Genomic DNA, 72,089 nt, shown 5'->3' on the forward strand with positions numbered 1-72,089 from the left:
GTTATTTAAAATAGTCTTGACAATAGAAGCAAAAAGATAACCAAAACGTTTGTGCCACAACATAAAAACATCACAACTATCAGATCAATTTTGAATTCCAACATTGGTAAGAGTTGGAGCCACACCAGATGAAGCAGATTCAGCTGACGGAGAAAATGATAGAGCCCATCACAAATGTGGCCCATCAGTAAAATGTCTCGAGTCTGGATGTCCTTAACAACATAGTAGGTTGGATGAAATTCAAAAAATACATTGTTGTCAGTTGCAAACTAAGACATAGACAGGAGATTCTTTCATATAGTCGGAACACACAAAACATTAGATAAACGAAGTAATTTATTCTGTGTAAGAATTACTGAATTACCAATATAGGAGATCCGAGTAGAAGTCCAATCACCCATTAAAAGACAGGATGTACCTGAGTAAGGAGTAGAATCATTCAACATTGAGGTATCATGACAGACATGATGTGTGGCTCCCGAATCTGGATACCAGGACTTAATACCAACAAGTAATGGAACATATGAGTCAGTACCATCAAGATTGGACTCAAACTGAGTAGCATAAACATTAGACCCAGTAGAATATGACACATCAAACGAACGCAAATCAGGTAGGCAATGAAGCCTAATACACGGATCAGACCCAGTGTACACACGAGCCCTGGGTTTGGTTCGCCAAGGAACGGAGGGCCCAAGTGCAGGAAAAGCATCGACACCAGATAACTCAAGATCACGCTCATGCATAAGAGAATTAGTAAACTGCACATGATTAGAAATTGGCCCATGCGAAACATTATTTACTTGCGGCCCGAACTCATAAGGACGTCCATAAAGCCCATATTTAGTCGGTCTACCAACACCAGCATTAGGCCTAAAATCAGTAACACGCAAGCCATGCTCATTTGGTCTACCAACAGTAGTAGCATGCAGCCCAAATGACGATTCTAGCCCAGGCGCGAATGGAAGAGGGATATGCCCAGGCCCAACATGCAGACCAGACCCATCCATGCACCCAAAACCATCACCAACACTAGTGAAGGGATTAGAAACCCTAAAGGACCAGCGACACAAATGAGGTGCCACATAGAAATCATTAGACACAAAACTATTTGGCACTGTCGAGCAACCAGAAGTACGCAACTGTGACTGAAGCGATAGGCCAGTAGCCGGAGTGGACCCCCGAGCCATGGACGTAGGACCGTCAAAGTCACGATTATAGCGATTATAGTGATAATAGCATCGCTGGGCTAAATACCCAAATCGGCCGCAGATTTGGTACTGAATTCGAGAGTGAAATCCTCTACCACGACCGTTATTCAGACGACCACCACAAACCGACTCTACCACCACTGGCGATAGAACAGACTCTGCAAGATTAACATGGATGGGAATCATTGGAAGCACTCGCATCTATCAATTCTCATACTCAAGTAGCACATCCACGAGGCGCTAAAAGGACAAGGGTTCAGACGAAAACGATGCCAACGTAAGCACCGCACCAAACTCCAGTGAAAGACTTGCCAGAATAACCTCAACCTTTTTCGTCTCCAAGACCCGAAAGCTAGAGGCATCGAGCAAGGCACATGTATTTTGTACTCTTGCTACATACTCTTTAACTGAAAGATTACCTTTCTTAAGAGAGTGTAACTCATGACGAATTTTGGATACTTTCGCACCGATGACTGCCACAAATAAACGAGTGGCCGTAGTCCAAACATCACATGTTGTTCGAGCGCTAGTGAAAGAGGACAACAATGAGGGATGTATGGTGGAGAGCAACCAGGAGGCAAGTAGGCGATCTTGTTAAGTAAACGCCGACGTATTCAGATTCGGAACAAGAGATCCATCAGTCGATTGCACAAATCGTGGCGGAAAAGGTAAGGTCCCATCCAAAAATTCTGTTAAATTGTTACCCCACAACAATTAACCGAATGTGTTGCTGCCACTGAACGAAATTTCTATTGTCTAGCTTAATGGTTTCATACCGAGGAAACGAATATATGATCCGATCACTAGTAAACGTCAAGCAACCAGGCTTGACCAAAATAGAATCAGTAGAGGCAAAGGTAGTCATGAAGACGAACAAAAAATCAGAACTCCAGGATCAAGACGACTGATACCATGTTAAAATCTATAACGAACAAGGTAAAATTATATTGATCATGAAAAATAGATATGTATTTCTTCCCTTTACAATCACGGTATTTATAGAGTATATGAGTTAGCTACTGTTCATAATTGTTGCTAACAGTATTAACAGACTAAAATGAATAACAAACTAACTGTTGAACTAACTCCTAACAATATTAGCGGTTGTTACTTTGTACTTTAACATAGGTTTCATCGAACGCTTCATCCTCGACATCATAGTGGAAGACCGGCTCTTGGGACATTACGACGGGTGTGTTTGGCCGATTCAGTCTGGTTGGGGGCCGACTGGTTAGCCTCTATATGGTTGTCTTCATTCGATGGCTCAGTGGTGCCCCGAGAAGCCTATTCGGAGTTTTTTTTCGAACTGCAGTCACGGTCCATGGTGGTTTGTAGTTTGAGTGTGATAGGGTTATGTATATATTGATGTTTGAGGGTTTGTCGACATGGAGGGTTATGGAACTGGGAAGGGTTGGAAGCATTGGTTTTATGACAGTCAATTGTTGCCATAGTGGGACAGTTGTTGAGGGATTGCTGCCGGAGTATCACTTCACAGCTTGGTGCGGTTCAAGGTATGAGAGTTCCACTAGGTGTTGTTGTCTGGAAAGATATAGTAAAATTACTGTATCCCATTTTCAATAATTTAATATCACATTAATATTTTTATTCTAAATTTCAGTATTTTTATGTTATAAAAAGTCAAATTCAAATAAAAATTCTGAAATTATTGATATGATATTAATCTATTAGAAAGACATTAATCTATTAGAAAGAAATAATATCTATGTTCATACAATCCTTTCTCATTGTAGTTTATATAAAGTTATGCCTTCACCGAGTACTAAATTCAAAGTATGATTCATAGTAGGTATAAGGGTCTGGTTGATGGAAGATCTTGTTACATAAACCGTTGTCTGAGTGGGATGTCGACTGTAACCCGTTAGGGAGAGAAGCTTCTGGTTAGCAGAAGGATTCCTTTAAACGCTTCCTTATTTATATGGTGTTGGTGTATTTTGTTATGTCGACTTTGATAAATTAATAATTCCTAATACATTAAATGTTAGTTACTGAATTGAGAATGTAGGATATTTTAGTGATGAAAATGAGAAAAAAAATAATATGCTTAGGCAAGGAGGAGAAGTACAGTCCAAAACTTGTCTGCCATAAGAGACATAGGATCTATGTAAGTCCAAATTTGAAGTGAAATATTTAAAACATGCATGGGATGTTGGGATAAACGCTTCGACTTTTGAAGTTCAATACAGTTTTCTGTCACGTTCTGTTGATCAAAATATGGACAATCACAGCTTTAGTTGAATGATGTACCACTTGATTTAACTCTTCATTTTTCTCAAGAAATTAAATTATAAATTTTACGATAATAAAAATGTAATTTTATTATTTTAATAGTCTATATTTTTATAATTTTTAAAGAATTAAATCAAATTTTATCATTTTTAGAAGAAATCAAAGTACAATTTTATTTTTACTAATTTAAATTTTTTAAACTTTTAAAGAAAAATTTTTCATTTTAGACAGCCCTGCCACTGCCAGCCCCTTTTAAGTACGCCCCTGTTTAAGAGCACCACCCATATCTAACATATAGTCAGACACTCACGTTTTAGTCAAAATAACGTTTTGACAGGATTGAACATATTTTTTCACGGATAATCTCTGCTCTGTGTTATTACGTTTCCAAATTTGCCAAAATGAATGAAATAGTTGGTTTGCAGAAGCAATGAATGTAATGGTTCGTGGTGTATCAAAGAGTATAAAATAGGGGAAAATTATGTAAAAGAAAATGTGGCATGCGTTTGTTTTCGACCTATCCGGGTCTCCAACGATGCTGTCTGTCACAATATTCGACATCGATGGAACCATACCAATGCAACTAAAAGCCATATTAGTCTGTTGAAAATATCGTTCTTCCTTGAATTACCTGCATGAATCAATGTATGTGACATGCAGTTCAGAAATGGACGAGTGCCGGATACAGTGCTTAATTGAAGATAGGTTCAGAGTGTTTACTTAATTGGAGATAATTGTTCTTAATGTTCCATTCAAAATCCCAGTGCTCCCTATCATTTTTGAGAGTCCAATATGACCAACCAAAGGAAGCTGCATCATACACCTCTAATTGAGTCCTTCCGAAGTCTTGATATTCTGCTTGTGTCCCATTTGTAACATTCCACTCATTCACCCACTCCCCTGAATCGAAATCCGAAAAAGAAATCACATCAGAAAAGCGTGGCGAAATGCCTGCTGATAACAGGGACTAGAAGCGCATCCAATCATAAAACATGATCATAAGTCGATAGAACATTAGTTACCGATAAAAACAAGTGGACCCTTCGCATCATTCAAAGCATGTATCTGAGACTCCCTGCTCTCGTATATGAACCGGATATTCTCGATAGGGCTCAAGTTGACGAAGAACGGGTCGAAGAGGTTGTAGTAATGCAAGTCCACCACTAAGTTGTGGGAGCCTATATCAGCTTGATAAAGTTCTATTGGATTTGCATTGCCAATTCTTTGGCAAACGATCACGTAAGCTGACGGGGAGTGTTTCCGCACGATTTCGTAGCCATGTTTGTAATATGGAACTAATACATCCAATGGAACTGATGCTGCGGATGGTTCGTTTAATAGCTCGATTCCAAGCAAGGCTGGATGATTTGCGTACCTGCAACAAACAAAGATTATTCAAAGTTTAGGAAGCCACAAATCCACAGACACCAACAGATAACTTGTTGGGAGTTACCTGGAAGCTAGAAAATCTATGACGTGCAATGACTGCGAAACCGATTCCGATGTAGTCCAGCCTACTGTGCCATCTCGACTAGCACTATGTTCCATTCCGTTTTGGGAGCCAGGTGCAGCATGAAGGTCTATTATGCACTTTATTTTATAAGCACTGCATCGAAATTTGGACATTCTTGTCAAGTATAATTAAGATTTAAATAGCAGTATTCGGACGAAGAGAAGTGAAATAAGGGACTTACTGCGCCCATGAGAACGCATTGTCAAGAGCTTTTAACGTTCCTCCGATGAAGGGAGCGGGAGGATTTGGATCATAAGCAATCCACCAGCCGACCGGAATCCGTACGGTATTTATCCCATTTCTATGTAGAAACTCAAAATCTCCTGCATCGATAAAAGTACTTCTATGTCTCTGCATTTTCATCAGAAAAAAAAAAGAGAAAAAGGAAAGAATTAGCTCAAGAACAACAAAGAAATAAATAGAAGCAGCAGTGTCTACACCTTTGCAGTACCTCGAGAACCTCCTTCGCCTTGTTATGCCCGTATCCGTTACCGAGCTGATAATCTCCGTGCAAGTTATTTGCTACAATCGACATGTCGAATGTGGATGCATTATCATCCCATCCTGGATTTCCTGGATAATCTGCTACGAGCTGATTGTCTATGGTAGCCTAATATAAAAAAATGGAACCAGCCAAATGAACACCAAGATATCTCGAAGGCCATAGATGAACACAAACCTGAAGGATTCAGTATCATACCTGCAGATAGGCTCCACTTTTTGTTTTAATATGAACACGATCGTCATTATTTCTTTCGATCTGAAACGTTTCGGTCGAGGAAGCCGATTTTGCAGTTGCAGATACCACGCATCCATTACCGTAACATGATAGAAATTGGCCTTGTACGGTGCGGAATTGAAATTCAGATTCGGAAACTCTCCATAACTGCATTACATGCAAGTTGTTAATCATCCATCTAAACATTTATTCAACCGATTGATCCGAAAACCAGAAGTTTATTTTTATAAATCATTATTTATTTTTGGGTGCTTACAGTAAAAGTTTCCCATGAAGAAGCAGCATCTCTATTAACAGAGATGTCGCTTCCACCTCCATTTTCAGCACAAACATATTTCTGCAATTTCACTGACTTGAAAGTAACTTGTGTTCCATCCTGAATTTTCAGTATCCATGAAACATAGGATCAAATTTTATTTATTGGGGGAAATTTTTTTAAAAAACATTGAAAAGATAATAAAATTACTCACAAGCATGTCTGGATTGGGAATTCCTTCAAAAAGAGAAGGCTTAATCCAACCTTCTAAAACCAACCACCCTCCTAAGTTCACCCCTCTTACTTTAGAATCTTCATCCAACCCTTCCACTTCATAAATTGAAAATAAAATTTTTCAAGAAACCAAAGGGAAAATTAAAAGAGGAACTTTTTAATGAAGCTTATTACCTGAATATGCTACAGAAAAGATTAGCCAAGAAAAGAGTGAAAATGCAAATACCCATTTGCTAATAACAAGTTCCATGAAGAATGCAGCCTTTCAAAATTGCATCAAACAAGAAACAAAAATGACAAGTGTTTTCCAGGAAAGAAAGGGGAAAATGAAAAATCTATTCGGAAAAGAGAATCTTTAGTAATCCCTTCCTTATCAATCAAATTATACCAAATTCAGCCTTGTAAACAATCATAATATTTAATTCTTTGAAGTTGGGTTTTGAATTAATATAGTCATTAAAAAAAACTCAATCTTTCCTTAAAGAAAGAAGAATTCCATTGAAAAAATTGAACAAAAGAAGAAGAAAAGAACATTTTGTCTGTTAAGGAATAAACAAAGAGGAGACCTGAAAAGCTTTATTGTACAAAAAAAGAAATAATCCAAAAAGGATAGAAAGGAAGCCCCTTTGCTTAAAGACTTGGTTTCGATCTTCTGTATATGGATCTTAGAGTAGAGCAGGAAAAAAAGGTTAAAAGGGTTGCTTTTTAAGCACAGTTTGGAGCTGAAAAACGCCTTCCAAGTTAAAAACTACAGTAAAAAATCATGCCTTTACGTAGCCTAAATATTTCAGCGTCTGTTATTGCCGTTAATTTAGGTTGGCAGTTGGTTGATTAAAATTTAATCACTATACTTTTTACTTTTAAAACTTAGTCCAGGGTTCAATTGATAATTCATATTCATTGTATTAGTAAAAAATTATTTTAAAATGACATATTAATAAATTTAACAATTTTGAATTTTGAATATGGAAGATAAAACAACTAAATTTCTATAAATAAAACTATAAAGACTAAATTATAAATTTGTGTAACTTAGAAAGCTGACTACCTTTGACTTGTAGCACAGTTGAAATTTGATCAATAAAAGGAAATAAAGAGCCTAATTTTTTAAATTTATTTAATGATGAAGTTATTTTCATATAAATATATATATATTGATTATGGTATAAGCCCGTCAATATATACAACACTCATTGTCTTCATAATTGCTTCAACTTTATAGTAATTTCTGAAAATTGAAATTAGCATTCATCACTATTACTTCCTTTGCGCACTCTAATTTCTCTTTAAAAACCCTCATTTGTGATCATAAAAAACATCGGTCAGATAATTACCGTCGTAATTTGGATGAAAGAAAGAAAAGAAACGACAGCGTCAAAACCTTGACTTTTGTAAGAACCAAAGTGGTAAAAATGTTTGAGATGGTAAAATTAAAAAATTAGATTTTGTGATACTTAAATAGATTTTATACAAAAGCATAAAAAGAAAAAATTACCCTCAAGATTGATACCCTCTGTAGAAATAAAGTGTTTTTAATGGATTCACAATTGAGTTAGGACGTAATTGTGGGTGACACTTAATCAAAACTGCTTTTTTGGTTGAAACTTAGATGTCCATCATCGACAATAGTGACTAATCCCTTTGTTGTGGGAACTCTCTGAAGAGATAAACTGTTGACTACGAAATATGTTCCATTCCATCCAATCACATTATTAAAGAACACCACACCTTGTGGTTAAATATTAGTATAGATTATTATTAGGGCAATTATTCTGTAAACTGTCAATGGAGTAAAAAAAACTCCACAAATGAATTTAAATGATGTCGAGTATCTTTTTTAATTATTTTATTATACCCTAAAAATAAATAGCATAACTCAGATCCAGCTGTAGAGCTTTTTTACTCCACTGGCAATTTGTATGGATGATTATCTTTATTATTTTATGAAAAAATATTTGGTATATTGTCGGTGTAGTTTTTAAACTCTAAGAGATTGACAAATACCCTATGAGATATATTAAAAGGAAAATATTTAAAAAAAAAAGAATACATGGCAATTCTTTTAAGCGCTTGTTGAAAATACACTATTAATGTACTAAATACTCCCCATTATTATATGAATTAAATTTTAGTTTCAAAAATGGATAGTAAGACTGTGTCTTTATATAGCTTTGAGGCTTAAAACCCAAACCCGTCAATGGCCCAATTGTTAAGACTGTAAAGTCAGGGCTGGATAAGTGTTGCAGCCTTGAGCCATAAACCTACGGCCGAAAATGACACCTACTAAAATCCATATTCAAACTATTCATCCTCAAACTTCAAAATAATTTAGTTAGAGTTTTGAATGCACCAGTGTTATGTCAATCAAATATAAATGCTGAACACATTTAAAACATGTGAATCAAATTGTAAATATAGGAACAACTTGGAACTAAAATTGATATTGTTTGTTAAACATGTCTTTCAAAAAATCTATATGGCGTATATATGTGTTTATAATTTAATCAAGATGTTTTAAATAAGCTCTACATTATATCTGAACTAACGTTTAATCCCTATATTGATGATTAGGTTAATTGAAGAACTTAATTGATATAATATTGCTACTTTAATGACTTAATTAAAATGATGGCAAATACAATAAATAAATAAACCTAAAGTTACACTGCATTTCTTTAAATAAAACGAAATTTAAGGATAGAAATTGATTCCAAATTTGCTGAATAATTTTGTTTTAATAGAATAGTGATTTCATTTTTCACATGTCACTGAAACATTTTTTCAAATTTCATTCATAGGGTGCAGTTCTGGAAAAGGGAAAAATCCGAAGAAAGGAGGTTTTGACAGAGGTATCAAAGAAAATGATAAACACAAGCAACCCCTCATCATATCAAAACGACCCTTTTTATTCATTCAATGCACACCTTTTGTGGGGGGATTTGAAAGGGCCCAAAATTCAAGGAACAAAAAAGAGGAAACACTGGGGCATACGTACGATTGTTCCACAAATCTAATCACCATACCACATTTCTAAATTGAGTTTCAAACATTCTCATCTTGATGTCCGAAATTTGGTTAAGAGTCTAAGTAAGTTCCGCTCGGAAAGTTTGAAAATTTTCGGTATTAATTCTGCAATCGGCTTCATGTTGTCTATTTCTGTCCCTAAGGCGTGTTCAGGGTTACGTCGTGCCTTGGATCACTCTTGGTTAGAATTCTTGTAGTTCTCTTTCTATAATGAAAGTCTTTTTTATGAATAAAAAAATAAAAATCTACACCAATCTTCGTCAATAACGTCAGATTTTGAGAAACTATAGACAACTATAAAAATAAAATTTACTCAATTAAATTTATTAAAGAACTTAATCTCTTTTTACATTTTTGATAATCAAGAAATCGCCATTAATTACTTTTCTTATTGACAAACAAGTCTATAATGTTCGATTAAAATTTAATCTATCAATAGCATTAAGAACAAAAGAGACTCAGTCCTAACCAACAAACACATAATCCATGTTTATTTAAGTTAGATTGCATGCCCACACTACACAAAAATTTGTTGCAAATATTAAAAATCAATCAATCAACTAAATCCATAATTGATTTGACAAATCAATTATTCTAAGCTATAAAATACTAGTCGAATATTTAACAAATATGAACAATTGTAAGACATGCAAATACCAAAGAACAAAAAAAATATCAAGAACAATTCGATGTTCCAAACTTTATATCAAACTTTGAATATTACTTTGACTAGAAAAGGAGTTTAGAAGGGAAAGCTCTAACTCCTTTTGAAAATATCATATTTATAGCGTCTAGCCGACGTAACTTAGGTTACAAAAACTTGATTTATGTCATAAAACCCACAAAAGACCAAAATGCCTTCGGAGCACAATCAAAACATGGAGATTTAAGTCAAAATTATGCGATTTGGTGTAGGGCGCGACAATTGGCATAGGGGCACACAGGGTTTGGCGCTCGAGCGACACATGGCTGATCATGTTGGGGTGCCCATGCCAGAGCACTGAACTCCTCGTTTTTTTGCCACACTTCGTCTCGATTCCTCTTCTAAACTTCCAATGGACTTCAAACCCGAGCTTCAAGCTTCTGTAGACCTATTTTAAGTTCGAAAACACTAAATCAAATTTCAAGTGCCTAAAATAAAAATAATAATAATGAAAAGATAAATAGATACAAACCAGACCCGAAACATGCAAAATTTTGGTTAAGGAAAATGCTAAATGCTAAATGCTAAATGTACGGGCAGAAGTACTAACCGCTACATTAATGTTGGTTTAAACGACTCAAGATTTTCACCATTATCTTATTAGTAAAATTTTGTACATGTGAGAGTGATTAAAATTGGTTTTCCTTTTTTAGTGAGATTTTGATTTAATTATAATATTAGATTATGAAAATTTTGAGAATGAATTTTGAATTTAAATTTATTTTATTTAAATTTCATCGTATATGGAATCTATCTAATTTTTTTCGCCATATTTCGTAATTTTGTTTGAATATATTAATTGTAAATGTAATTATCATTGTATTGGTAATCATGTTTGTAACCTCCTTAAAAAATAATTCTTCTTTGATGCATAAATATCCTAAGATAAATTATCTGGAAAATTCTAAAATAATATTTGATATTTAATATAAAGTTGTTAAAAAAGAAAATTTTATTTAATAATTTGTTAGTGAAAATTTTATGCATCCTTTGTGGTGTACCAAAGTTAAAGGAAAAAGAAAAGAAGTATTGAATATAAAGGAATAATTAGTAGTATTTTAACTTCACTTTTAAAATTAAAATTTCACTCCAAGTATATCAAGGGTTTATATTTGACATAATGCAATATTCAAATATTTCATATTAGAGGGTCAAGTTAGTCTAAGCTTAAACATAATATTAACACACATTGTGACCCGACCCAAAATATGATATTAAAATTTTACGTAATTACGCCTACATTAATTACAAACTTAAAAAACAAGTCGGGTTGGATTGAGTTAGACCCTTAAATATTCAAGCTTGAGTTTGATGCATTTAAATGAGCTTAATTTTTTTATCTAAAACTATCTTTAAGATATATTTTAAAATTTAAGTAAGTAATTTGGTCTATGAACAGATTTAATTTACATGTATCATTTAAAATAATAATATTTTATTATTATAAGATACCTTAAGTGTATGTATCGCTTATCATGCTTTTGAATTATTAAATTTTTTATAGGGTATGAAATAATTTTTCATACATCAAATACTAATTCATAAAAACAATAATAACTACTTAATATATTTTTGGTAACAAGTAGGAGGCTAGCTATAAACAACCAGAAGAATATTACAAGTTTAAAGTAGAAATTTTTGCAGAATAATACTAAAAGAAGAGGAAGGCAATCTATTTGAAGAATTCAAAAATAAATTAGAGATGCAGCACTTTGATGAAATTGCTAAAAATTGTATCATAACCTATTATCATTATACAGCCTAACAATGAACTCCGGTCAATTAAAAAATCATTATCAAGAGACCCACCGCATCAGTGATGCGTAAATGACTAAGTCTCATATGACTTATCTTCCTCATTATCATCTTGGGTTCAATTTGACAAACACAATCTCTATATTCTATCATAATAATACTATCTAAGAATGGTTCCCAATAGATTTGGCGGTACCTTTAACTTGACAAAACTCATATATAAACTAAAAACTAAATTAAAACCACCCGGAGCCAAGGGGGCATGCAGGACCCCGGCCCCCTAAAATGAATTTTTTTTCTTTTAAGCTATTTATAATTTATAAAATTTTAAATTAGTAATTATAAAATTATATTTTGACTTCAAAAACAATAAAATTTGATTTAATTCTTTAAAAATTATAAAAATAATAAAAAATATTAAAATAATAAATTATATTTTTATTATCGTAAAAATACATAATTTAATTCCTACTCTCCAAAAATGATTTTCTGTTTACATCGCTGAAACCACCAATGCTTTTAATGAAAGATAATGAAAGAGTAATAAAACAAAAACCATGAATGCCGTTGAAGAAGTTGCGACCAGCAACTAACCCGAATGTTGGCGCCACACTGTCAAAGCAAAGATTTTCCATTGAAAAAATTTAACAGTTAAAGTATTTTTTTGTACGAAAAAGGATCATCACATATTTTTAAATAATATTTAATAAATAAAATGAAATATGCTGATTTTTAATCTTATTAATAATTATTTTTTAAAAACAGCACCATCAATCTAACATATGATTATTCTAAAAATAAAATGTACATGAAAAAGAAATATTGTTTAGAGAAGGGAAAGAGAGAGAAAGAGACAGAAGCCAACGTTGTTAGTCATTGTCGTAGATGATTGTAGACACAGCCATTCTTTAACATTCGGAAGTATAGTCACATGATGATGATGATGGTGGGGTGATGGCCATAGTCATAGTCATGGTCATGGTCGTCGACATAGATTCTCACTGCTGCCATCGTCCCTGCTTCTCACTTCTGTCTTTGCCCCCTCACTTGTTTTATTCAACTGTTGATGTTCATACTAATACGGTTAAATTCTGCTATCACCCATTGTACTTTTTATACTTTTAAAATTAGGTAAACCACAAAATAGTCACTTTTGTTTATCTCAGATTATATTTTAATTATTTATGTTTAAAATGTTACATTTTAATCATTTACGTTATCTTTTTATTATGAAGTGGTCACTCTACCGTTAAACTCTGTTACCTCCCTAACGACAGTCCTACGTGGCATTTCAAATGGATTTTAAATGTCAACTTGGATGTCTAGTTGCTGAGATGAAAATAGGTTTTTAATTAAATAAATTTAATTTGGATTCCCATGTAGGACATCTAAATTGGCATCTAAAACACATTTGGACTGCCACATAGGACCATTGTTAGGGAGGTAACGGAGCTTAACGATAGAGCGACCACTTCGTAACAAAATAATAACGTAAGTGATTAAAACATAACATTTCAAACATAAATTACTAAAATGTAATATGCGACAAACAAAAGTGACTATTTTTGTAGTTTACCATTTAAAATTTAAAAATTTGAGTCCTCACCAAATAATAACAGTTAAATTCATTAAGTTAAGTTTTGTCGTTTAAAAAATATGATGTCACAAACATATTATCATGTGTAATGTCATATTAACTTGTTATTTTCACATTTTACTTACTAAAATTTAATTAATGAATTAACAAATGTAATTTTGTCAAGACTAAAATTTAAAAATTTAAAAGTATAAGGACTTAGAATGATCCAGTTAGAGAATATGGACTAAAGTTACATTTGTAGGCATAGTCCTAGACTAGTAATTGAATTTAAACAAAAGGATTTAACTGTGGCTATTTGAGTCATGCTTAAATTTTCAAAATTTGAAAAGTACAAGACTAAAATAATAAAATTATTTTAAATTTTCTGCTGTTCATTTCCCATCTCTGATTTCAGTGTCACAAATCTTCTCAGCAGTTGAAAACTTTGAAAATATTTCATAATTCGATTAATAATTATTTTCACATTTCAAAGATTGGGATAGAAAAATTAGGTTTATGAAAATTGAAAGTGATCACACTTCAATTTATAAGGTTATTTTATACGTTTATAAATAAATTGAGGGTTTGAAATAAATATCGAAATTAGAGTCAGAAATAATTTATTAAAGTATTAAAATAATATAATCATATATTATTATATTAATTAATCTAAAAGGAAATTTGATTACAAGGTTTAATTTGAAAATAGTGAGTTTTAATTGAGTTAGGACCTAATTGAAAAAGGGTGAAATTAATTAAAATATTTATAATGAGACTTGACTATGATTATTAATTATTATATAAAAACTAAGATGGAATGTGCTAAGAACTATAAGTTAAATAAGTTAATAAAAATTTGAGTAAATATATAAATTAATAAAGAATATGTAAGTTTAACCCGAAATAAATATATACAATTAAATAGCTGCAATAGACAAGAAATATGTTTAAGCTTATTGGTTAAGTATTAATTTTCCTCCCTAAAGAGTCTAAGTTTAAACCTCACTCCTCTCATTTTTTTTCTTTTAATTTTCTGCAACCTAGGATAAAAAATCACACTAAAATAAATATTGTTGGGGATAAAAATTAAATAAGAAATAGGCTTAGGCTTAATGGTTAGCATGTTAGAACCTTCTCAAGATATCTTAAGTTCAAACCCTTTCTAATTCTTCCTTACCTTTTAATTTTGAGATTTTGGCAAAACACAAAATATAAATTGTGCTGCCCCTTGCTCCTAATTTGGGAAATTTGCATGTGCAGCCCCAATCCTAGGAATTGACCCAATTATTTCCTAATTAGAATTCATGTATTGTCTTTCCTCAAAATTCTAATAGAATTAGAATTCCACCATATTTTTCTCTTCTTTTCCTAATTAAATTTTCATATTGCCCCTTTTCAAATCCTAATAAAATTTGCTCTCCATCTTTCTATTTACTATCTTTTCATTTTTCTTTCTCTTTTCTTTACACCATATTTTCATCCTAATTGTTGTTAATTATTTTACTTTCTTGAATAAAATCATTTTCCATTCAATCATTATTTTTCTACCAGGTTCATAATTGACATCAATAGTATTTCGATCTTTGCCAAGAAACTGTAAGTACATCTTATTCTGAAATTTAGATCCTAGAATCTCGTAGTAGTTTTATCCGACTTTAATCTTTAATTCGACCAATCGATCCATTTGAAATCTTGATAAATCTTTTACAAATCTTGTTAAATCTTGAAATCAACAATTACTTCTTGTGTAAATGTCGTTTGAAAGACCCGATTTAGATGCGTCAGCCCAGAATCAAGTGTAAGGAACGTTAATTGGACTCTCGATGAAAGGTGTGTTTTTTTACAAGCGAATCAGAACAAATCGTGCCTAGAATTAGGGCCACACAATCTTCCACACGGGCGTGCGGACCACACGGCCATGTGCCCTGCAAACCTTAATGTAGTTCGTCAATCACACAGCCGTGTAACCCCTCCACACGACCTATAGCTTCCCATACGACCATGTGTCCCTTATTTTACAGTTTTGCCTAGAATTTCATGATTTGTTCAGTTTAGTTTTTGAATAATTCCCGAACCATTTTAGTGTTTTAATTCATTCAATTAAGTCTCGATTAATATGAATAATGTTGGAATACATGATCTTATCGAATGAATTATTATTGCTTATGTTTGATATGAGGATATTACTTGTTTACTACCACTGTGATTCTGATGAACTAATAATGTTTTCCATACCTCTGTGTTACTTATTGCATGGCATACATGCCTATTGCTACCGTTAAACCAAATACACGTTAAGCAAGTTTATCGCTACTGTTATGATCTATTATAAGCATGTTAATACTACAATATTAATTTGTTATAGAATGTCATGTTGTATTGCATGGGGTAGAATGATATGAACGAAGGAAGTGTTAGCAGCTTGTCTGCATCGTTTAGTGGTTAATCTACACCGTATTAGCAACTTTTATTTGCACTGATTTGTGGTTTATCCACACCGTAGTAGCATCTTTAATCTGTAAAACATGTTGTGCATCCACAACCTACTAGCAGCTTGTCTGCAAAAGTTTTTTATAAAAAAACTCCAGTGATGCATCCACCTTTTTATTACAAGTGGTTCATCCACACTGTATTAGCAGTTTATCTGCAACATTTTAATGGTTCATCCACACCGTGGTGTAAAGGGGGAGGAATTTTGGGAACTCCTATCGTGGAGTGTAGCGGAGTCGGGAAAGACATTTTTTGTTAAGCTGAAATTGCATTGCATTTATCAACATGTACATATGCCACTGAGAGTTTTGTGATGATATTTTGTTGAATTGATCCGGAATAACAATACTCTGAATTGTTGTTCGATGATGATTATTTTACGTCTTATTATTCAGTATACTATATATGTTGTTTGCACTGGTTTTCTTGTGATTGAACTCACATTGAGCTTCATAACTCACTCCCCTTTTATTTCCATCTCTACAGATAACCCATTAGGTTAGGACGTAAACAAGACATCTAGAGGGTCTCGGCTCGGTTTTGTAATATTAAAATATTTTAAAATTATTATTTGATATTTTTCTTATCCAGAGACTGTATTGTTATATCTTGAAATGGTATGAGACTTAAGTTTTTTCTAGGGATTATTCAACATGCATGACTTAAATTTGATTTAGGTTAATAAAATTATAAAATTTAATTATCTATGCATGTAATATAGTTTTATTAAAACTAAGTTAGATATAAATTTTCTGCTGCTAAATTATAACTAAAATTATGAGCAATAACTAAATTGATAATTAACTAAGTTTTCAAAAGTAATCACTATTATATAGGCTAAGTTAACCTAAACTGGTTTTAATAACACTTGAATTTTTCTGAAAATAAATTAAGTTTTCATCTAAAATAAACGATCATTTTAAAATGACTGTTTTATAAATTTTGATAGTTTACTGGATCATTTTAGTGACCAATATAATCTCCCAAAATTGAATCTAATTTAGGCCGCATTTAAAATTATGATTTACCAATTTCCTATTACATTGTTTATCATAATCTATTCAACTTAATACCAACATTGAAAAAGTCTCGAGATGAATAAAATATAAATTACTCTAAAATTAATAATTAACCTAAATCCCTGCCTCTGTCTGTCTGTCTGTCTGTCTTTTGTCTCTGATTCTCTTGGATATATGAATATTTGTGATCATTATTCACAACTTTGTTTGGCAACAAAGAAAAATTAAAAGCTTCCAAAGAGAAAATCAAGAAAGATCATTTTCATGGCATTAGACACTGTGGTGTTTCAGCAAGACCCTTTCACTTACGGCGGCCTCAATGACTCCTTTACCTTAAAACAACAACACGAAACTTCCGCTCAAAGTAGAGGCTTTGCCTTTAGTGCAACATGTTCTGCTTCCCCAGCTAATGGCTTTGCCCCACCGTGCCGGCGGAAGAGAGGGCGGAACAACAATGTCAAGAACAGAGAAGAGATAGAGCACCAAAGGATGACTCATATTGCTGTCGAAAGAAATAGAAGGAAACAAATGAGTGATTACCTTGGTCTTCTTAAATCCATGATGCCAACCTCTTACGTTCAAAGGGTACTCTTTCTTTTTTTATATTTATTTTTTAAGAAGATCATTGGTTTTTAAAACTGAAATTTTGTTTAATTGTTTATAGGGGGACCAAGCATCAATCATAGGGGGAGCCATTAATTTCGTAAAGGAATTAGAACAATTTCTTCAATCTTTAGAGGCCCGGAAAACCACTGAAAAAAACCCAGAAAACTCCTCTTCAGTTTCATCAACTTTCTCGGGATTCTTTAACTTTCCCCAGTACTCCTCCACCACCCACCGTAGCTGTGCGGCCTCCGCCGGAGAGTCAGTGGCGTCGTCGTCATCTGTTGCGAACGTTGAAGTAACAGTGGTGGAAAGCCATGCGAACCTGAAGATACTAACGGGAAAACACCCGAAACAGCTGTTGAAAATGGTGAATGGGATTCAATCTCTGGGACTTTTGGTGCTTCATCTCAATCTCACATCGCATGAAGATCTGGTCCTTTATTCTTTCAGTGTTAAGGTAATTTAATTAACTCTAATCATAAACACTAATTTCAGTATTTTATTTTTTAATGGGGCTTATGGTGGTAACAGATTGAAGAAAATTGTGAGCTAAGAAGGGTGAATGAAATTGCAGCGGCTGTTTATGAAATGGTGGATGGGTTTCAAGAAGAATCAGCTCATTAAATTTCACTTCATGCTCTTGCTGTAGTTTCTTTAATAAATATCAATTAAACTTTTGAATTAGCTTATTGGAGTTTAAATAAAATAATTTGGGGGTGTCCAGAAAATCAAGGCAGCTTATGGGGTCCACTCATGCCTTTTAGGTTTTGGGAAATGCTGAGAAAAAGCTCAACATCTTTTTTATGTTCTGCACATAATTTTTATTTACTTTATTAAAGTAAAAGAAAGGAATGATTAGATTGGATAAAAATCCCTTACAATATCTTTTAAAAAGGAAACACCTAAGTGGATTTCTATCAAAATGTCTTTTTTTAAACAAAATTAGGGTTTTTGGTTTATTTCCGAAATATTTAGAGAAATGGGTCGATTTTGAAGGGAAGAGTGAAAACGATTCTTATAAGGCCCACTTTTATTAAAGCTTTGTCAGATAATTAAACATTAGTGATTTTGTCTTTGAGTCCTAGGTTCGATTTTTTTCCTACTCATATTTATAATTTTATTTCATTTGTTTTCAACTTTACTTTTATTTTAATTATTATTTTTAATACATTAACTCATTTGGTTAAATGGTTAATTAATAGTAATTTTATCTTTGAGTCTCAGGTTTGATTCTTCTTCCAAGCTTATTTGTATTTTTATTTCACGTTGTTTCAAAAAAATTATTTTTAATTAATATATTTTTATCAAGTTTTTATTTTAATTCATCTTTTAATTAATAACTCTTTTACTTATAAAATCAAATAATTATTGCTAATTATATGATAAAATATATTTTTGATAAAATTGATATTTCTCATTATGTTAAATATATTTTATTTTTGAAAATATCAACTAATTTTTGTTATATTTTTCTTTATATATAACATTTTTATTTCAAATATTTATTTTCTCCACCTATATTGTGGGTATGGTAATTTCTAATATTATAAAATTAAATAATTATTTCAAATATCATTATTATTTTTATATGTAAAAATATTTCAAATATCATCATTTTTTCATCTACATTATGGGTATGAGTTAGACCTGTCCATGGGTCGGGCCGGGCCCGGAAAAATTTTCGGCCCGCCTCCTAGGCCCGGGCCCGGCCTGGCCCGAAATATGGGCCTGAAATTTTGTCCAAGCCCGGCCCGAGAAAAATATCATAAGCCCGGCCCATTTTTTAATAAACATTAAAAAATATTTTAAAAATAAAAAAATAAAAATATTTTAAAAGTATTTTAAAATTAAAAAATAAAAATAAAAAAGATATATTTTTTTTATATTCGGGCTATGGCCAAAAAAGTGGTACCCGAGGCCCGGCCCGTTTTTTAAACGGGTCTCATTTTTTTGCCCAAGCCCATACTTCGGGCCTATGTTTTTACCCGAACCCTCCCATATTTCGGGCGGGCCGTCGGGTCGGGCCGAGCCGGGCCGCCCGGCCCATGGACAGGTCTAGTATGAGTATGATATTTCAAATATTTTTATATGTGAAATATTTCAAATACACATACAAAAATAGATAATATTAAAATTTACTACACTCATGATATAGATTGAAAAATAAATATTACACACATAAAAATTATATTTACTAAAAATAATGATATTTGACAAATAATTATTTGATTTTTATAAATAAAAGAGTTATTAATTAAAAATGTGAATTAAAAATTAAAAAACTTGAAAATAATATATTTATTAATTAAAAATAAACAAAAGCTTGAAACAATATGAAATAAAAAAATACAGATATGCTTAAAAGAGGAATCGAACCTGGGGCTCAAGGATAAAAACAGTAAAGCTTGAAACAAATGAAATAAAAATACGAATGCGAGTAGGAGAAAAATTGAACCCACGACTCAAAGACAAAATCACTAACATTTAACCATGTGTCAAAAAGTCAAAAAACGCGCCCTGTAGGATGCATAAGTGAAAACGCATCTTACGGAGTGTGCAAAAAAGGCTTCCTACAAGGCGTGTTTTATGTTTCTCTCTCCAAAATCAACTTATTTGCCTAAATATTCTAAAAGTTGGCCCAAAACCCTATATATTTTTTAAAAACATTTTTTTAAATTCGACCTTTATATTATGTCAAAAAGAAAAATATATATAAATTTTAGGATACCCCACGGTCACTCTAAAGTAGGGTTTGTTCTATTTTGATCATTCCATTCTTTTTTTTTATTTAGTCACTATAATTAAAATAATTATGCAAATTAGTCACCACCATTAAATATTTTGTTAATCACTAACAACACCGTTAATTGTCTTGATGCGTGCATGAATGAGTTGAAATTTATCAAATTAATTTCATCAAACCTGTCAATTTTCAAGTCTAGAAGATCGATTGATTTGTGGCAAATTTTTGATGGGATCCAAGTATTTTTGGGTTGAGATGTCTTCATACTGATAAAAGAGCTGTCTCTTAGCTTCTAAACGAACTTTGAATCATTTTATTTAGACTTTGGGAGCTCAAGATATAGTCGTTTTAGTGAAGACTACACAAACAAAAAATTCTAAACAAGTTTATTACGGGAATTACAAGTTTCGGGCCTTAATTTGAGTTTAAATCATATTGGATTCAATATCAATGCTTAATTTTGATTATATATTAGCCCAACAATGTATTTATGAAGTTTTATATTTTAGAGATTTATTTATTACGAATTTATAAGTATTTTAGACTAATTTAACTTAAAGAGTAAGATTATGAGAGTGTTTGGTAAACAGAGTTTTGAGTCTTTTTTAGTTGATTTGGGCACAAATAAAGGATTGAGTAGTCAAACCCTCTAATTGTAATGTTTGGTGAATAGAGGTTTACAAGAGCTTGTTGAGCTAAAACCTTCAAAACAAAAAACGCAGGGATTGACAACTTTTTTCCCAACTAATTGGGAATGAGATATGTGGAATGACATATCTGGCCATGCTTGCTCAAAAATGATTCTTTTTGCCACATGCTCTCAAACCTAATAGGAATGCCAAGATATCAATAACCTTCATTCTAAAAAATATTCACTAATTAATTTATGTACTTTTAATTTATTTTCAATTTACTTGTATAAAATGATTTCTTATGCAACTTAATAAATTTGCAAATAAGGAACTTAAGAAATTTATTTATTTAAATTTTAAAAATATTCACAAATTAATTTCCATAATTTTACCCAATAAAGACTAAAGTATTATAAACAAATAAATACTTAACAATAAAATGTGACATGCCCTTATTTGTCATTTTACACATATCAGCTTTCAACTATCAGTTAAGTTTTAACAAACACTTTTAAATAAACAATTAATAGAATCAATTGGTCAAATCAACTAATAGAATTAATTAGTCAAATCAGCCACTACAATAAGCAAGCAGCTATCAGTTAATTGCTAAATAGGGCCTATGACTGGTCATTTGCTTGGAGAAAAAGGAAGAGTTGTTTCCTTGTTTTTCAAGTAGCTTAGGTCTATATATATATATATATGTGTATGATATATTTTCAATAGCCACCATATAAGGTATTTTGCTTGATTTTTATTAATAAAATACTCCCAAGGAGATTTTTCTTACAAGTTTAGTTTCTTTTTTCTTTCTTGATAGAATTTTTGCTTCAATTCTTTAAGATTATGGAGGAGGTTCATCATAACTTCAACTTGCCTAATTCAAGTCAATTGGGAGGATTAATTAAAAGTCGTTATAATTCTTTGTTGGTGCTTGTTCATCAAAGGATGCTAGACTATCTATCCAACTCTTTGCCATCAACACCATTCATCTTCTTTCTTCTTTTCATCATTCCATCTATCTAGGGGTGAGTAAAACTCGATTCGACTCGAAAAAATCGAAAAAAAATTCAAATTTCGAGTTAAATGAATCGAGTTATTCGAGTTAATCGAGTTATTCGAATCAACTCGAATATTTTTTTCGAATTTCGAGTTCGAATCGAGTTGAGTTTTCGAATTCGAATAACTCGAATAATTCGAATATCAAGCTATAATATTTTACATTTTTACCCCAAACTCCCAAACCTTTTTACTTTTCCCTCAAAACTTTTACTCCTTCCCACTTTCCCCCCAAAACTTTTACTCCCCTCCCCTCTCAATCCCCCAATCTACCCAAAATCCATTTCCCACCAAAATTTTACTCTCCCATTTATTTTTTCTCAAAATTTTACTCCAAAAAACCCTCAAAACCTTTTATTTTCCCCCAAAATTTTTACTTTCTTCCACTTTTCCCCTAAACCTTTTATTCCCTTCCCATCCCACCTCCCATCTATCTCAAACCCTCCCCCTCCCCCCTCCAATTTTTTTTTTAAATATTTTCCCTCCAAAATTTTACTCCCCCCTATTTACTTTCCCTCAAACTTTTATTCCCCAAAACTTTTTATTTTTCCCCTAAACTTTTACTTCTCACCCTTTACTCTCAAATAAAAATCAAAATTATCCAAAAAATCACTGAACATAAATAGTAATAATTTTATTTATATCTACTATTTATATTATTAAATTAAATTTCACATTTTATATTATTTATATTATTGAATTGTTTAGTCATATTGAATATTTATATTAAAATTGAATTATTAATTATGCTATAAAATATTCGTGTTAAAATTTTATATTGGTATCAATTTTACATTTTATTTTTAAAATAACTTTTATTAAAAAATCATATTTTTACATTTAATATATTTTTAATTCTAAAATACATAGTGACAAGAATCAAGATAATTGAAACAACTAAGCAAGCAAAGAAGCTAACCAATAAATAAAAAATTAATAAATAAATTATGAAGTGATGAAAGTTAATAAAAAATTTGATTAAGGTGGACAAATTTTATTACGATGGGTGACAATGGTTATAAGGACCCAAAATTATTTTTTAAAATTTAACTCGAACAAATATATTCGATTCGATTTGATTCGAATTCCATCTCACTCGACTCGATTCGAGAAAACTTCAAATAAAGTTAGGATGATAAAATGAGATTCGAAAACTCGATTAACTCGAAAATTTTCGATTCGATTCGATCGAATGCTCACCCCTACATCTATCATCTTTTGTTTCTTTTCTTTAATTCTTAAATTATTTAATTTTCATTGATTTATTATCTAATTCTTATTTAAACTTTTCAGATTTGAATCCAAAAAATTTGGTCTAGAAGCTACTCTTACAAGAAGCTACTTAGGTTGCAAGAAATAGTCATAAATTTCGAGTTGATTATTCATGCTCTTAAAATTTAATTTCGGGCTTTTGCATCATGCCTTCTCCTCAACCACCAACTCCTTGTTCTTGTTTCATCAACAACTCGAACTTATCCTCCAATCCCTACATCATTGCCGCTTCAATGCCAACACTAATGTCGATCCTGAGCATGTCGCCAACGAGCACTAACACCCTGACCCCTCCCACTTCCACCACCTCCGTCACCTCCCGTTTAACTTCAATGCCAACTAGAATGGCTATAATGGCTGCTCTTATATGGATATCTATTGTGTTCCCTCTCAACTAGAGTTAGGAAATTAAATTACTCAGAGAAATGACTACAACCCTAACCTCAGTCCTCTTTATACACCCTTCTATTCATCCTTTTCCTCCCATCAATTCCCAAAACTATCATTCGCTCAAGTTCTTGCTTTGCTCGGATGAATTGTGTGGATGATGATAAATTCAAATGGTTAGTTTCTCAAAAACACTTGCAGTGGCCGCCTTCGGGCTTTCGTCGGGCTTGAGGGCTTCTTTTGTTTTGCTCCTTCCTTAGATGTATGAGACTCTTCTTTGACCTATACATATTTGTTTGATGTGAATCCGCATCTAATAGTTCAAAATGATAGTGCATCAATATTGTTTCAAAATTTCAATGTTCCCACATTTCTGCTGAGGCTCTATTATTTGTTGCTTTTCCACGCAATAAAAATCAATGCTCAAGATTGCCTACATCTCCAATCAACTCATAATTTTGGAATTAATGTTAGATTCATTAATAAATTTGTAAAGAAATAAGAAAAATGTAATATTGTACTTTTCCATAAATCATTAATTAATTTTATAAAAGTTACAAAATAGTGTTTTAATTTATATATATAATTAATCTATGTTTTACATGGGTAAGAAAACTACTTAACTATAGGTTAGTATCTACTCTCTTAATGCGCCTACAAAATGCGAATAATTAATTGTTGGGCTTGCTTTGCTAAAAATATATTTAACTATATAATGTATTAGTACAAATATTTATATTTTAATAAAATAGAATTAAATTATTATTTTTTAAAACAACCTCTTCAAAACAAATTTTAAAATTAAATTATCATTTTAAACTAGCTACATAAATAAATAACATATTTAAAATTTTATGGATTTTATAATTACACAAAATTAAATTCTACTTTTAGTAAGTAATCAGTCAATATTTGACAAAAATTCTAAATATTAAAGATTTAAATTACTTTGCTTTTACTTTCTCAATCATATTATTTTTAAAATGTTGAAAACTTTGTAACAATTATTTAAGAAATAAGTATAATATATTTTAATTAATACATAAAATCGAACCCGTACATCGCACGGGATAAAAAATTAATTACTAACTACATCACACGGCCGTGTGACTCCTATTTTCACATTTTTACATTTTTTTCTTAAAACTTTTGTTTTGTTTTGTTTCAAATTAGTACTGAATTGCTTCTAAGCTATTTTTAGGGCCTCGAAGGCTCGATCTAGGGACCAAATGCACATGTTTGATATGATTATGATTGAGACTAATTTATTAAATGTTATGATGATAAATGTTTTTCGATTGATCGATAATGCTCCGTAACCCTAATCCGGTGATGGAGACGAGTTGGGGGTGTTACACGAACAACCAGGAGCAACAAACTCAACCCGTGAATGAGGCAGAAACCATAACCAAGCTGGATTAACAAGAAATTTGTCAAGCTTCTTCGCAATCGAGCTATCCAATTGATGATTAGACTAAGTGAAAACAAGACCAAAATAAGCATGATCAAAGACTTCAATCTCCATAACCAAAGCTTCAAAATCCTTCATATCAACAGTAAAAGACTGAGAACTATCGAAAGAAGGACTCTCCTCAAGCAAAAGCGTGACATTAAAGTCACCACCCAACAACAATGAAGCATCACCAACCTGGCCACTCATAGAACACAAGTGAGACCATAGCTCTTGACAAGAAACACCATCATTACAAGCATAAACAGTTGAAAAGAAGACTTTCTGATGTTGCACTTGCACACTGCATGTAATACATTAACCAAAGACATAACACATCCACAATACAAACACTCTTCCAAATAAGCCAAATTCGACCATTAACAGCATGATCATAATTACAAACAAAGTTCCACCCCTGAAAATACTTCCCTAAAATAATCGAAGCATTATTACACTTAACTCTAGTTTCCAACAAACAACAAACATCAATCTTCAATCTAACTAACCTATCAACTACTAGTTTTTGCTTTAGCGGATTATTAAACTCCTTAATATTCCAAAAAAGAATAATCATGGAACAAGAGGAGAATATGTACCTTCCTTACCACCTCATTTTCCTCACCCTTTAGCAGAAGAATTATTCATCTTCTTCTCACATTTGTCAAGGTTCTCTTGCTTTGTAGCCATCAAAGATCTCACAAGAGGAGCTACTGTAATACCCCCTACCCGTATTCGTCGCCGAAATAGAGTATGACGCATTACCAGATTTTACCGAATTTTTTTTTTCAAAATAGATTTATCATATTCATAAGATAATTTCATCACATACCAAAACCAAAATTTGTTAGCCATACCAATGGCTAACCATACATTCATTTCACATTAACATCTAATTTACTAGCTTATACATGCCATTGATTTCCAAAATAAAGTTCCTTTATGTACCGAGATCTCGAGATTGATAGTGTGATGTGTCTCCGACCAAATCCGACCTTCGAGCTCTTAACTCTACTAACAGGGGAAAAAAAAACAGGGTAAGCACTTTGTGCTTAGTAAGTTCATGCAACAGGAATTATACTTACCATAGTTATACATCCATCATTTAATAACACAAGCACACAGCCAATTCACATAAACATATACCTATCACATACAAACTCAACCTCATACAAATTCATTACAAAGATAAATGATTGATGAGCTCATCAATTCCATGATTTCCATTTCCTTGTTATTTTTCCATATTTATCCCGTTGAACTACTTGGAATTTCGATGGATATTCAGGGGTACACCTAAGTGTACAAATCCGGGTCCGTCAATTCATATTCATGTGCGCACATTTCCATTTCAGAGAGCACACTCCCATGAACCTTATCCTTATAATGGGATTACGGTCGAGCTAAATCACATAATATAAACTCACGAGTATTGTCGGGATTACCAGTCCAGGCTAAATCTCCTGCAACGATAATTACTCTAATGAGCTTGGATCTGAATTACCAGTCCAGGCTAAATTCAGACCCTAATTCGGATTACCCGTCCGGGCTAAATCTATTTTCCACATATTCTTCGGGAGGGCTATATCAGGATAGGATCACCCGTCCGGGCTAGATCCTTTTTATCGTCAATTCCTTTTCAGAGATCCATCAAATTTTCCTTTCATTCAACCGGGATTTATTTCCTCTTTTCATCCAGAATATCAATACTTCATCAGTTATCATACAATAAACATCCAAATCATATTCACATCAATAACAAACATTTCAAGCATTTATGAATATAATTCAAGTTACACGAACTTACCTCGACAATTGTTCGTAAACAAAAATCTACTAATCCCGAACTTTTTCTTTTCCTTGATCTTGCTTCGTATTTGAATTTTCCGGATCTAAATAAATAAATTTAATCATTAATCTAATACATTTCATGTTCATATGTAACTTTCTCTACAATTCCATTATTATTTATAGTGCATTCAAAGCTGCCTCACTGAGTCACAGTCACTAAATTATTTATATCTTGAGCTACGGAACTCCAAATTAAGATCCGTTAATTTTCCCTGAAACTAGACTCACATATATTCTTACCATAAAAATTTCAGAATTTTTGGTTTAGCCAATAAGTACAGTTTATTCTTTAAAGTTTCCCCTGTTTCACTGTATGACAGTTCTGACCCCTCTTCACTAAAAATTAATTATCTCACTGTACAGAATTAGGATGATGCTTCCCTTTATTTCTTCAGAAAATAGACTCATTAAGGATTCCAAGCATATAAATTATAACTCATAATAATTTTTTTACAATTTTTAATGATTTTCCAAAGTCAGAACAGGGGAACCCGAATTCATTCTGACCTTGTCTCACAAAATCTATTATATCTCATGATTTACAATTTCATTGCTTACACCGTTTCTTTTATAAGAAACTAGACTCAATAAGCTTTAATTTCATATTTTATTCATCCTCTAATTCAATCTCTACAATTTTTGGTGATTTTTCAAAGTCAGAGTACTGCTGCTGTCCAAAACTGTTTTAGTGCATGGTGTTAATTACCATTTTTCCCTTAAACTTTCAACAATGATAATTTCGTCCCTGCTCAATTAACCTCTCAATTGAGCTGATTTTTCTCAATCAACACTTTATTATATCACTTTAAACTACCTTATAACCTTTGGAAATCATAATTTCAGCACTAAACTTTAATTCCAAACTTTTTCACAATTAGGTCCTACAAATCAATTTCTATTGGAATTACCTAATAAAATCATCTCATAAACAAATTAAAGCATCAATTTCATCCTATTTCCTCATAAAATTCCAGCACATATTCATATCAACTTTCAAATTCATTCATAAAATCAAAAACTAATGAATTTAGTAATAGGACCTAGTTGTAAAAGTCTTAGAAACACAAAAATTACAAGAAAAAGGCAAGAATTAACTCACTTGGTGCAAAAATTATGAAAAACCAGCTTGAAGAAACCCTTAAGATGTTTTTTGGCTGATGAGAGTGCAGAAAAATAAAGAGAAATCTAGATAATTTCACTTTAGTCCTAACTTTTAAAGTAAATTTTGTAATATTCCAATTTTACCCTTATTTCTTCAATTCTCGTGATTTTTCTCAGCGTATGCCGCCCAAAATATCTCCTTTTGGGGTAATTTACAATTTATGTCCCTCCTCATTTCACAATTGAGCTATTTAATCCCTCTAGTAACTTTTATACCTTTTTCAATTTAGTCCTTTTTACTTAATTGACTACCCAAACATTAAAATTTTCTAACGAAATTTTAATACCATATTACTAACACTTCATAAATATTTATAAAAATATTTTTGACTCGATTTTACGAGATCGAAGTCTCGATATCTTATTTTTACCTAATTTCTTCAATAATTTCTTTTTCTAACTAACCGCTTAATCAGTAAAATTTTTCTATCGATATTTTCATACGATTTTTCCTATCATATCAATATTCATGCAAAAATATTAAAATAAATTTCTCTTTAAATTGGATTTGTGGTTACGAAACTACTATTCCGATAATTTTGAATTTGGGCCATTACAGCTACTGCTAGCGAGGCCAACCTAGGCTTTCGAGGAGAAAACTCAAGCTGTTCAGTTTCATTATCATCATCAACAACATCTTGCTCAGCATCAATATCATCAACAGCGACATCATTAGAATCCTTAAGCTCAACACTCAAAGCCTCAAATCTATTACTAGATCTAGCAAGACACACATGCTTCGATTTAAAAGTAGGGGAAAGATTCACAACCACGGCTTTATCCTTAAAGGAGACTTCAAAAGTTGAAGTCAAAGTTGCACCACCATCAGGAGCACTCTCATTTCAAACCGCACCAGATTTTTTAGGAACAGAAATTTGAGCAGTGCCTGTACCATCTTGCTTAACCCTTCAAACTTTCACCTCATTCTTCTTAAAATAGTGCTTACCAGAATGACTGAAAGACCGACACTATAAACAATGCATCGGCAGCCATGGTACTTCAACTCCAATAGAAACAAAGTAACAATCACGTAATAAAATGAGGGAGTTCAAAATCAACAAAAATTTTAACACACACCTTCACATAAGCAAGACATTGTTACAAAGCTGTGATCCAGAACCCAATCTCAAGTAATAGAAGAAGACAATTAAAAAATAAACATATTTTCACCTACCATCTTGACTTCAACAGCCCCCTGTTTACTCTAAAGCATATCGACCAACTTCTGCAGAGAACCAAAATTGGAAGGCCGCCCATGAAATTGAGCCACCAACAAGTGCTGCCACCTCCGAGTCCCTTTATCAAACACCTCAGCTGGAGGTTTGACAGTAATAGTACCACCATGGACTTCCAGTGGAAAAAACTCCAAACTTTGCTCAGAAGACGAATCAAAAAACTTCCTCCAATCCAAAGCTTGTGAAGAGGACATAACACAAAATCAAAACCAAGAAGCAACAAATAACACAAAATCAACAAGAAAATGAAGAAAATCAAGCCAACCCCCCACCCCCAAATAACAAGGAACCAAGAGAACTGTGTGCCAAAAGCCAGCTAATATGCACTGAGATGATTCTCTTAATGTAATCCCTAGCTTTGAACACTAAGAAAGCTTCGTTTCTACTTTCTTGAAATGTAGAAAAGAAGAAGAAAATTATCCAATAATGGTGACATAATTGATGGACATGAGTTGGCAAATTTTTTTTAATTTATTTTCATCGGAAAGTGCATTTTTAATCATCCATGGATGAGCAATAAAAGGAGCAGGGACATAGCAAGCATGAAAATGTGTTGTAAGCAGCTCCAGGAGAGGCCTTTTTAATATTTTGCTGTCAAGTTTTTACAGGTTTATATTGTTGCTTGTATTATCTATATATAGCTTGAGTTAGATTCTCCTGTTTACAAAATTGGAAAAAATTAGTCCATCATGATTCTATTAATGGTATAAGGAACTGAAAGAAGCATATGCACTTGTTCAATGTGTTAGTATTGTGTTTCTTGTTGGATGTTGGCCTTGATCTCTGCTTACTTTTTATGAAGGTTTTTACTTGGTGGTAATTGTTGATTTGCTCTCACCTCTTGCTTAGCAGATCAGAGATTTTTAGGCTTCATCAATGTGTTCAGGGAAGGAAATAGACTTGCAAAAGTTGTCATCGATCGAGACTGCATGTTGTTAGCATCGTTACTGTATTCGAAATTTGCTTGTTCTTTTAGGGGGTGAGTTTTTCATGACTGAATTTGTCTAGGACTGTAGTGTTTGTTTTCAATAACAATCTATTTTGTGGCACTAATTCTATTATTTGTATACTTAGCAAGGCAATTAATAGTATAAAGTTAGTGCGTGTTTGGTATAGTTCATTTTTGTACAGGCTCTGGTGTGTAATGCCATGCCATTTATCAGTGCATGTCAATTGTTAAGGCCTTGTGATTCTTTGAAATTGTGTGGTTATTCTCGCAACAATTAACTGATGTGAGAATTAAGACCAAACTAAGTTTGCTATACTACGTATGAGTTGTATTAAATCAGAGCATTTTTTAATTAATGTTTATTGGTCTAATTAAGACCAAACTTAGTTTTCTAGTTTAAAATATGAAAAAAAGCCCCTTTTCAATTTTAGTAGTGTGTTTGTTTTAGTGAGAGTAATTTTTGAAAAATAAATTTAGAAAATTTTATTAAACAATAGAAAATTTCTTACACAAATTATCCATACATAAAAAAATATTTTTTTAAACACATAAACCCTAAACTTGAAGCGAAAAAAGACCAAGTTTAATAGGAACGTTTGGTCGGTTCCGTTGATTTGAAGGCGTAAAAGAATGTGACCGAAACAGTTCCTAGCTCCATCAGTCATCAGAAAAAAGAGCATAAATTCTGGATAGCCAGATAATTTCTATTTTATAGCTTTTCCATCTGTTTAAGAACTGTACAATGCAGTGTTTAAATAACATCTCTAACCAGAGATGTAGTTTAAAATCATTCACAAGAGCTGATATCAGCGACCACCTCGGACCTGTTAAGACATTCAAAGATGCGTATGCATAAAACCCTATATATATATATATACACATACATGACGCTCCACTTACATGAATTATTGTCAAAATGTAAGAAATAATATAAAACTAGATGATGGCCATGTGAACAGCTCTCAAATGGCCATAACAATCATCACTGCTACTAAAGAACTCTAAACAAACCCAGCAAACATGCCTCCCGCACTTACATTCGACATGGTTACACCCATCGATCTTCTCAATTGTATATCCACATACGGGGCAAGTTTTCACCTGCTCTTTTCCTTTGCACCACTCTTTCAAAGACATATCGGGATCTTCCTTGAACTCTCGGTACTTCTCACATGACAGATACGGATGATATTCCAGATGGCACCTAGTACAGGTCTCAGCATAACATGCTCCACAGACAAATGGCTCGCCGACAGTCTCGGGACCAGCAACACGATAAACAGAGGGGCAATCAGGAGAAGGGCAAAACCGATAGGCACCCCCACTGGACACAACAAATGCACCCAATGAAGCTCTGAAGAGTTCCTCTAACTTCTCAGTTGACAACAGAGACTTTAAATCAGTAAGCAAAATGGGAGCTTTACAACCTTGCTGAGCACAGCATAATGGAAAACTATCCAAGTTTTTAATGGCAGACTCGCATTGCTCCACCAAACACGAACGACAAAAGAAATGTGAACATCCTTCGAGCCGGTAGCCATCTTCTACTTCACATAAGCAAATGGGGCAGCTGACTTCACTATCAGATCTCACAGCTAAATCTCTGCCTGCCTCTGCAATCTGGAGCACGATTTCTTCTACCTTTTGCTTCATCTCTTTGTTACCGCAAATCGAAATAATATGATGTCGGGTGTTAAGTGTAAATTCAGCCCCAGGTATCTTCTCTTTGAGGCCATGAAGGTCTGGCCCAAATTTCTTAACCACCTCCTTCATCATATCAGGAGGCAGACCCCGACCACGAAGTCGGACCTCAAGCTGCTTGCTTTCGTGGTAGGACAAAAGGGATTGCATCAGTTTTTGCTGGGCTACTGCAGCATCATCTGGCAAGCCAAAGATTCTTATATTCAAACTATGCCGGTCAAAAAGTATGTAAGTTCTTGTCTCTCGTTGCAACGATCTCATTAGATTAATGCCATCTCTAGAGAACAGGTGCTGCAGTATGGAAGGAGTGAGGCTGGCATGTTTCACAGTCCTACCATTCATTAGCTCTTCCACCGGCCGTCGCAACTCTGCCACGGTTTTGGTGGCATTGGCAGATATTCTCACTCGACAGGAACCATTTTCATTTGTCTCCAGGAAGCAATCTGCACCTGTAAATGATGTATTGGCAATTTCAGAAGAAAACATCTAAATGCCGTAACCATTTTCAATATCGATAAAACAGCTTGTAGAAATAACTTTTTCATCATTTTTTTGAGGATATATTTTTTATATTTTACATGCTAAAGTTATCCTCGTAATCAGTCTTTTCTAGTACCCAGGTGCTGCAAAACTAAGCATCTATATGGTGCAGTTTAAAATAGTTTAGAACCAGCATAACTGCATTAACATCCTATCCTAAAAGGTGACGTCAATCAAGTGTTACAGGTTTGAAAATAACCCAAAGCACAATTGATATAACTGGAAAGAAATGGAAGGAAAAATAATTGATATAATAGGAAATTAGATGCAAAACAAGCAATTCATTTACAAGCAGAGGCATTCATACTATGTTAACCCAGACTCGGGCACAAGTGTTAGAGATGAGTATGGCTAGATCTTTACATTTTCTGCATGTATTTGGAGGATCCTTGGAGGTTATATCCACATACTGAAATGAATTTCAGACACGGATACTTAAAATTGAGGAGTTGGAGTAACAAAGCATGCATGACTGTATGAACATGCACAAAGAATGTAGCAATGGAAACAGAAAACTAAGAATAGTACTATACTAGTTCAAGTACCTTTTACATGTCTGAAGCTTGCTAGCAAAGAATCGAGCTGCTTCTTAATAACAGCATAGACAGAGGAGGAGCAGGAAATAGAACTATGAAACAGTTGCTGGCATCTTATCTTCTGCCATGAAAGACATCCAGGTAAAACTTTACCCTCTAGCTGTTCTAAAGCTTTTGCAGCCTCCAAATGTAATCTTCCATCAAATGTGATCAATGCTTTCATGAAAGTCTCCTTTGGTTCAGGCTCAAAAACCTGAACCCAACAACAGTTTGTATAAGGATTTCCTTTAGGCATAAAGGGGGATATTTCCCTCCAGAGTGCCTCTTCACAAGCACCACATGTTGGATTTTTGACAGCATCTCCTCTCACGATAAAAAAATCATGGATTTCCCGTTCTGTTGCTGAATGCAGTGTATCCCAAATTTCAGCTTCGGAAAGCTCTTTATCAATTCCATATATAACAACAGAATCATCACATTTCCTGCTAACTCCACAATTAACATATTTTCCTGCTATTACCAGACGACTTGAGAAATCATACAAAATGTCCGGAACATCAAGCCGGTCACATCTAACAATTCCAATCCCTTTACTGAGCCTACGAGGCCAAGAAAGTTTTGCTTTGACAGGAGGGAAAGAGAACATCTTATGATCACCCCCAAAGGATGTCTGTGAAGGAAGTACCTTCAATGCAGAGCCGGAAAATTCAACCCCATCCAGCTCAGCAGCTTTTCTGGCTGCATCAGGAGTCAGGAACATTATCTTGCCCCATTTTTCCTTGTCGTCAATTTCCTGTCCATTGGCTTGAGATTTATGGACAGAACAAATACCACCATTCGAATGTTTCTCAAAGAACATCAACAGCTCCTTATCATCGATGGCATTAAGATTTGAATGGAACACGTCAACAGCTAAATATCTTTTATCAACTTCAAGATGCTTAATCTCAGCTCCTGCTCCAAAAAGTGCCATACATGGTGAGGCACTCCGCCCATGAAACAAAGGTTTCTCCATACATTCATTATGCAACCATTTCTTTTCACATTCCAGCACATCAGTTACAAAATCCAGAACCTTCTGCATGTCCACTGATGAGGCAAACAGCAAAATCTCATTCTGGTCAACATTAACTTCAACTCCAATCCGTTCATCCTTACAAACAGTCTTAATCCGTGATGAAAGAGATCGAAGATTATGATTGGATTTCCCACAGAATTTTTTTAATAGAGTACTACCAAAACCAGTCAATGCCTTCACTTGCAACCTCCGGCTTTCCATCTGAGAGGCATCAAACAAGGGTGGTGGGTCCAGAGTGGCCAAAGATTCATAATCAAAAGCAGTTACACAGACCAAATACTGCTTAGTTATGGATAAGAGTTCACCAAAAACAACCCAACTTGGCTTCTGACCAAATATCAGCAATGAACATGAAGGATGCAGCTGAACATATTGTCGGGTCAATGCCACTTCATAACCAAGTTGATCATGTCCGGAATACATGGCTACATTTTCAGCTAGGGAGGAAAGTATAATCGCCTTCAATGTTTTATCACGCTCAGTAGACTTATGAGGATCCCATATTAAGTAACTTGGAATAATAACAGCAAGTTCCTTTTTTAGACAAATTTCTAATTCGGTTACGGTGTCTTGGCATCTGCGCATTGATTTAGCATTTATGCTGTTTTCCCAGCACCATTTATTTTTCCTGTCAGAAGGGAGAGCTTCCCATTCCTTGTACACAGAGAGCAGAGTAAAGAGATCACCATTCTGGTGGCAAAATTGCACCTTAAGACAATCAGCTTTGACTTTATCATCATCATTTCCCACCCTGCAAAATATGCTACTGGCATTTGCCATAACAGCAGCAAGAACAAGGCCTTCCCTACACAGGCCACAATGAAAGCAACTGATAATCAGTTTGCCAAGACGAGGCTCAATCCCCAATTTTACCAAGTACCGTCCTTCATCAGTTAATTCAAAAACACCATTCTTTTCCACAATGGCTCCCAACTGGATAAGATTCCTAGTTGCTGAATCAATGGCTTTAGGACTAGGCGCATCAACAAAATCAAAAGTCTGAATATTCTTGATTCCTAAAGCAAGGATCCTCAAAACTGCAATACCAAGATGAACTCTACAAATCTCAGGCTCCTGATTAGAAGTCATCAACTCAAAATCACTTTCTGTGTATAGTCTGTAGCATCTTCCTGGTTCGGTCCTCCCAGCACGACCAGCCCGTTGATTAGCAGAACTCTGGCTGATCCAGCACACTTTTAGAACATTCATCCCAGTTCCAGGTTCAAATTTACTCTCCTTGACCATACCAGAATCAATTACATACTTGACCCCAGGAATTGTAAGTGAAGTCTCTGCAATATTTGTTGCAAAAATAATTTTTCTCTTCCCAGGGTAGTTCTGGAAAACATGACATTGCTCTTCAAAGGATAGCTTTCCATGCAATGGTAAAACAATGGCATTTGGAGCTTCAAAATGATCGCAAGCCCATTCTACTTCCATCTGGGAAGTCAAAAAGGCGAGAATATTCCCTTCTTTCTCTGTTTTGTGAACCTCAGCAGCCATCCTCAAGACATAAGAAACATATGTCGCAACCATACCAGAACCAGAAGTTCCCTCAGTTGCACAAGGAACATACTTAATATCAACAGGAAAGTTTCTACCCTCCAAATGAAAGATTCCACACCCAAAAAAGTAGTCTGACAGTTGATTGGCATTAGCTGTTGCAGACATTATTACAAGCCTTAAATCAAATCTTCGGCCAAGTAAATCTTTAACCAATGCCAAAAGAAGATCAGTGTTCAGACTTCTTTCATGGGCCTCATCAACGATGATGCAAGAAATGCCGGACAAATTCTTATCCTTCATATAATGCTGCAGTAAACAGTGGTCAGTCATATATATCACCTTTGAATGAAACTGCTGAGAGGATGAAAATGTTGAATAACAAATGACTGAGTTATCACTGTAGCACCCGATGCTTTCTTCTCTAACTCTTTTTGCTAATGAGATGGCAGCAATCTTTCGTGGCTGAGTACATACAATTGACTCATTTGCAGCGATTCCTGAATCAGAAAGAAACTGAACCAGCTGGGTGCTCTTTCCTGAACCAGTCTCTCCAATCAACACCGTTACCTGGGCATTGAATAGTTGTAAGAGAAAATCAAAGGAAAATATCTACATTATAATAAGATATAAACACCAAAAAAACATAGGAACAAAATAAATAGAAATCTAAAGAGAATATCCTAAAAATCTGGCAGTTATTATCTACTATTGCATGGGGAGATAAATGAATCTTTTTTTATAACACCTAGGATTTTTTAGGCGTCGCTGCAATTTTAGCGGCTGCTTCCTACTTGCTTATTTCATCCTATGATAAGTTTTCAACCTTCTTGGTATTTAAATATTTTGCATCCATTTTCCATCTCCAAATACCATCCGAAATCCTAATTCCAGCAATTGAACCGAAACTCATGCAATTCTCTGGAAACTACCCTATGTGTCATGTAATTAGTATTGAGTTCCTCAATAATTTCACCAAACACAAGTTTAGAACCCAAACAGTAGCAGAAATCTAAAAGGTCCAGAAAATGGTCAAAATATACAGTCAATGTAAAGAAAATAACCCTACGTTGAATTTCACATGGCAAGAATATAAACTTACTTACAAAGGTTTTACACTTTGTTGCACTCAAACTACATTATAAATAGAATTAAGCACCAAGATAGGGGAAAAAATGAATACAAATGAGAAAAGAGAATATCCTAAAAATCTTGCAGTTATTATCTACTACCGCATGGGAAGTTAAATGACTCTTTTTGTGTGTGCGCGCACGTGAGAGATTGATGACACCATGAATTTGTTAAGCCTCACTGCCAATTTAGCTGCCGATTCCTACTGGCTCATTAGTGGCTCTTACCCAGCGTTTTCAACCTTTATGATATCTCAATATTTTGTATCCACTTCCTAGCTCTAAATACCATCTCAAATCCTAATCCCAGAAATTGAACTGCCTGCTCATGCAATTGTCTATAGACTATCCTATGTGTCATCTAATTAGTATTGAATTCCTCACTAATTTCACTAAACACAGGGATATTATCCAATACGGTAGCAAAAATCTTAAAAGTCCAGAAGAGAATTTATAGTGTTACATGTTCATCTAACTATAAATATGGAAGTCAACACTGAATCATAAGTTAACATCTTTAGGTATAACCTTCTGTATTTTCAATTAGTTAACACATAACATAAATGAACACAATTATAATATACAGACAATGTTAAGAAAATAATCGTTTTTGAGTTTCACATGCTTTTTCAAGTCTTTGAACTCTAATTACACTGTCAAATTATAAGGTGATAATCCTTTAAAAGAACACATCTTGTGCATATATGATGATGGAATTTTTAATCTCCAAACCAACTTTCACATTCTTAAATTGCATCACTAAGATTTTACAATATATATGATGATAATCCAAATCTATCTACCAAAACAGAAAAATGGAGGAGAAATAAATGATTACCTGTTGACCATGTATTCTAGTAAGAATTTCTTGCCTATGAGCATAAATAGGCAAACCATCTTCCAACCTTCTACATTCCCTCAAAATCAGCTGATGGATTAGCTTCCAATCAAGCTCTCCTTCAACCCTATAAACCTCCACACCTTCATCCCCTTCCTCATTCCCAATTTCCCCAGTTTCCAAGCACCTCAACAAGCTCCTCATCCCTCCCTTAAACTCCTTCAACCGCTTCGAAATCGTAGACCTTTCCGCCTTTAAAGCTTTCTTCTTGTCATCCAACTCATAAAACCTTCCCAGCGAATATTTCCTCTTACCCATTTGTCCAGACAAGTCAGCGATCTCATCGGATTTTTCATTGATTTTTTTCTGCCACTTCCTAACCAGTTCCCCTTCCATCAATCCCGTTATATGGCTCGAGAAAAGGGTTTTAAGGTTTTGATTGAGCTCCACCAGGTCAGAAGGCACGATGACGTTGGAAATAAGCTTGGGAGTGTAATGGATGGACCCATCAAGGCGGGAACGCCATAAATGGAGAACTGAAGAGAGGGTTTTGCTCCATTCTTGGAAAATTAGGGAAGCGGCGATTTTACCAGTGGTGTAAATGTGAGAGTTTTGGGGGGATGGGTCGAGTTGGGAAATAAGAGTTTGGAGGTTGTTCGGTTTGGAAGGAGAGGAGGAGAAGTCATGGAGGAGTTGAATTATGAAGTTTGGGCGGTGAAGGGCGTTGGAGTTGACGGAACCTTCGGTGGTGGATGCTGGCGGCAGAAAACGGCGGCGGTAGTATTGGTTGTTGACAGCCTGAAAATTGGGTACACGACGGAACTTGTTTTGGTAGCTAGATTGTTGGTGCTGGCGCTGGAGGTACGGTTTATGGCCACCCGGCGGCGGCGGGTGACGGTGGTTGGAGGATGAAGAGAAGTTCTTCATGGCATAGAGAAAACAAAACAAAATCTAGAAATTTCAGCTGTTTTTATTTTATTTTATTATTTCAGTTTTTATGAAAGTTGAAGCAGAGAAGAAGAAAGTGAGTCACTGAGTGAGCGAGCAAGCGAGTAGAAGACAAAAAAAAAAAGACGAGGAAAATAAAAAAAAGCAGTGTTCTTTTTAAATTTCTCTCTCTATATATATTTAAGAAATTTCAATTTCTAGAAAACGGAATTTGAGGGAGTTAGGTTTCCTGTTAAATATAGAAGTCGTATTGGTCAAGGAAGTATTATTTTATGAGTTAATTTCGATGTATATCTAATAAATATATTACTAAAATTTATATAAAATTTTAGATATTATTTAGAATTATAATAAGTTTGAAATTTAGGAAATTAAGACATTATTTTTCTTGTATAATTTCATATATATATATTCTCTAAGTTTGATTGTAAATGATGAAAATTATATTATGATTTTTTTTCTTTTTCTTTCCTTCTTTTTTTTTTCTCCTCTAACAACAGCAGTTACGCTCCTCTTTTTTTTCTCTTTCTTTCTTGTCAATTTAACATAGTATTAGCTCGGACCAATAGAATGATGTTTAGTACTGAAATGGAGTTTAATGCCCAAAGCCTCATGAAGTTTACTCCAAAATTTCGATGTAAACCGTGGATCACGATCAGAAATAATAGATGTCGGAACTTCGTGCAACCTCACAATCTCTGGCACATATAATTCCGCTAACCTCCCAAGTAAGTAATCTATTCTGATTGGAATAAAATTGGCCGACTTATTTAATCTATCAATAATCACCCAGATCAAATATTTCTTTTTCGGAGTTACAAGCAAACTAGGTACAAAATCCATCGTGACTCGCTCTCACTTCCATTCAGTAATCATAACAGGCTATAACAATCTAGACGACACCTGATGTTCTGCTTTTACCTGTTGACAAATCATACATTTGGCTACGAACTCACAAATCTCACGTTTCATACCCAATCAGCAGTATAACTACTTCAAATCACAATACATCTTCGTGCTACCTAGATGAATGGAATATGTACTATTGTGAACCTCTAATAGTATATCACGTTTCAAATTTAAATTATCCGTAACACAAATTCTATCGCGAAAATGCAATGTACCATCATCACCAATACTCTATTTAGTAGTCAAATTATCCAAACAAGTTTCGTTTCATTATCAACTTCGGATCGTCATCTTGCAATTCCCGAATTCATTGTAGAAACAAGGGTTTAGTCTTCAATTTCGCCAATACAGAACCATCAGCATTCAAAGCCAAATGAGCATTCAACACTCGAAGTGCAAACAATGATAACTTTCTGCTGAGTGCATCCGCAACCACATTAGCCTTTCTCGGATGGTAATCAATAACAAAATCATAATCTTTCAATAGCTCTAACCAACGTTGCTATCTCAGATTCAGTTTTTTCTGAGTCATTAAATATTTTAAGATTTTGTGATCAATATACACGTGACATTTCTCGCCGTATAAATAATGCCTCTATATCTTCAAAGCGAAGGTAATAGTGGCCAGCTAAAGATCGTGAGTAAGATAATTCTTTTCATGCGGCTTTAATTGTCGAGAAGCATAAGCTACCACTTTCCCTGATTGCATTAACACGCAACCTAAACCATTGAGAGACGCAACACTGAAAACAACATATGTCGTTCCAGATTCAGGCTGAGTTAATATTGGAGCTTCTGTTAACATGTTCTTCAACTGATCAAAACTTTGTTGACACTTATCAGACCAAACAAATTCAATGTTTTTCTGTAATATCCTAGTCATAGGTGAAGCAATAATCGAGAAGTTTTTAACGAATCACCGATAGTATCCGGCTAATCCTAAGAAACTTCAGACTTTAGAAACGTTCTTCAGAATTTTCCATTCAACAATCATAGATACTTTATTTAGGTCAACCCTGATTCCATTCGCAGATATAACATATCCTAGAAAATCTACTTCTCGTAGCTAAAATTCACATTTACTAAATCTCACATATGTTTATTTTTCACGCAAAGTTTACATTACAACTCTTAAATATTCGACATGATCTGACTCGTCCAGTGAATAAATCAGGATATCATCAATGAATACCATAACAAACAGAACTAAATATGGCTAAAATACTTGATTCGTCAAATCCATGAATGCCGTAGGAGCATTGGTCAAACCAAATGGCATCATCAGAAATTCGTAGTGACCATATCTAGTTCTGAATACAGTTTTCAGTACATCTTGCTCTTTAACTCAAAGCTGATAATATCCAGATCTCAAGTTGATCTTTGAAAACAATGTAGCTCATTTTAACTGATCGAACAAATCATCAATACGAGATAACGGGTATTTATTCTTGATGGTGGCTCTATTCAGTTGTCAATAATCTATACATAGTCTCATTGACCCATCTTTCTTCTTCATGAACAAAACTTGAGCACTCTAATGTAACACACTCGATCGAATAAATCACTATCTAACAACACTTGTAACTATGCTTTTAACTCTTTCAATTCTATAGGATCATCCTGTACGGTGTTATCAAAATTGGAACTGTTTCAGGCACAAGTTTGGTCACAAATTCTACTTCTCGAATTGGTGGCAACCCGAGTAGTTCTTCAGGAAAAACATCAGCATACTCTTTGACTACCGACACTTGCTCGATTTTTAACTCAGTCACTTTCGAATCAAGAACGTAAGCTAAATAAGCTTCACATCCCTTTTTAATCAATTTCAGAGTTGACAGTGCTGAAACTACATTTATAATACAATCGACCCCAATTGCCCTAACACAAATAAATTTACCATTTGGATGCTTCAAACTAACTTGCTTCCTTCGGCAACTCACTATTGCATCATGTTTAGACAAGTCAGTCCATTTCCATAATGATATCAAAATCATCAAAATGTAACAATATCAAACTAGCGGGAAAAACATAACCCCTAACTTTCAGTGGACACGATTTACATAGTTGATTAACTAAAACATACTAACCTAGTGGATTCGCAACTTTGACAGTATATTCAGTGAACTCAATAAGTAATTTCTTTTTGTCTACTAATATAGTGCATATATACCAGTGAGTTGATCCAAGATCAATCAATGCATATACATTAATATTAAAGAGAGAAAAAGTACCCGGAATAATGTTTGGGGTAGTAGCTTTCTCTCAAGCTCTGATTGCTAGCTGGTGTTCTTACTTCAAATCGTTTATTAATCTCGCTATTCTTCTCTCTACTGGGAGTAGTGTTTCCAGATCGTCTACCTCTCTGTGAGGTTGCTTCAGGCTTATTTGATTGATTACCAAATTCATTTTACCTTTTTAGACAATCACAAAGGAAATGGTCAGTAGATCCACAATGGAAACAGGCTCCCGACTTGAACCGACACTCACCAAAATGTCTTTTGTTGCATTAATCACAAACAGGAACAATTCTCTCAACAATTTTTACACTTCCAACACTAGCTGCTGGAGAATTAACAGACTGGAAATTACTTTGCCTCGGTTTCTCTTTACTAGTGAACTCTAAAGGGGAAGTTGGTTGACTTGTGTCATTTCTAAATTTCTTCGATGGAGACTTTTGAGCAGGCTTGAATGACCCCCTTTTGTTAAAATCTCAAAATTTTGAATCTTATTATCGTTTACTTTTGTAAATTTCTACAACTTTTTGAGCCCGTTCTGAAAGTTCTACAAATTCCCGTAACTTTAGTACTACCACAGACATATGGATATTATCATTCAACCCGTCCTCAAATCTAATACACATTTCCTCCTCATTTGATACTATATTATGGGCTTACTTGCTTAACTGCACAAATTCTCATTCACACAAATTCCCATTCATACTTAGCTACAGTCTGATTTCCTTGTTTTAACTTAAGAAATTCTTTCTTTTTCTTCTCAATAAATAGCTGGCTAACATATTTCTTCTTGAATTCAGCTTGAAAGAAATATCAATTAATACGATCATTTGATGTCATTGTGCTCAAAGTGTCCCACCATAAGTGCGTTTCATCTTTTAGGAACAACACAACACATCTCAAACAATCTTCTAGAATGCACATCAATTCTACGAAGACTTTCTTTGTATTCATTAACCAGTACTCGGCTTTTGCAGGGTCATCATTCGGCTTGCCTTTGAATTTTTTCGCTCCATATTTCTGAATTTTATCTACAGATACTCGAGTAACCGTTATAGGTACAGAATTTTGAGGACCCAGGAGTGCCAGAGGAGGCACAACAAGGAGTGGAGGTGGCGGAGTTGCAAGATTTGCTTGCTTGAATTCATTGAACCACTGGTTCATCATTCCAAGAAATACATTTTTCATTTAGTCATTATAGGACTGTGGGATCGATGCACTATTACTTGCTTCAGAGTTCGAAGCTTGAACATTACTTTCAGCTTCGTTAGCTACAGCCTGGTTTGATAACACTCTAGAATAACGTATTTTTATGTATTAATTATGTATTTATTCTGAGTATGATCCTGCTAATTTGAGCTATTTATGATCTTTTATCTCATAGGGACTAAATTTGAGGCAAAAGTAAAATTAAAGGCCAAAAGTGTGAATTTAGAGATAAAATGGGCCAATGTGCGGCACAAGGAAAAGTTGGTGCCAAAAGTGCAAGCATGGAGGACACAAGGGTTGAAATGTAAAAAGAAGAGATTTTATTCTATTAAACTCTATTTTAATTGTATTAGGATAATTAATATTGAGATAATTATTAAGGATTATTTTTAGGATTTTATTTTATCTTTATTTATCTTCAATTAAATGTATTTATTTTTTAGAAATTTAAGTAGGATTAGACTATCTCCCCTAGCACTATAAATAGGGGGTAAAGTGACTCAAAAGGGGATCTCATCTTTTTCTGTAAACACTCTCTCCCCAAAAGTCTAGGCTTTTATTCTTTTCATATTTCCTTTCAATAAAATTTCCATTTTTATTTTATTTATTTTATTTTCCATCACAACCATGAGCAATTAAACACATTTAACCGAAGGTTGTCGAAAATCCCCAAAAGAGTTCTTGAGGCTTAGAATCCGTACTTAGCCTTCTCAACGAGTATTCATTGTTTCCCCGTACTACGGGGCTAACGCTTCCGTCCATGTCCCTTAAGAAGTAAGCTTCTCAACGTATGCAAAGACGGCCGCTTTGTATGTTTTGGGAAGGTTGCACAGTCGGTTCGTTAGCTTACTGCGTCAGAGGTTGGCGAGCCCAAGAGACAAAATGGCGTGAGATTCGCCATTGAGAAGCGTTGATCTAGCATAAGATGATTCCACAGAAGCGATTGTTGGCTAGAGTCAAGTTCCACCAAATCGTAAGTCTAAATTATTGGAGCTGGTGGTTGTAGGCGTCCTCTTCCACTATAACTGGCTTATTCGATTTGGGAAGGATCATCTAAAAGCCAATGATTGAACCTAAGGCGTGAAAGAAGTAGATAAAAAGGAAGAAATATCTATCCAAACAGAGAGTGAAATGAAGAAAATAATAGAATAAACTTCTTGTTTGTTTATTCAAACTTTCTTGCTTCTGAATTCTTAATGTACAATATTTATAGACTTTAGTGACTACTCTGAATTGAGCAACAACCTTACCAGACTCACTAACTAACTAACAACTCCTATTCTCTAATATTCATCCATCTTCTCCACAGGCAAGACCTGTAGAAAACTCTGAAAACGAGTAAAACTCAATAGCAAAAGTGGCTTAGTGAGAGCATCAGCGACTTGATCACACGCTAGAACCTCGCCAGCGGCAACAGTACCATCAGCAACCTTCTCACGAAAAAAACAAATCTAACTCAACATGCTTAAACTTTGAATCGAGAACAGGATTAGCAGCAACCGCAACTGCCCCAGAACTGTCACACCAAATATTGGGAATACTATTAGACTGAACATGTAATTCTTGAAGTAACGATAAAAGCCACGTAACCTCACTAGTAACTGCGACAAGACTTCAGTATTCTGTCTCAGCAGTAGACCGAGTAACAACCTGTTGTTTCTTCGTACACCATGACACAGGTGAATGTCCGAAATAGACACAGTATCCAGTAGTGGATCTCCGGTCATCAAAATCTAATCCCCAGTTTGTATCAGTATATCCAACTAAAGACAAACCAGTGGACGAACGAAACACAATTCCAAAATCAATCATTCCACCTAAATATCTCAAAATGCGCTTCAGAGTGATCATATGAATGGAAGTAGGACAATGCATAAATTGACATATTCGATTTACAGCATAGGCAACATCAGGCCGCGTAAGAGTGACATACTGTAATGCTCCTACAAGACTCCTGTATTCAGTCGGATCCTCTAATCGCTTACCACCATCTCTAGTCATAATAGAAGAACTAACCATCGGTGTATGAACACTCTTCACATTTTCTATCGAACAACGTAGAAGAATATCACATATATATTTCGGCTGACAAAGATGAAGACAGCCTGACAAAGAACGAGTAACCTCTATCCCAAGAAAATAATGAAGATCACCCATGTCCTTAAGTGAGAACTCACTATTCAACAATCTAACAAACCACTCTATAACAGAAAGCACATCACCAGTAATAATAATATCATCAACGTACACAAGCACATATAGTGTTGAAGCTGGTACAACTCGAACAAATAAGGAAGCATCAGACTTTGAAACCACAAACCCCACAGAGACTAGAAACCTTTTTAGCTTCTCAAACCAGGCACAAGGAGCCTGACAAAGACCATACAACGCTTTCTTCAGACGGCACACCAAAGGTCTGCCATCTGAGCCATATTGAACATAACCGGGAGGTTGATGCATAAAAACTTTAGTGTCAAGATCGCCATTTAGAAACGCATTATTCACATGCACTTGCCGAAGCAACCACCCCTAGACACAACAATAGATAAAATAACTCTGATAGTAGCCGGTTTGACCGGACTAAACGTTTCTTTAAAATCACAACCCGGAACTTGAGAGCAGCCTTTTGCAACTAATCGAGCCTTATGTCGAGCAATAGTACCATCAGAATTCTTCTTGATTTGGAACAACCATTTGCACCCAATGACCTTACGATTAGACGGAGCAGGAACTAGCTCCTATATGGAATTACGCATAAGAGCATCATACTCATCTTGCGCAGCAGCGCGCCACTCAACAATAGCCAGAGCTTCTTCAATTGTAGTCGGTTCAATAGCTTCAACATTTAAAACCTTAGGCTTGTAAACCCCCGCTTTAGCTCGAGCGACCATTGGGTGAGTATTGCCCACAGGTGTCCTAGTAATCTGACTATCAAATGCCGACGAAACACCTGTAGACATTCTCATAGTAGAATGAGAGTGAGCATTGGTATCACTTGATGATCCCAAGCCATGCACTGCTGGAAGATCACTCACCTCAGTCCCATCATTAGCTGAAGAATCATAAGCTTGAAGATTACCCGACCCAGTCCCAACATCAGTTGAAAAATCATGAGACTGGGGCTGCTCCAAATTAACATCTAAGACAAGACCAGTGGACTGAGACTGCAACCCTTGTAAAGACAGTGTCATCATGCAAGGCTCAAGATTTGAGGAATAAGATGGCCACACGAGAGGAACAACCGTCGAACTAGTCTGACTGGTTGTCGATACAAACTTGTCTGGACTAGTCTCAGCAAACAAAAACCTCTGCTCATCAAACACCACATGCCTTGAAATTATAACCTTACCATCTGGTAAAAGACATTGATACCCATTGTGACGAGGACTGTAGCCCAAAAACGTAGACGGCTGAGACCAAAATTCCAACTTATGACCTACAAACGGACGTAAGTAAGGATAACAACAACAGCCAAATACTCGAAGATGATCATAGGTCGGATCACTTCCATATAGTGCCTTAAACGGAGAACTATCCTGAAGTACAACAGTAGGAAGTCGATTTATAAGATGAACCGCACAACAAAACGAATACCCCCAGTATTTTATAGGTAAATTTGCATGAGCCAACAATGTAATACTCATTTCAACAATGTGGCGATGTTTACGCTCAGCTACTCTATTTTGTTCTAAAGTATACGGACAGGTCAATCGATGTGTGATCCCTTGAGATTCTAAGACAGAAGTAAAACCACGGTATTCACCTCCCCAATCGTTCTGAAACTGCTTAATAGACTTGCCAAACTACGTCTTAATCAATTGTTGAAATTAAGTAAAGCATTCTAGTGCTTGAGCTTTTTGAAGTAAAAGATAAAACCAAGTAAACCTAGTACACATGTCAATAAACGAAACATAATATCTCTTATCACCACATGCAATAGGTGTAGGACCCCAAAGATCAGACACAACCAACTCAAAAGGACGATAGCTAGTAGTCGAAGGAGAGAAATGTAACTTATGTGACCTGCCTTTTTGACATGCAGTACATGTACCATCCAAACTAGTTTTATTTAAAAGAACATTACATTTATTTAAAATATTTTTGACCACAAAAGTCGACGGGTGGCCTAAACGATTATGCTATAAAGCAAATACAGAACAACTTGGAACCGTATGTGGAACTTGCGAATGAGTAACAAATGGATCAACCATAGATGGAGTAGAAACCACTGGGACAGAAAACTGATATAGACCATCATGAATGCGGCCCGTCAGTAATATCTCCCGAGTCATCGTATCCTTAATAACACAATAGGTAGGATGAAACTCAAAAAACACACCATTATAGCAAACTGTGAGACGGGCAAGAGGTTTTTCCGTATACTCGGCACACATAAAACATTTGATAATCATAATAATTTATACTGAGTAGATAAAATAGCAGTACCAATTGACGAAATTACCGCAGGAGTACCATCGCCCATTAAAAGAGATGACGTACCTGAATATGGCGTGACATCACGTAAAGCTGACACATCACGACAGATATGATGACTCGTTCCCGAGTCAGGATACCAAGATGTGGTGCCACCACGCATTGGAATGTATGGATCATCATTACCAGTACCAGATCTAAGTTGAGCAGTGTTTACATGAGAGCCGAACACTGAAGAACCAGAATAATCAGATATATGTAAGTCCTCTAACTAAGGAAGCCCGATACAGGGGTCGAACCTAGTATTAACCCGAGCACGCGGTTTGGTAAATCGCAGACCCCGATCGACACCAACCAGTTCAGGTGAACCGGGATCACTCTGATTAACTTGAACAAAATTAAAAGATGGAACCCTATTTGCATTTGGTTCAACATTCGGCCCATGTGAGGAATTTATCACATTCGGCCCTTGCAACACACGTCTTCCATTCCCATCAACAAAGTCCAGTGGCGCATTTCGATTAAAACCATTGCTATTAAAACCAGGCCCATCATCATTACCAAACTGACGTAAATTGGGTTGAAAGGTATTTCCATATGGTCGGCCATAGTCATTTGCATATGACACATGTGGCCCACGTGCCAATTTTTCACTTTGCATGCTAGCACTCCAATTTTAACCACCATTTCGATTTTGACTTTGCATGTCATTACTCCAATTTTGACCACCATTTCGATTTTGACTCGCATAGTTTCCTTGACCATAAATTGTTCTCTGACTTTTGTGATAATGGGCCACACTATTTTTCTTCTTCTTGCGCACACAGTCTAAAATTAGCCCTCTCAACACCCGACGGAGCCCCTTGATGAGAGACTGACGGCACCACAGATGAGTCATTCGAGTCTCTATGATAACGATAGTAGCACTTCTGAGCCACATGACCGAATCGACTGTAGATCTGGCATTGAATGCGAGATCGGAAAGTTCTGCTATGGCCACGAACAGACGCACGGCCTCTACGACTAACTCCTTCAACCGACGGTGCATCCTCAACAAGATTTGCGTTCAAACTTACGTCCTGCAACACTCGATCTTGACGACTCTCACAATCGACCAACGCATCCACCAAACGTTGTAACGGTAAAACTCTAGACGACAACTGAACAGAGGAGATAACCGCCTCAAAGTCCGACGGCAAACCCGCCAGCACCACTTCGATCTTCTCTTCATCGGAGATACGAGAGCTGGAAGCATCTAACATAGCACACAAATCTTTAATCCAAGCAACATACGCCTTAATAGAAAGATTACCTTTCTTCAACGAGTGAAGTTCATGCCGAATCCTCGACTGCTTGGCGCCCGTATCAGCTGCAAAAAGATTAACGGCCATACTCCATATGTCGCACGTCGTGCAAGCATCATCAAAGGAGGATTGATGAGAGGAAGTTACAGTAGACAAAAGACAAGACATCAGCAGCTGATCTTGCTGCGTAAACACCTGAGCCACCGGATTTGGAGCACGAGAACCATCAGGTAGAATAACGAATCGTGATGGCGGAGCAACAGTGCCATCTAAGAAACCTGTGAGTCCATAGCCATTAACAATCAGTTTTACCTGTTTACGCCATTGAAGGTAAGTACCTTCATCGAGTTTGACCACTTTATGTCGAGGAAGGACGTTTGTGACTAGATTGGCAGTAAACGCACCAGAGCTAGGTTCACCAAATGCGGAATCAGCGGAAGCCATGAGAAGCAATGTCCAGAATCAATTGGCGAATGATACCATGAAAGAAATAGATAAAAAGGAAGAAATATCTATCCAAACAGAGAGTGAAATGAAGAAAATAATAGAATAAACTTCTTGTTTGTTTATTCAAACTTTCTTGCTTCTGAATTCTTAATGTATAGTATTTATAGACTTTAGTGACTGCTCTGAATTGAGCAACAACCTTATCAGACTCACTAACTAACTAACAACTCCTATTCTCTAATAAGGCGGAACGAGACAACTGGAGGCTGGAATCTCTCATAAGAATTTCCTTTCTCTTAACTCTATTTTTAATTTCTCTAATTTTCGATTCAATATTCTTAAATTTGTTTTTATTTTATTTTTCATTTTCAAATCCAAACATTTAATTCTGCTATTTTTTTATTTTATTTTTTCAGGCACGCAAGTTTTCTTGGGCAAGATTCTGCCTGAGATTTCATAGAACAAGATATTTTGCAAGTCTAGTCCCTGAGGATTTGACCCTACTTCCCTTTTACTATTCTTTTTCATTATTTATTAGGGATAGGACTGTGGGATCGATGCACTATTACTTGCTTCAGGGTTCAAAGCTTGAACATTACTTTCAGCTTCGTTAGCTACAGTCTGGTTCGACTTAATTGACATATTGAATCTATAAGAAAATACAATATTAGAGCGGATCAAAAGCATCACACTATCACAAGGTATATGTGGCATGTATAAAATAAAAGTGTTCATTTTTTCTTTCAAATAAAAAAATTATGATGGGCCGATTGAGTTTTAGATCGGTATGAGTATTGTTGCTAATGTATGAGGGCATGGGTTCGAGTGTGCTGAAGCATATTATCCTCCTATTTATGAGTTGGAAAGGGACTATTAGTAGTTCTAGGTATTATGTCAAGAAAATCATATATGATCAGAACGTATAATATGATTGTTCAAAAAAAATAATGATTTGGGTTAACTTTTTATTTATTATAATTGTTTTTATTTTTATTTTTTGAATGTTTTTATCTATATTTTTATATTTTATTAATTTTCCTATTCTATGAATTAAAAATCTATATAATTTTGATACATTACAAATTAGGGAAGGAGATATTATTGCCTGAACTTAAACCTTAGATCTTAAAATTTAAATGCCAACATAAAGCTTTTAACCACTTGAATTAATTTTTCATTATTATAATATATGTTATTTTTATATTATATTAAATTTAATATTTTAGTTAATATATAATTTGAAAATTAGTTACAATTTTATCCAAGATTTAAATGGAATCAATTTATTTTTAATTTTATCCACTTGAATAAATTTATTTTATTTATTATTATATAAATTTATTTAATAAAAGCTTTTTAATATAATTAGAGTTTTAATTTATAAGTGTGATAGATTTTTTATTAAGTAAATTTATTTAACTAAATATTTTAGGAAAATTTAAATTATTATTTATAAATATGATATACCTTATAAATAATAAAAAAATATTTAAAATAAAGTTTTTGTAAATTATATATAAAAAAATGAAAAAGCTAATTGTTTGGGGGCATGGGAATTTTCCGAGAAGGGGTAGCTGTAAACGATTTGAAGAAGTCTTTGAAATTCTTTATATTGAGCAAAAATCCTCTGCCTCTTCCCTATGCCCCTTTTTGTGCTATCACCTATAAAATTTTGACACGTGTTTAAGTCATCTTCATACTAACTTTTTGGGTTAATATATATAAAGATACTTGAACTTTGTAATTTATACCTATTTGGTACCTAAATTTGAAAACCATAAGCTAACTTGATATTTTTTTAAGTACCTAAATAAAGTGATTAAAATATGGTAATCTGGTGTTGATGTGGTATTGGCGACCAATAACATGGTGACACGTGATAGTTTTACATTTTGGCACATAGCAAAAAAATTATAAATATTTTATTTTAAATTTTTACCACGTGTCATCGTATTATTATTCATCAGTGCCACATCAAGGTATTTGAATAGTGTTAATCGGGCACCTAAAAATATATCAAATTGATTTACGGTTGCTAAATTCAGGAACCAGATAGGTTCCAAAAAAAGTTCAGGTTCGTTTAGATATCCTAACAAATTTTTTTTTTTACTTTTAACAGCAGAGTTCTAGAACCTTAAACACGTGTCAAAAACTTATAGTTGGGAGCACAAAAAGGGGTATGGTGAAGGGCTAGACGATTTTTTCCAACCTCAGTGGGACCTAGTCCTTGAAATTTGACATTAATCGCACTGCCTTGTATGTGAAAATTATCGCGCGATCGCTTGCGATCTTCATCTTCTCTGTTCGTCCTTCCAGAAAAAGAAATTCAGGTTGGGAGTATTACACAGCTTTCTTTTGGTTAGCTCCTCTTTGTCCACCATTTTTGCCCCCAATATGCAGATCTTGTTCACGAAAGTTCTAACGAACACCGATGTAGAGAAAAGATTGGCGGTTCCCAACAATTCACTGAAGCATTTCGAGCTTGAAAATGGTAATTGCTCCAAATCTTTTGAAGTTAAAGATGAAAACGGAAGCACATGGACTTTTCGTTGCTATGTTCGTAACGACGGTGCCTACAAGAAGCCTGTTTTATCCAGTGGTTGGCGTCAATTTGTCCTCAATAAAGGAGTTCACCAGGGAGATTTGATCACACTCTATAAGGATGTTGAAGAAGAAGCTTCGTATAAGATCGAAGTTCAGAGAAAAATCAAGTTATTAGGCAAGGAGTGCTGGTCTAGTCTGGAACCAGACCAACCTGCAGGCGCAACAGCACAAGTTCAGAGAAAAATCCTGTTATTTGGCAAGGAGTGCTGGTATTTTCTGGAACCAGAACAACCAACAGACGCAACAGGAAAAGTTATTCAAGCCTAGCAGTCCTGCCGGATGTTTAACAATATATGTTTGTTAGGTATGGTATGGTGTTTCTGGAGCTGATTTCATGACTAGCAGTTTGTGAAACATATCTTAGCAGTCTGAAATGAATAAATTACTTCAGTAATATCTGTCATCCCCATATGTTATATTTACATTTGTGCACAATTTGTTCAAAATGTGAGTGGAAGTCTGTTCTTCATCTTTCTCCTTTCTGTAGCCTTATATATGGAGTTCTTTCTTTCCATCTTTCCATGTCCTATTACAGAGTTTTTCTTCTTCTTGTTTTGGTTATCATATTAGAAAATTGTCTGTGATTTTGCTTCTTGAAACATGAGATTGAATCATTGAAAGGGAGTGCCCAAGATCATTTTGTAATGTTTGGAATGTTAAGTGACCAAAATGTAAATATGCTAATAGTTTAGTGACCTTCGATAGAATTTACCCCATAATTTCCTCTTGTAATAAGATAATCGTCCACCATGGAGGTTGAAAAATCAAAGTTTAACAATGGTGGCTTAATTTTACACGGCATTGAAAAATTGACCCAAAAAAGATATTGGGATGGGTTTTAATGCCTTGTAATTCTTCTTTTTTACTCAACCTCTACCAACTCTTGTCTTATCAGAGGGGGAAATTTTGGGTAAACTGTATTACTAAATTTACTTTTTGGTCACTTAATATAGAAAAGCTCAGTTGTTAAGGTTTTTTTTTTTTTTAAAGTTTGGTTAATGTGATCCAATAGATAATTTGACTATCAGTATGATGGATCACTAATCATCAATAAGTTATTCAACATACCTTAAATCTAAGTTAATGTAATGGTCAGTGTTGGAGGTCAGAGAATAAAGTTGTTAGAATTTTAGGTTGTAGATTCGTGAAATTTAAAGTTGTTTTATGAAAAATATTTGAACTATAGAAAAGAAGAAAAATGTGAATTTTCGATTGGTGTAGGCGGTGTGAACAAAAAAGGTCACACAACAAAAATTTTAATAGCCCAATAATTTAAATGAAAAATTTTGAATTATTCAATGATTATTTGTAAAATTGAGTAACCAAAACGTAAATTTATAAATAATTTAATGATTTTAAGTGCAACTTATCCAATAATTCCTCATCTAATAATTCAAAAGTTCGAGGACCGTGTAGAGGTTATAAAATAAAAGTCTTAAGCGATAGTGGTTTAATTAGCTGGACGTAGAAAAAATTGCAATTGTTCTTTCTGACTCAACCCCTATGAACAGCGGACTTTTGTCTGGAGGAAATTATGTGCAAAGTCATTAAATTATTATTAAGTTAGTTTTAAGCGACAATTCAATATTTGGTACGGTTGATTAATATCCATCGATAAGTAGAAGAATTTATCTTAGGTCCAAGTCAATCTTACAATCGATGTCGAAGGTCAAAGAAAAAAATTGTTTAGATTTTAGTTTGTAGATTCATGATATCTAAAGCTGTTTCATGAAAAAAATTGAACTATAAAAGAGAAGGGGTCAGAGAGCCTTCAATTAGTGCAGATGATGCGAACATATAAGGACATGCAATAACAATTTTAACAACCCAGTGACTTAAATTAAAAATTTCAAATAATTCAGTGACACCATTTTGTAACTTTTTAAGTGATAAAATTATAATCTTACTAATAGTTTAGACTCTAGATGTAGTTTATCCAATAATTTCCTCCTCTAATAAGACAAAAGTTGCTAAACTGTCGAGGTTGAAAAGTCAAAAGTTGTGAGCAATACTTTTGCAATACTTAAGTTTTACTCAACCGAGGAGGAAATCATGGGTAAATTGCAATCAAGGTCATTAAACTACTATTAAGTATATTTTGGTCATTCAATATTAAGAAGTTATAAAATGATTATTGATTTATTCGAAAGTTTTTATTTAAGTCATTGGACTATTAAGTTTTATTTTCTAAAAAAATTACTAGTGAGTTCCAAGCGTCGATTCAATGATTAGTATAGTGGATTAGCAGCCATTTACAAGTAGAAAAATATACCTTAAATCTAAGTTGATTTGGCGGTCAATGTCGAAGATTAGAGAAGAAAGCTATTTGAATTTTGATTCGCAGATTTATAACGTTCAAAGCTATTTCAAGAAAAAAAGAAATTGAATGATAGAAGAGAAGGGAACAAAGAGCTTTTGATTGGTTTAGATGATGCAAATAGAAAAGATCATGTAGCATCAATTTTAATAGTCCAGTGACTTAAATGAAATCTTTCAAATAATTCAATGATCATTTTGTGACTTTTTAAAATTAAATAAAAAAATAAATTTACTAATAGTTTAATATTTTATCCAATAATTCCTCCTCTAGTTAGACAAACGTTCACGGTGGAAGTTGAAAACATTGGTGGCATGATGTAGCACGGCATTGAAAATCTGAACCAGAAAAGAAAATTAGGATGGCTTTGGACACTTTGCAAGTCTTCTTTTCTACTCAACCTCTACCAACTCTTGTCTTATTAAAAGAGGAAATTATGGGTAAACTACACACTAAGTCACTAAATTATTATTAAGTTTACATTTTGGTCACTTAAATTAAAAAACTATACTGCTTAAGTATTTATTTTAAAAAAGACAAAAGTTTGGTTAGCGAGCTCCAAATGCCAATTCGACGATCGGTATGGTGGACCAGAACCCATCGACAAGTAGAAGAACAAACTTTAGATCCAAGTCGATCTGACCATCAGTAGTGCGGATCAATGAAGAAAGTTGTTGGGACTTTGATTCGTAGATTCGTGAAATTCAAAGTTGTTTTATGAAAAATATCTGAACTGTAGAAAAGAAGGGAAAAGTAAACTTTTGATTGGTGCAGGCGTTGTGAATAGAAAAGGCCACACAACAAAAATTTTAATAGCCCAATAACTTACATGAAAAGTTTTGAATTGTTTAATGACCATTTTTAAAATTGAGTAACCAAAACATAAATTTACAAATAATTTAATGACCTTAAGTGCAGTTTACCCAATAATTCCTCCTCTAATCTAGAAGTTATAAAATAAAAGTCTAAAGCAATAGTGGTTAAATTAGCTGGACGTTGAAAATATTAGTCTTAAGCAATAGTGGTTTATTAGCTGGCCGTTGAAAATATTGAAATGATTCTTTCTGACTCAACCACTATCATCGGTGGGTTTTTGCCTAGAGGAGGAAATTATGGGTAAATTACACCCAAAGTCACTAAATTATTATTAAGTTAGTTTCAAGCTACAATTCAACGACCGGTACGGTTGATTAATACCTATCGACAAGTAGAAGAACATACCTTAGGTCTAAGTCGATTTAACGATCAGTGTCGAAGGTCAAAGAAGAAACTTGTTTGGACTTTGGTTTGTAGATTTGTGATATTAAAAGTTATTTCATGAAAAAAAATTGAACTATAAAAGAAAATGGTCAGAGAGCCTTCAATTAGTGCAGGCAATGTAAACAAATAAGGACATGCAACAACAATTTTAATAATCCAGTGACTTAAATAAAAATTTTCGAATAGTTCAATAACACTATTTTATAACTTTTTAAAGTTGAATAATAAAATTATAAACTTACTAATAGTTTAGGGATATTGGTCACGGTTTACTCAATAATTCCCTCCTCTAATAATATAAAAGTCAAAGTTTTAACCGTGGTGGCATACTTTAGCACCGCTTTGAGAAATTGACAGGGCTTTGAACATGTTACCATTCTTTTTTTTTTACTCAATGTCTACCAACTCTTATCTGATTAAAGAAGGAAATTATGAGTAAATTATATTTAAGGTTATTAAATTATTACTAAATTTACGTTTTAGTCACTTAATCTTAAAAAAATTAGACTGTTAAGTTTTTTTTTTCTAAAAGGAAGATTGGCTAAGTAGTTTCAAGTGATGATTCGATAATAAGTACTGTGAATTAGTATTTACTGGCAAGTAGAAGAACATACCTTAGATCTAAGGGTCAGTGTCCAAGATTAGAGAAAAAAGCCAATGACATTAGATATAATTTACCCTATAACAATTTTAATAGCTCAATGACTTGAATGACAAGTTTTGAATAGTTTGGTGATCGTTTTATAACTTTTTAAAGTTAAATGATCAAAACGTAAACTTACTAACAGTTTAATAACATAGATATAATTTACCCAATAATTCCTCCTGAAATATGTCAAGAGTTGGTGAACCGTAGAGGTTGAAAAATCGAAGTTGTGAGAAATGGTGGGACAATTAATAGAAGAACTTGAGAATATTTAATTCTTTTATACCCGACCTCTGAGGAACTAGAGGAGGAAATTTCGGGTAAATTACTCTCAAGGTCACTATAGTATTATCAAGTTACACTTTGATCATTCAATTTTAAAAAGAATTACAAAATGACCACTGAATAGCTTATAAATTATGAGGATCGGCCATCTTTTTACTCGACCAAAGTTCACAAATCAAAAAGAGAAAGAAAGGATTGTTCTTCGATAAGGTCAAGCTCTTTTCATTTCCCCTTTTCATTCTCACCAGAATATGCTATTCTTTTGAGTTTTAACGTTAATTAATCACCAAATTGTATTGTTTTTCGCAGGAATAGCGATAACAGCGGCATGACCAACCATAAACTTAGGAATTTCAGCCTTCGGATGGCTGTATTCCACGCCCTCTTGAAGATCAAATTCCAATCCGAACGTAACATTGAATCTCCGTTCGAGACCCAAAGTGTGATCGTGGCTGCGTTTGTGATTTGTATCCTTTTGTACGCCACAACTTTGTGCACTCCATACTTCCCTGAACTTATCGATGACATCAACCTCCTTGCCGGAAGTCTTGCCACTATTTTACTTACGTTTATCCTTTTCCCCGGTCTAGGTTGGGTTATTATTGTCATTTGGGTCATTTTCTTTGTTAAGCTAGTATGCCGTGCAATTGGAAAGTTTTGCCAGCTATACCATGACATGCCATCTATATCCGATTTATTCAATCGAGTTTTTCTCGGTCGCCAGGCTCACCAAAACGAGGAAAGGTTATTACCTCTTCATGCATGTCTATACTATTTCTATCTCATCACCAACTTAGCGAGGAAAAGATCTAAAAGCTATTATTTGAGGAAAATTATTTGGTATACAGTTAGTGAAATTTTTAGACTCTACAAGTACAATTGGAGCTGACAAGTGTCTTATAGGTATAATAAAATAGTGAACAAATAAATATTTTAAAAATTAGGAGACATGTCAAATTTTGTAAGGTTACTTGTGAAATAAAAAAAAATACATTGCCAGTGTAACAAATGTTCACCTTTATTTTTAATAATAAATAACATTACTTTAAAGTGTTTTTATCTTTTTATATCCAAAATAATTCCAAGTAACAGCACTTGAACGTAGGATACCAAAATCCCCAAAGATTCAACTGAACTCTTATTGATTTTTTGTTAAGACTCACAACAAAAGTAATACATGTCCCATTTAAGGTATTGATATTTGGATCCTGCTTGTGAAATTAAAAAATTTCATGAGTGTGTGCCAAATAATTATTTGCTACACAAGCGGGTTGAAATGGAATAACACTAACTTAGTAAATGATATTACTTTAAAAGTGTTTTTGTATTCTTATATTTAAACCCAAAATAAATTCAAATGGCAACACTTGAGTTAAGAAGATTCAGTTTAATCATTTCAATCAAACTCTAATTGATTTTTTTATGTTAATGTGTTCAATCTTTTGAAGGAATGTTTGTTTATCCAAAATAACATTTTTTTTTGTTGAGTGTAGGAATGGTAGCACAGCCAACTACAATTGGCATGCTAGTTTGGCCTTCGCAATAGGTGTACTCCTCCCTCTCATGCCACTAAAGTATCCTCAGTCCACGAAGCCACTTGAGACCCACAGTGCGCTCATGTTGATACTTATCATTGCTGTGCTTGTGTACGTCGCAGCTTGGGAAATCGAACATCATCCTCAAACCAACAACAATAACTCATCCATTCACCCCATCATAGTTACTAAAATCAGTCTCTTTAGTGGAAGCCTCGTCACCGTTGTACTGGTATTGCTTATCGTCCCGGAAATTGGGTGGTTCATCCTTCTTGTTTGGACCCTCTTCCTTATGAAGCAAATATACGAGGCATGCCATATGCTCCACCGACTCAACCGGTCAATTTCATTGGTTTCGTATGTGTTCAATGAAGAATTTGGTCCCCGTGCTCATCTAAGCCAAGGAAGAAATGGATTGGTAGCTTAAGTAAAATAACAAGTTATTTAGAGTTTTAAAAGTATTCTTAATTGATTTCGTGCCTTTTTATGCTTAAGTAAAATAACAAGTTATTTATCCCACTGATCTTGTTTCATTCCCAGAAGTGAATGTAGCATTACACAATAATTATGAAAATGAAAATTATAGAGGTTATGTAACATTACATAATAATTAAAAAGTTTTTTCTTTTAAAGAAAAATAACGAAATTCAGGCCAAGTACAAGCTATCCAAACTAATTAGGAGTGTGACAAACTCAATTTGATTCAAAATATTGAGTTAATTTAATTAAGTTATTCGAGTTAACCGACTTTTTAAGTAAACTCGAACGAGTAATTTAATTTTTCAAAATATATATAGTCTCAAATTTATGTACCTTTAGCTTGGAATTTAGCACTATCGTCAAGAAGGTTCTAATTTGGTCTCTCTCTTGTAATTTAATTTAAATAAATTTTAATAGTCCAGTAATTTAAATGAAGAATTTTGAATTGTTCAATGATAATATTTAAAGTTAAGTAACCAAAATGTAAATATATAAATAATTTAATGACCTTAAGTGCAGTTAACCCAATAATTCCTCCTCTAATAATTCAAAAGTTCGCGAAATAAAAGTCTTAAGCGATGGTGATTTAATTAGCTGGACGTTGAAATTTGAAATTAATCTTTCTGATTCAACCACTACCATCGGCGTGACTTTTGTCTAGAGGAGGAAATTATGGGTAAATTACACCCAAAGTCCTTAAATTATTATTAAGTTAGTTTCAAGCGACAATTCGACGATCGATACAATTGATTAATACCCACCGACAAGTAGAAGAGCATAACTTAGGTCCAATTCGATCTAATGATTCAGTGTTGAGGGTCAGACAAGAAACTTGTTTAGATTTTGGTTTGTAGATTCGTGATATTCAAAACTGTTTCATGAAAAAAAATTGAACTATAAAAGAGAAGGGGTTAAAAAGCCTTCAATTAGTGCAGGCAACTTGAACAAATAGGACATGCAACAACAATTTTAACAACCCCGTGATTTAAATGAAAACTTTCAAATAGTTCAGTAACACCATTTTGTAACTTTTTAAAGTTGAATGATAAAATTATAAACTTACTAATAGTTTAGACTCTAGATGTAGTTTATCCAATAATTCCTCCTCTAATAAGACAAAAGTTGCTGAACTGTCGAGGTTGAAGAGTCAAAAGTTGTGAGCAATAACTAGAATTGCAAGATTGAATAAGAAAACCAATAGTACGGCATTGAAAATAGGCTTAAAAGAAAAATTTCGCCATTAAAGTTTATATGTTTTTGTTAAAATGATCCTAATTATATTTTTGAGTTTTTTTGGTAATCAACTTTGTTTTTTTTTTAACTATTTTTCTAATAGATTTGATGAAAGTATGGTTAAAAAAATTAACAGGATGATGTGAAATATTTTTAATGAGATATAATTTATTATTTAGGTAACCCAATAAGATAATTACATGTAAAAATAATAAAATAAATATATCATATATGAAAATTAAAAATAACTCTTAATTTTAAAAATAAACGTAATTATCTAAAAAGAATGTTTCAAACTGAATGCATATGTTTGTTTCTTGAGAGGTTTTAAAAAATAATTAATAAATCAAACCGAAAATATTGGACGTGTGTATCCATTTTGAAACCATTTTTAGATAATTACGTTTTTATTTAAATTAAGAGTTATTTTTAACTTCATAAATTATTTATTTTATTATTTTCAACATGTAATTATTTTATTAGGCTATTTAAGTAATAAATTACATCTCATTAAAAATATTTTGCATATGAAATTTATATAATCCCATTAACCTTTTTAACAATACTTTCTTCAAATTTGTTGAAAAAACAATTTAAAAAAAACGAATAAAGATTGATGGCAAAAAAAGGCTCAAAAATACAATTAGGGCCATTTTGACAAAACATGTAAACATTAGTGGCCAAATTTGTCATTAAGTCTTGAAAATATTGCAATCCTTCTGTTTTACTCAACCGAGGAGGAAATCATGCGTGTAAACTACCACCAAGGTCATTAAACTATTATTAAGATTATATTTTGGTCATTCAATTTCAAGAAATTATAAAATGGTTATTGAGTTATTCAAAAATTTTTATTTAAGTCATTGGACTATTAGGTTTTTTCTAAAAAAAATCTTACTAGTGAGTTTCAAGCATTGATTTGACGATTAGTACAGTAGATTAGCATCCATTGACAATTAGAAGAATATATCTTATATCTAAGTTGATTTGATGGCCAGTGTTGGAGATTAAGAAGAAAGTTATTTGAATTTTGGTTCACAGATTTATGACATTCAAAGCTATTTCAAGAAAAAAAAATTGAATTGTTGAAGAGAAGGAAATAGAAAGCTTTCGATTGGCGCAGGTAATGCAAAACAGATAAGGCCATGTAGTATCAATTTTGATAGTCCAGTAACTTAAATAAAATCTTTTGAATAGTTTAGTGATTGTTTTGTGACTTTTTAAAATTAAGTGATCAAAATATAAATTTACTAATAGTTTAATGACCTTAGATGTATTTTACCCAATAATTCCTCCTCTAATTAGACAAACATTCACCATGGAAGTTAAAAACATTGGTGGCATTAGGGGTGAGCAAAATCCGATTCGATTTGAAAAACTCGATAAAAAATTCAAAATTTGAATTAAATAGTTTAAGTTATTCGAGTTAATCGAGTTATTCAGATAAACTCGAATAAAAAAATCAAAATTTTCGGTTTAACTCGAATATGAATTACACAATTTGAGTTAAAATCCAATTAAGAAAAGGCAAAACTATGTCATTTTGATTAATGTTTACCCATTAAGTTAAAAGGCAAAACCATTATATTGTTTATATAGTTAAATAATATTATACTTCGTCTACTAGTTAAATAATTGATCCATGTAAACGCAACATTGAGTATAAATAATAAGATTTGTTAACTTGATTCGATTAAATTAGAGAATAATTCAAATTGAGTTCAGTTGCTAAAATAAGATTCGTCAACTCGACTAACTTGAAATTTTTTTACTCGACTCGATCGAATACTCACCCTTAGGTGGCATGATGTAGCACTGCATTGAAAAATTGAACAAAAAAAATGGGACCGCTATGAATACTTTGCAATTCTTCTTTTTCACCCAACCTCTACCAACTCTTGTCTTATTAAAGGAGGAAATTATGGGTAAAATACACTCAAGTGGCTAAATTATTATTAAGTTTACATTTTGGTCACTTAACTTAAAAAACTTGACTGTTAAGTTTTTTTTTTTTTAAATAAAAGTTTGGTTAGCGAGCTCCAAATGTCGATTCAACGATCAGTGTGGTGGATCAGAACCCATCGACAAGTATAAAAACAAACCTTAGATCCAAGTTGATCTGACTATTAGTAGCACGGATTAGTGAAGAAAATTATTGGAATTTTGGTCTGTAGATCAAAGTTGTTTCATGAAAAAAATATGAACTGTAGAAAAGAATGATAAGGAAAACTTTCAATTGGTGTAGGCAGTGTGAACAGAGAATGCCACGCAATGAAATTTTAACAGCCCAATAACTTAAATGAAAATTTTTAAATTGTTCAATGACCATTTTTAAAGTTGAATAACTAAAACATAAATTTACAAATAATTTAATGTCCTTAAGTGCAGTTTACCCAATAATTCCTCCTCTAATAATTCAACAGTTCGAGAACCGTGTAGAGGTTATAAAATAAAAGTCTTAAGTGATAGTGGTTTAATTAGCTGGGTGTTGAAAATATTGCAGTCTTAAAAAATAGTGGTTTGATAAGCTGGTCGTTGAAAATATTGAAATGATTCTTTCTGAATCGAGCACCATCATCGGCGGGATTTTGTCTAGAGGAGGAAATTATGGGTAAATTACACCCAAAGTCATTAAATTATTATTAAGTTAGTTTCAAGTGACAATCCAACGATTGGTACGATTGATTAATAATCATTGACATGTAGAAGAACATATCTTGGGTCTAAGTCGATCTGATGATTAGTGTCGAATGTCAAAGAAGAAATTTGTTTGTATTTTAATTTATAGATTCGTGATACTCAATTGGGTGGTTCATTCTTCTTGTTTGGACCCTCATCCTTATAAAGCAAATATACGAGGGATGCCAAATGCTCCACCGGCTCTACCAGTCAATTTCATTGGCTCCATATGTGTTCAATGGAATAGTTGGTCCCCGTGGTCATTTAAGCCAATGAAGAAGTGGATCGGTAGCTTAAGGTTTCTAGTGTAATAACTTGTAGGAAATATTATTTATTACATATGTATTACAATAGTTAGATATTAAGTAAAATTATTAGTATAAATTTAAACTTAAAATTAGAAATATAAATAAAAACTTTTGTAAAAAAACAAAGTTTCTTCAAAATAAGCAAAAAAAAAAAAATCCTTCTCCTTTTAGATAGAAGTCATGTGAATGGTTAAAATTACCAATTGAAATTATTTTATTGCTAACTCATATACTAAAATATAGTGAAAAATAATACTCCTACAAAACTCAAGAAATTATCCTGCTTGGAATGCTTAGTGATATGTCAACCATGTTTTTCTTTTCTTTTCTTGCTTAATTAATTTAGTGATTTTTGTAACAGCCTCGATTTGCTCTCTATCCAGTTTGATGTTTAGACAGATATTTGAATAGAGGTGTGGACAGAAAAAAAGGTAATAAGCAAGTAAGAGAAAGAGAAAAATAGGCATACAAACTTTGTTAATGCAGTTAAAAAAATATTCTAATTATGCGGACTCTCGCTCAGTGAATGATTTATTCAACAATCAATCAAGTAACTTATTGGTTAAAACTCAATCTACCTTTACACAAATAAATAATTGCAATCTCAATAGATAACCCTAACTTGTTACAATCACTCATCCAAATAAGCTAACTTACAATCAAATATAACCTCTCCAAGAAAGCCTATAACTCACAAGTGGTTTAAAAATTTTCATGATTCAGTGCAATATTTCACTTTAAGAACAACAGTACTTCAAGCTAGCTAAACCAACATAAATATCAAAATCACCAATGCAATCCAAAATCAACTGTACAATAATTTATGTTTCACTCCCTTAGTTAAGCCGAAGCAGAGAAACTCCCAAGTAATTAAACAAACATTTACTCGAAAGTAACAAAGAAAGAAACATCAGCAATGAAGTTGATCCAACTTGACGATCAGTACGGTTGATCAATACCCATCGACAAGTAGCAGAACATATGTTAGATCCAAGTCGATCTGAAGATCAGTGTTGAAGGTCAGAGAAGAAAATTGTTTGGATTTTGGTTTGTAGATTCGTGATATTCAAAATTGTTTCATTAGAAAAAATATAAACTATAAAAGAGAAGGGGCCGGAGAGCTTTCAATTAGTTCATGCAATGCAAACAAATAAGGACAAGCAGTAACAATTTTAACAGCCCGGTGACTTAGTTGAAACCTTTTGAATAGTTCAATGACACCATTTTGTAACTTTTTAAAGTTGAGTGACTAAATAATAAATTTACTAATAATTTAGTGACATTACGTGTAATTTACCCAATAATTTCCTATTCTAATAAGACAAAAGTCAAAGTTTTAACTATGGTGGGCCAATTTAGCACGCCATTCAAAAATTGAGCCAAAAAAAGGTAGGAGCTTTGAATATGTTGCAATTCTTCTTTTTTTACTCAACGCCTACCAACTCTTATCTTATTAGAGGAGGAAATTATGAGTAAGTTACATTCAATTTTATTAAATTATTACTAAGTTTATGTTTTAGTCACTTAACTTAAAAAAGCTAGGCTGTTAAGCTTTTTTTTTTCTAAAAAGATTGGTTAGGTAGCTCCATGTGATGATTCGATGATCAGTACAGTGGATTAGTACCCATCAACAAGTAGAACATGTCTTAGATCTAAAGGTCAATGTCGGAGACTAGAGAAGAAAGTTGTTCAGAATTTGGTTAATAGATTTGTGATGTTCAAAGTTGTTTCATAAAGAAAAAACTAAACTATAAAAGAGAAGGAGAATGAGAACTTTCGATTGTTGTAGGTGGTATGAAGAAAAAAGACCATGCAACAACAATTTTAATAACATAATGACTTAAATGAAAGGTTTTGAATAGACAAATGGTCATTTTGTAACTTTTTCAAGTTGAATGATCAAAATGTAAATTTACTAATAATTTAGTGACCTTATATGTAGTTTACCCAATAATTCCTCCTGAAATAAGTCGAGTCTGTGAACCGTAAAGGTTGCAAAATCAAAGTTGTGACCAATGGTGGAATAATTAATAGAGCATTGAAAATATTGCAATTATTTTATACTAAACCTCTCTAATATTAGATGAGGAAATTATGGGTAAATTACCCTTAAGGTCACTATATTATTATCAAGTTTATGCTTTGATCTCTCAATTTTAAAAAAATTTACAAAATATCACTAAATAGCTTATAAAAGAGAAGGGGAAGGTAAACTTTTAATTGGTGCAGGTGGTGTGAATAGAGAAGGCAATGCAACAACAATTTTAACTACCCAATGACTTACAAGAAAAGTTTTGAATAGTTTAGTGACCATTTTGTAACTTTTTAAAGTTGAAAGACCAAAATATAAACATACTAATAGTTTAGACTCTAGATGTAGTTTATCTAATAATTCCTCCCCTAATAAGACAAAAGTTACTGAACTATCGAGGTTGAAAAGTCAAAGTTGTGAGCAATAGCTAGAATTGAAAGATTGAATAAAAAACAATAGTAGGGAATTGAAAATATTGCAATCCTTCTGTTTTACTCAACAGAGGAGGAAATCATGGGTAAACTATAACCAAGGTCATTAAACTACTATTAAGTTTATATTTTGGTCATTCAATTTTAAGAAATTATAAAATGGTCATTGAGTTATTCAAAAGTATTTATTGAAGCCATTGGACTATTAAGTTTTAAAAAAAAAATCTTACTAGCAAGTTTCAAGCGTCGATTCGCGATTAGTACAACGGATTAGTAGCCATTGACAAGTAGAAGAATATACTTTAGATCTAAGCTGATCTGAGGGTCAGTGTCAGAGATAAGAGGAAAAAAATATTTGAATTTTGATTGGTAGATTTATGACGTTCAAAGTTGTTTCAAGAAAAAACTTGAATTGTAGAAGAGATTGGAATATAGAGCTTTTGATTGGTGCTGGCAATGCAAACAAACAAGTCCATGTAGCATAAATTTTGATAGTCTAGTGACTTAAATTAAATATTCAAATAGTTCAATGATCATTTTGTGACTTTTTAAAATTAAGTGATCAAAACATAAATTTACTAATAGCTTAATGACCTTAGATGTATTTTACCCAATAATTCCTCCTTTAATTTGACAAATGTTCACCGTGGAAGTTGGAAACATTGGTGGCATGATGTAGCACATCATTGAAAAACTGAACCAAAAAAAAAAGGATGGCTTTGAATACTTTGCTCAACCTCTACCAACCCTTTTCTTAGAGGAGGAAATTATGGGTGAACTACAATCAAGTGACTAAACTATTATTAATTTTACATTTTACTCACTTAACTTAAAAAATTGGCCTGTTAAATTTAAAAAAAAATAAAAGTCTAGGTAGCGAACTCCAAATGATGATTCGACGATCAGTATGGTGGATCAGAACCCATCGAATAGTAGAAGAACAAACCTTAGATCCAATTCGATCTAGCTATCAGTAGCGCAAATCAAAGAAAAAATTTGTTTGCATTTTGGTTCCCAGATTTGTGATATTCAAAGTTGTTCTATGAAAAACATCTGAACTGTAGAAGATAAGGGAAAGATGAACTTTTGATTGGAGCAGGTGATGTGAAAGAGAAGGCCACGCAACAAAAAAATTAACATTTCTGTAACAGCCCGATTTCGACTCTAATTGGACATAGTGGTTTCGGGACCACAAGTTCCAGTCAAAAAAATATTTTAATATTATTTTCTGTGTTTATCATGTGTGAATTTACTAGTGTGAAAATTTCGTGCTTTAATTTCGTCGTTTGAGTGTCCGATTAAATAAAAGGATTAAATTACGTAAAATAAAAATTTAATGGTTATTTCTAAAAGGGCTGAATAGTGGTTATTCTTTTAATATGGAGGTTTTATTTTGCAATTTGACCATTAAAAAGATAGTGGACGACATTATGTGTATAATATATAGTTTTTATATTATTTATAAAGGTTATAATATATATATTATATTATAATATTATAATTAAACAAATAAAAGCCACTATCATCTTTTATTTCATTATCATCTAACCGAAACTAAGAAAAGAAAAGAAAAGAGAACAACCAAGCTATTCGACCATCTTTGAAGCTTGATTTAAGTTATGTTTGGTTTCGGTTTTTGATGATTTTTACGTTTTTGTGATCGTTGCTTCGTGTTATATCTAGCCCATGTTTTAATTTTAGAATTTGATGGTGATTTTAAGACATGCCATTTATGAATACTTGAGCTTGGTAATAGTTGATGATGAAATATGAAAGATATGTGATAGATTATAATGTTTGTTCTTGAATTTTTGATGAATTTGATTATTTTGGGTTAATTTGTAAGAAAATATTTAATTGGGGGACTAAAAGGTGAAATAAATGACATGCAAGGACCTATATGAGTCTAGGGAATATTTGGCCAAAATATAGTGTGGTCAATTTGGAATATTTCGTATTTTGTACAATTTGGACTAAATTATAAAAATGTTAAATATCAGGGGCAAAATGGTAAATTTTCCATTTATGTGTTGTTGGAAAAAATTGAATGAAATTATGTTTGAATGAATTCAATTTGAATGTGTTTAGATTAAGAATTAAAGAAATCAGACTTGGATCGGGGGAAGACTAAAGTTGTTGAATAATCGTTCCGTTTCGATTATCGTTGTCTGAGGTAAGTTTATAAGAAAATAGACGTTGTAAATTTTAGATAAATATTAATTATATATGCTGAAATGAAATATGCAAAAAATATATATGTGGTAGCCAAATGTGTATATGTTTGAGAAGCAGGGATAGATGTGAAGGTGATTTGTTGATATTTAGCACTGAGTGTGCGAGTATGAAATAGATACGGCTATATGATTAGCACTAAGTGTGTGAATTAAATGATGAGGTTGAATAACGAGCGCTAAGTGTGTGAAATTAAATAATGATGTTAAATAACGGGCACTAAGTGTGCGAAACCGAGATCAATTTGGTTAAGTGAGAGAAGAGCACTAATGGTGCAACTTTATTAATGCTTCGATAAATTATTTAGTACAAATTGTACTGATCCGATGAATGATAAATGTGACACATATGTATATGTTGGTATAAGTATGTAATATTTAATTAATATATGCTATCAAATTTAGTTGGTTATGTCAATTGGGATACAAAAGTATGTGTATGTGTAAAAAGCCTATATATATATTCGGCCAAAGGGTAAGTATATGTGTGAAGTCATAACTATGTTTTATATGCATTTATATATGAATGAGTATATTCGGTAAAGAGTGGTATATGATTTGAATACTAAAAAATAACTATGTTATTACTTAATGTATATTCGGCCAAGCTGAAATTGGTTCATAGTTATATATTTGATATATATAAGATTTGCAAGCTCGAATGCGTATATATGAATATGATTGCATTATTCGGCTTGTTATTGAATTTTTAACGTCATTGAATTGTTTAATTGCTTATGACTTACTAAGCTGTGATAGCTTATTATGTATATATGTTTCCTTCAGTTTTATAGATTTTGGAAGCTAGTTATGGGCTCGAGGATCGTCAGCGTAGTCAATCACACTATCATCCGTCCATTGGTACCTATAAAAGTTAAATTTAAAATCTATGGCATGTATAGGCTATACTACCCCTTTTGAATATATTTTGAATGAAGTGTATATATATAATAAGCCATGTGAAGATGGCTTGTTTATTTTGACATGAATGGTTTCATACTTTGATTAAATATTATGGTTGATGATTTGGCTATGTTTCTTAAATGGTTGAGACTAATATAAGTGATGTTATGTTTTGGAGGATTTTGAATTTTGATAATTATGAATATTGATTGTGATAGACAAGTAAAGTTGATTGATATGATACGGTATAAGTATAAGCTATGTTTGAAATCATGGATGGAAATATTTTAATTTTCGTAATTGACATTGAATTTGAATTATCATTTACTATGTGAAAGTTGTATATTTATTTACTATGAATATAGAGTAGTTGAAATTGGTAAATTGCATAATGAGCATTGTTTATGGAATTGGTCTTGTAAATGACCTTTGAAACATGGAGGGATAAATAATACATAGTAAATAAATAAATAAATAAATAAATAAATAAATAAATATATATATATATATATATATAGGATCGGTCTTGGTATGTTATGCATGGAATTGTTTGAGTATTGATGAATTTGATATTGGTTAAAACATAAGTATTTAAGCTTAATTGTATTCGAATAAAGCTTGGGAAATTGGCCATATGAATAGTTATTTTATTTATTTGATGAACAAATATTTGTATGCAATTTGATAAGTTGTTTTGAGTGTATGAATAATAATAAGTAAATATACTATGAAATTATACAAATGCTTATGGCATATTCATTTCAATGTTTTTATTTGTTTGTATTTATAAGGGTTGATATAGGTACATATGTTAAAATATAATGATTACATGTAAAATAGGTAAAATTTTAAATATGAGTTTTATATACACATTTGTGTCATTGTTATTTGTAATTGATTTGTTAGTCGAGTAGGCGAAATGAGGTATGACCAAAAGTGGTGTTTGAAATATTCTACATAATTTTTAATTATGAGTTATGTGTTTACGAATTTTTTCGATGCATGATATGAAATGACTTGTAATAGGTTGATATTACCTTTTTGATTTAAGACTTGGTTGGTTTAGTAGGTTGAACATGTGTATATATATAATTATTCGAATTTGAATTTGGTTCGGTAATACCTAGTAACCCGATTTCCGACGACGATTACGGGTTAGGGGTGTTACAAGTTCAATAACTCAAATGAAAAGTTTTGAGTTGTTAAATTGTCATTTTTAAAGTTGAGTAACCAAAATATAAACTTACTAATAATTTAGTGACCTTAAGTGCAGTTTACCCAATAATTCCTCCTCTAATAATTCAAAAGTTCATGAACCACCTAAAAGTTGACAAATAGAAGTCGCAAGCAATAGTGGGATAATTAATTGGGCGTTGAAAATAATGCAATTCTTCTTTCTTACTCAACCTCTACCGTTGGCATACTTTTGTCTAGAGGAGGAAAGTATGGGTAAATTACACCTCAGGTCACTAAACTATTACAGAGTTAGTTTCAAGTGACAATTTGACGATCGATATGATTGATTAGTACCCATTTTCATAATATGGAGCATTATAAAACTCACAAATTTCTCTAGGGGTGACATGTACATCTTTGCCTCGTATTTGTATGTTCTCCCAAAAGGCATCATAAGGTCGCCTAGACACCCAGTCCCTAAATGATGCATAAAACTCTTGTAATACAAGGATTTCAGCGCGAGGTCTCTAGGAGTCACACAAAGACATTCCCACCTATGATACCTAACGAGTGCCCAAATTTCTTTGCACAATACCATCGATGGTTCAAAACTCCTCTATTGTATGAACTTGTTTCCTTGAAGTTAATCTAGTTTTTCTAAGAGGCATGTTTCAAAACTATTCGACTAGTGAACTAAAGATTCAAGCAATAAGCAAGCAATATAACAGTAAAATTTGAAGAAAGGAACTCTTAACCTCGTTACACTGGTTACTCTTTGTTCCGTTTGATGAGTTTGTCACAAATTCCTTGTGGATATGAAGCTTGATACTTGCACAAGAGAGAAACCACAAAAAAATTGCATCAATAGAGAAAAGAAAGAGAAAAGGGGTTTTTGAAGTTGAAGAGTTTAAGAGGTTTTAGAGTTAGAAAAGGTTTGGGAATATTTTAGAAGTGTTTTCGTTTTAAAGAAAGTGACATTTTTAGGTTAGAAATTGGGTAAAATAGGGGTTTATACCGGTGAGTTGCGTAATGGGTTGGGTCAACCCTGAAAAATTGCAGGGATGTCGCGACATAGGGGTTCCATGTCGCAACACCCCTAGTAGTCTTCTGATGTCGCAACATCGAGGTTCGATGTTGCAATACACCTTTAAAATTTGAGATTTAGGGCTATTGTCTTCGATGTTGCGACATAGGGGGTACCCGTGTTGCAACATCGACTAGATTTTTGAAATCGTGTCATGTTGCGACACTGGCCCCTTTATTTGCCTTTTTTCTTGAATTTCAAGGTGTTCGGTTCAAATATCATATCCTTACACTATTTTAAATCCTGATTTGTCTTACTTAGTCCTCCTATTCAAACGTATTCAAAAATTAGCTTTAAAAAAATTTACAACAAAATTAATAAAGTGTTTTTTTTATTATCAAGTGTTGCTGCCGGACTCATCTGTCAACTACATCAGTTTGTACATGGACACATCTTTATCAATTTTCTATTCGTGTTGGTCCAGCACCCATCACGCCACTCTACTGTACTCATCTTTTCTCACTCTCGGAACTTGCCTTTTCTTCCTACACTAATCACAGAAATACCCTTTTCAAATCAAGGTAGTTAGGGAAATTTACAGATATTATATAACATGTTTTCCCATGACCCTATTACCGTTGTTCTGTCGGTGACCACATTTAAATACTTCAGTCTCACCATTGATTTTTATGATTAATTCATTATTTTCTAAGTCAATAGTGGACCTAGATGTGTCTAGAAACGGTCTCCCTAATGGAATAGGGTTTTCACGGTCTTCTTCGAAGCAGCTAATTGTAGTGTGATATGTGTATTCCTAAGTTCCCATAACTCGAGTTTTTCATAAATTGATAGAGGCAATAATTAATATTGGCTTATAAGTCACATAGGGCCTTACTAAAATGAATGTCCCTTATCTTTATTGGAATAAGAAAACTCCTCAGGTCTTTTAACTTTGGAGGTATTTGTTATGTAATAATTGCGCTACAGGATGCATCTATATTAACTTGCAATCCCGTTTTAATTTTCCTAAGTATTTATCATATTTAGTAACTTTAAATAGCTTTAAAAAACTTTCAAACTCCGATTCATCCCGTTTTCATTTATCCTCTAACTGTGAGGGGAATGGTACCATTGTATGTTTTGGTTTTATTTTAGCATTGTCGTTTCTAGGGATTTCTTCTTGAAGATTGTTGGCATCCTTCTTGTCCTCCTCTTTAGTTGGGTTGTTTGGGCTATTCAGTACTTTACCCGAATGGAGCGCTATTGCTTTTACATGCTCCTTCTACATTGACAACTTTAACTATGGATGGTTTCTGGCCATAAGTAAATCGCTCTTTTGGCCACTAGCAGGAACTCATCACCATGTTTTCATTAAGACCATATGCATTTTCATATGTTCGATTCATTAAGACTCCTTCTGCGGCTCCATCTAATCCTGATCTCGATTGTACATCGAGCGTAACAACCTTAACTCGTATCCATCGCTGAAATAGGGTTACGAAGTATTACCAAAATTTACAATACAAAAAATAGAATTTTGATCATTTTCTATCATCAAACTTCAAAACTCAAGCATATTCATCAATGGAAAAACCCTAGTAGTTTAACAGTTTCACAAATTAGTCCCCAGGCTAGCTAGATTAAGCTGGAACCATTTTGAAAACATATAAATCATTAAAAATGGGGCAAAAATCAAACCTAATTGGACAATAGAAGCTTGGCCGAAAGTTAAGCACAACAATGGCTTCTTTCTCTCTTTAATATTCGGTTGAAACAAAAAATTAAAGATGAAGACTTTAATTTGTTTATTTATTTATTTTATCTTTAATAACGAATTTGCTTATTAACCTTTAAAATTATTCCAAATTACAACATTACCAAGCCATGACTTTCCACTAACACATTTATGGACTAATTACTATATAAAGGCCTCCACTTTAAAGTTCTATAGCTATTTAATACCTTTAGCTATTAGAACTCCACTTTTGCATTTTATGCGATTTAGTCCTTTTTATCAAA

The 72,089-nt window shown here is 33.4% G+C and overlaps 3 protein-coding genes and 1 long non-coding RNA gene across 4 annotated transcripts; 1 reads left to right on the forward strand and 3 right to left on the reverse strand.

Moving 5' to 3' along the window:
* Window positions 1-3,816: 3,816 nt before the first annotated feature.
* On the reverse strand, window positions 3,817-6,610 carry LOC105778590 (probable glucan 1,3-beta-glucosidase A). Its single transcript, XM_012602312.2, has 10 exons — window positions 6,375-6,610; window positions 6,181-6,296; window positions 5,967-6,086; window positions 5,672-5,857; window positions 5,423-5,581; window positions 5,153-5,322; window positions 4,912-5,064; window positions 4,481-4,833; window positions 4,179-4,358; window positions 3,817-4,089 (listed from the first exon to the last, which is right to left on the reverse strand). The coding sequence occupies exons 1-10, from the start codon at window positions 6,448-6,450 to the stop codon at window positions 4,004-4,006; spliced, it is 1,599 nt and encodes a 532-aa protein (XP_012457766.1). The 5' UTR covers window positions 6,451-6,610; the 3' UTR covers window positions 3,817-4,003.
* Window positions 6,611-16,908: 10,298 nt separating this feature from the next.
* LOC105775829 (transcription factor bHLH94) lies at window positions 16,909-18,196 on the forward strand. Its single transcript, XM_012598341.2, has 3 exons — window positions 16,909-17,355; window positions 17,435-17,833; window positions 17,908-18,196. Exons 1-3 carry the CDS (start codon window positions 17,035-17,037, stop codon window positions 17,998-18,000), a joined length of 813 nt encoding a protein of 270 aa, XP_012453795.1. The 5' UTR covers window positions 16,909-17,034; the 3' UTR covers window positions 18,001-18,196.
* A 6,581-nt stretch (window positions 18,197-24,777) lies between these two features.
* Window positions 24,778-27,966, reverse strand: LOC128034093 (uncharacterized). The gene is made up of 3 exons (XR_008190184.1): window positions 27,870-27,966; window positions 26,727-26,811; window positions 24,778-25,930 (listed from the first exon to the last, which is right to left on the reverse strand). It is a non-coding gene; the product is annotated as an uncharacterized LOC128034093 (long non-coding RNA).
* A 2,998-nt stretch (window positions 27,967-30,964) lies between these two features.
* On the reverse strand, window positions 30,965-38,527 carry LOC105776799 (ATP-dependent RNA helicase DEAH11, chloroplastic). Its single transcript, XM_012599710.2, has 3 exons — window positions 37,442-38,527; window positions 32,902-36,043; window positions 30,965-32,265 (listed from the first exon to the last, which is right to left on the reverse strand). The coding sequence occupies exons 1-3, from the start codon at window positions 38,366-38,368 to the stop codon at window positions 31,052-31,054; spliced, it is 5,283 nt and encodes a 1,760-aa protein (XP_012455164.1). The 5' UTR covers window positions 38,369-38,527; the 3' UTR covers window positions 30,965-31,051.
* Window positions 38,528-72,089: the final 33,562 nt, after the last annotated feature.

This window comes from Gossypium raimondii, chromosome 10 (genome assembly GCF_025698545.1).
Source record: "Gossypium raimondii isolate GPD5lz chromosome 10, ASM2569854v1, whole genome shotgun sequence".
NCBI lineage: Eukaryota > Viridiplantae > Streptophyta > Magnoliopsida > Malvales > Malvaceae > Gossypium > Gossypium raimondii.

Excerpts from the sequence above, each read along its gene's own strand:
- LOC105778590 (XM_012602312.2), bottom strand. The coding sequence starts at position 6,450 with ATGGAACTTGTTATTAGCAAATGGGTATTTGCATTTTCACTCTTTTCT. Across the intron at positions 5,858-5,966 it reads CTTCATGGGAAACTTTTACT|TTATGGAGAGTTTCCGAATC; the intron begins GTAAGCACCCAA and ends CATGTAATGCAG. Across the intron at positions 5,065-5,152 it reads AATGCGTTCTCATGGGCGCA|TGCTTATAAAATAAAGTGCA; the intron begins GTAAGTCCCTTA and ends ATTTCGATGCAG.
- LOC105776799 (XM_012599710.2), bottom strand. The coding sequence starts at position 38,368 with ATGAAGAACTTCTCTTCATCCTCCAACCACCGTCACCCGCCGCCGCCG. Across the intron at positions 36,044-37,441 it reads CTAGAATACATGGTCAACAG|GTAACGGTGTTGATTGGAGA; the intron begins GTAATCATTTAT and ends TTCAATGCCCAG. Across the intron at positions 32,266-32,901 it reads AAGCTTCAGACATGTAAAAG|GTGCAGATTGCTTCCTGGAG; the intron begins GTACTTGAACTA and ends CATCATTTACAG.
- LOC105775829 (XM_012598341.2), top strand. The coding sequence starts at position 17,035 with ATGGCATTAGACACTGTGGTGTTTCAGCAAGACCCTTTCACTTACGGC. Across the intron at positions 17,356-17,434 it reads CAACCTCTTACGTTCAAAGG|GGGGACCAAGCATCAATCAT; the intron begins GTACTCTTTCTT and ends AATTGTTTATAG. Across the intron at positions 17,834-17,907 it reads TTTATTCTTTCAGTGTTAAG|ATTGAAGAAAATTGTGAGCT; the intron begins GTAATTTAATTA and ends TGGTGGTAACAG.